The sequence below is a fragment of the Gopherus flavomarginatus genome, chromosome 9 (assembly GCF_025201925.1).
Source record: "Gopherus flavomarginatus isolate rGopFla2 chromosome 9, rGopFla2.mat.asm, whole genome shotgun sequence".
NCBI lineage: Eukaryota > Metazoa > Chordata > Testudines > Testudinidae > Gopherus > Gopherus flavomarginatus.
Genome location: NC_066625.1, coordinates 77,000,760 through 77,072,848, shown reverse-complemented (window position 1 = coordinate 77,072,848; position 72,089 = coordinate 77,000,760). Strand labels below are relative to the sequence as shown.

The 72,089-nt window shown below is 43.6% G+C and overlaps 1 protein-coding gene across 1 annotated transcript; it reads left to right on the top strand.

Annotated features, from left to right (window-relative positions):
- The first annotated feature begins 15,631 nt into the window (after positions 1 to 15,631).
- MINAR1 (membrane integral NOTCH2 associated receptor 1) lies at positions 15,632 to 36,039 on the top strand. The gene is made up of 4 exons (XM_050967803.1): positions 15,632 to 16,457; positions 23,745 to 26,093; positions 27,678 to 27,932; positions 33,259 to 36,039. The coding sequence occupies exons 2-4, from the start codon at positions 23,796 to 23,798 to the stop codon at positions 33,454 to 33,456; spliced, it is 2,751 nt and encodes a 916-aa protein (XP_050823760.1). The 5' UTR covers positions 15,632 to 16,457; positions 23,745 to 23,795; the 3' UTR covers positions 33,457 to 36,039.
- Positions 36,040 to 72,089: the final 36,050 nt, after the last annotated feature.

Here is a 72,089-nt window from a genome sequence, read left to right as displayed (position 1 = left end):
TAGGAACCGTCACCCTAGGGTGGGAAGCCCTACCCTTAGGAACCCTAATGCTAGCTCCAAGTGCCCTACCCAAAAGAACCCTAAACCTAGGGTGAGAAGTACTACCAATAGGATCCCTAACCCCAGCTCCAAGTGACCTCCCCATAGAAACCCTAACCCTAGCTCCACGGGCCCTACCCTTAGAAACTCTAACCCTATGGTGGGAAACCCTACTCATAGGAACCCTAACCCTAGCTCCCAGTGCCCTACCCATAGGAACCTTAACCTTAGCTCCATGTGCCCTACCCTTAGGAACTCTAACCCTATGGTGGGAAACCCTACTCATAGGAATCCTACACCTAACTCCAAGAGCCCTATCCTTAGCAACCCTAACCCTAGCTCCAAGTGCCCTACCCATAGGAAACCTAACCCTAGCTCTAAGTGCCCCACGCATCGGAACCCTAACCCTATCTCCAAGTGCCGTACCCATAGGAACTCTAACCCTAGGGCGGGGTGCCCTACCCATACGAACACTAACCCGAGTTCCATGTCACCTACCCACAGGAACCCTAACCCTGGGGGGGGGTGCATTACTCATAGGAAACCTAACCCTAGCTCCAAGTGCCCTACCCTTAGTCTCTCTGACTTCTTTCACAAGCTCTATGTTCAGTTAAAACATTAAAAACAATCTCTCTCTAATACACCACTGCAATTTTAGGGGCAGACTGTGTCTGGCCCTTATTATGTGAGGGCAAGTAGGGAGCATTCCTCTCTAGTGCAGCTTGTACTGAGGTTAGGCAGAGTAGCAGCCCTTGTGCTCAAGGCAGCACAAGAAATGTTCTCTTCCTGCTCAGGCAGGCCCAAAAGGAAGGAAGGAGGTGGGACTGTAGTGCTGACTCTCCTAGCCAGCACCAGTGGAAGAGGGTGGGGCTATGGCTCTTTCCTACACAGCCAGCCCCAGTGGAACAATAGCAATTTGAAGTGGTGACCATGGAGTATCACCTGTCAGGAGCAATAGTTTGTTCCATGTAGCTAATATAGCCATGATCCTGCAATCAGCTACATGCAAGTAGCCCCGTGCATATGCCCATATGGAAATCATTGCCTATATGGAGATCATTGCAGGATGGGGTGTAAATTTAGTCATACACAGGTGCATCTGATCCAACAGAAAGCAGTGAGATTTTGTCCTTATTTGTACAGAACTTGATGACAGTGAGCTCATTAAGTATCATTTCTTTCCAGCCAAATGTGCCAGAACATTTTGTGTCAAAGCTGTCATCCAAAAGATGGTTCTACAAGGTCCCTATTGATAAAGCAATTATGGAAGAGCTATACACTTCAATGTGTTTTATCTTCAAAGGGCATATAAGTCTCCAGATATTAAAGGAAGAGTTGTAAGAACTTGAAATAACTCACCTGGGGAGCAAACCTCGCCAGTATAATTAAATTCAGCAGATGGAAGAAAGATCCTTTGATAACAGGGGTAGGTGGTGGAGGAAAGGGAAAGGAAAGCTTAGAGCCTTTCCAACAGTTAGTCTACTTATTATATGACATATTGTACAATAATCTGTTTCTTACATACTACCCTGGTGATCTATATTTAGTAAACAAAACTTTATGATATAAAGCATATGGTTTCAGAACACTTATTATATTGTTTAATGCATCAGGCAGCAACTAGGTCAGGAGTATAACAGCAGAAAAGAACATTAGAGAGAAAATTTAGGATGAAATTCTATAGCCTGTGTTATGCAGGAGGAAGTCAGACTAGATGATCATGATGATTGTCCCTTCTGGCCTTAAAGTCTTTGAGCGAAATCCTGACCCTAGTGAAGTCAGTGGGAGTTATGCCATCGACTTCAATGGAGCCAAGATCTCACTCTATGAATCTATGAAAATCCTTTTAAAATTGCTAACTCCTTCCAAACTCTGTGACATGGGATTTAGGATTTCCCATCCTGCATCAGATTTTTGGACAATCTGGTCTAGCATCCAATGGCCAGCACCAGATGCTCTGGTGTAAGCAGTTATGCAATAACTTGCCCAGTGGGTAGGTTCTTCCTAATTTCAATTATTTAGATATTGTCTTATGTCCTGAAGCATGAAGGTACATATCCTTTCAAAAAACCTTATTTGAAGTCAATGGAACTATGCCAACTACGTAAGCTGAGGATCTAGTCCTTGCCTTCCTCTCCCCACTTTACTTTTGCAATGCAAGGGCAATCTACAAGGAGGAGGAGGAAAATTGGCCACAGGCAGATCCAGAGGTCACTATTAAAGCACATTATTTGCATAGTGATAGTGCCTAGGAACCCCAGCCATGAACCATGACCCCATTGTGCTAGGTGCTGTACAAACAGAACAAAAAGATAGTCCATGCCCCAAAGAGTCTACAGCATATGGGTCATGCCCCCAAGTCCTTTACACTACCCTAAATCACCTCTCAGTGGCTCACTATGCAGAAGGTTCTGCAGATGCAACATTCTGCTGAAGACCTGGATCAGGGCTTGGCATAACAGCCATGTGCCATATTTCATTTGATTCTCTTTTTTTCCTTGAAAGATATATGATGGAGCCATCTGGAATGTGGTTTTTAATCAGGGAAAGCCTGATATCTATTCTAGGGCATCTGGGTGATGATACATGAAGCTGATTCCCCCAGGGTTAGATGCAGGAAAGGATATAAAAATAAAATTGAGGAAGAAAAGAGACTTAAATGATGAAGATTGCGAACAGGGATGCTCCTGACAATCATTTATGAGAAGCCCAATTATATAGAGATGGGGGCAGGCTTTCTCCTGCAGCACTCTGCAAGTGAATGGTAGGGAGGGTGTCAGGAAACTGGTTATGGCTTCCCGATTCTGAGGGCCAGTTTGCATTGGTCCTAGTCTGACATAGAGCAGTCAAGGGGCTGCTCTGACTGATGACAACAACACATGGTCCCATGCCAGCTGAACAGCAGTGTGGTAAAGCAGATGTCTACCCTGTCTCTTCCTTCCCCCTATGCTGGGGGAGGGTAATTAGCACAGGCAGACACTACTTTGCAGGTTTTACAGCAGCTAAGTCACCCCATCCCCCAACTAGGGGAATGATCAACTAGACAGTTATGGCCAGAACTGGACTCCTGTGCACTACCCGAGTAAGGGGGCAGACCCTAACTGAAAGTCTGGCCCAATACCTCTAGAAACAGTGTAACCTCCAAAGCATATCGCTGAAGGTATCTGGAGGGATGTGAACCAGTTTATATTTAAACAGGTTTTAAAGATAGTTCGGGGTGGAGGGGAAAGGATCTGTTTCAAGGCAGAGTATCATTGTCCAGCCTGGGGTGTCAGTGGTGATCTTGTCCAGCCTGCAATATACAGAAAGATGATCAATAAGTGATACTGACACTTGTCCCTTCTATCATGCCTTTAAGCTGCAGATCTCAGGGGATATGACCAATTAGTTTTATTCACAAACACTGTCAATGAATTGAAGTGAGACTGAACGCTATTATATTGGAAGTATCATTGTTCACATCTTTAGCAATGGGGGAAACTGAGGCACAGAGGCCTGTGTCTGAGCGCTCATATAAGAGGCTTTTGACCAAGGTGGGACTAGAATCCAGCTCTCCTAACTCCTTGTGCTTTAGCAACAAGATGAGCCTTCCCGCCAATGACAGAGAGGGGAGGGGAGCCCACAGAGTCCAAAACAAGCAAGAAAGCAACCCTTGGAAAAAATCAAGTAAAGCTACAGGCAAATTTCAGTCATCTGCAAAATTCTTGCAGTGGTTGGAATTCATCCTCTCAGTCAAAACTTCCTCCTCCAGGAAAGTATTTGCTTTTTCTGGGGCCTGGGAAATAAATATCTGCCCCTATATACCGCTGCCCATTTTCTCACATGGGGACTATCATATTCATCTGCTCCCTGTTCATTTGCAAAGGCATTTCCTCATCTTCTTAAAGGCAGGACTGAAACCGTGTGGAAAGGAGGCTGGCCCTCACACCAGCAATTGCAGAATAGTCCCAAACTTTTCAATGCTGTCACGTGATGCTCTAATTTTGCAGACATAACTCTGAAAGAACACTGAGTAGTAGAGTCCGTTAGCTGTTGGAGCCTGACACAGGGTTCACTCACCAGTGGCACCTCTTGCTGGCTGTCATGGGGATTAGCTTGCTCAGCCAGCATGCCCCCTCCTGGTGGTGCCTCACTCATCCTTGTCACCGTCTGCAGACCCACCTCAGGACACGTACTGCAGCATCTTCTTCATGACACAGCCCTCTGACCATGTTACTGTCCATGTTTTTCCCCCTTCTGGGGTCCATGGGGGGAAAGTATCTTCCAGTCCATCCATTTTCACAGTGGCAAGTGGGGCAGACCCAGGCGTACACACTACTCTGGGTCCCAGTCCAGGGACCCTATAGCTAGCACCTCCTGCTGCCTCTCCTTAACTTCTCCACTAGCGCTGCTAAAAGTTCCCTGGGCCACTTCCCAACAGCCCCAGCACATTCTTCACCCTTTTCTGAGGTCCCTGAGCCTGCAAGTCCCAGCAGCCAGCCTCATGCTTTCTCTAGCTCCCCTGGTCCCTGTTAGCAACTGCCCTGTCCAAGGTGCAACCTTCCTGCAGCCCACTAGGGACCCAGTCCTCTCCCTTAGGCTCCTTGCTGTAACTGACTATATCTGGCCCTGCAGCTCCCTTTTATATGAGCCCACTGGGCCCTGACTGGCTGCTCCATGCATCCTCCCTACAATTGGCTGTCCCCGAGCAGCCTCCCTAGGCTGCTTTTAAACCCTTCCTTGCTGGTATGGGGTAAACATCCTATCACAGGGCCCATCAATGAAGTGGATATAGCAACTTGAATATTTGGGGCATTCTGTCGTAAATATATTTCATTTTTAACCATGAGGTTGCTTAACCAGTAGAACAAACTACCAAGGAACATTGTGGATCCACCAAGTCTTGATGTCTTCAAATCAAACCTGGATGCCTTTCTGGAATACATGCTTTAGTCACACACATATTATTGGTCTCAGCAGTGGGGTAACTGGATGAAATTCTATGGCCTGAGTTATACATGGGATCAGATAGATTATCTAAAGGTCCCTTCTGGCCTTAAAATCTATGAATATTGATGAACATCTTAAGATAATTCTATAAAAAGTTCCCAATACATACTTAAAACAGAGCAGGAAAAGATCAAGACGTTTGTAAGGTTCTAGGAGACCACAGGGCCTTTTAAAACTATTTAGCTCCCTTACATGGTTGTAATGCAGTAACATGGGTTTGGGGGCATCAAGTGGCTCTCCCCCACTCTGCTGTAGCTCACAGAATGAGCCTCAGATTCCTTAGGGGTTAACAGGCTCTGAAGGGGCTGTAATCCAGTCCTCCTTAAATGGTTGATGACCATAAGGCCTGATCTTAGGTCCACTGACGTTAATGGAAAGACTTCTATAGATTTCAACAGACATTGGATCATACCCATAGGGCAGACAATTATGGGAGGGATGAAGGTGGTGGGGATGACGAACATTTTATCTGTGGCATGGAGGACTTTCCTGGAAGTAGTTGCTTCCTTCATATTTTGACTTTCAGTGGAGGGTTATTTTTATTTCTTTTAGAAGATCTTGATGTGTAGGATTTGGTGATGAGTCAGGAAGCCACTCGGAGACAGATTGAAACAAAAATTCACCTGAAATCAACTTCCACTTTACACAACTTAGAAATATTTTCTCTCTCCAGTCCCCAGTATGGAAGTAATACCCTCCAAGGAGCTAACAAGAAACAAATATGTCTGTGGCACTGACTCTCAAGATTTTATACAGCTTGTTGTTTAGCTGTGGTCAAATAAATCTTGCAAGTGGTTACCTGTCATTCTAGCCACTGATTTCACGCATCTATCTAAGAGGAACCAATGTTTAAACACATAAAGCAATGTCTAAACAGATAAATGCTCTGTCTGGGCAGCTTTTTAGGATTCAGCTAGACTCTCATTCCCTCACAAGGGCTGAGTTGGAAAGACAGCCCCTAATTTGGTAGGTTCAATTTTTCACCTGTAATTAACTGCACCAGTATTTGTGTGCCCACCTGTTAACTGTGATGTGATGCTGCTGTAACCTGATTGCACCTGGCAATGAGGTGACTAAATCCAATCCTTCGTACTCACAGTTATCTGTGGGTGCAAAAATTATGCCCAGCGTGGGGCTCATTTATAAATGGACTGATCACCAATATTCAGAATTTGAGCTGTGATGTCAGACAGGTCATATTATAATGATTCTCTGCCCTGATTGGATCAGCGTGCAACCACTTTTGGTTCAAATCCTTGCATGTGTGAATTTTAATTTCTATTCCTACAAACACGCGCTCCAGCAGCATTGTGGTTTGTTTTGTGCAGACATTTGTGCCAATCAGCTGTCTGTGGGAAGTAAATACAAAGGAGAGTCAACATGGCAGAAAGAAACTCATTCAATTTACACTGATGTTCTCAAAAATGTTTTTTGTTATTCACCTCATTCTAGAGTTATATCCTGCTTTGTTTAGAAATATATTGGAAAAAAATTTACTCCTGCCTAGAACTGGCACGAAGTATTGTACTTTCAAGAATTTGGCATATTCTTCAATCAGCACATCTGGCGGGGCGGATATCATTCAATATATTGATTTCTCAAGCAATGCTATGCCAATAAGCCTTTAGCTGAACAAGAACTTGTGCCCATTATCACTCACTCACTGATTGCTATTGCCAACTCTATTCTAAGATGCATCTTTCCAGGGGATGGTCTTATGCACGCTGGTCACAAAAGCCTAGTTAACAATATTGATACCCTACAGAGATTTCAGAGGAAGTGCAAATATGAAGTGCCTGATAAAAATAGCAAGCTGCAGGTGACATATTGCTAAGAGCTGCTTAACCATATAATCCTTGCAGCAAGTCTGAGTACTCGCCTTCAGAGATAGGCAAGGCTCCTGCCCTAACTAGGAAATGGAGGAATAGCAAAGAAAACCAGGGGAGCTGCCCAAGTATTGATGCTGAAGTGAAGCATTGTTTGGGGAGTGAAGGACCTCTGGTATAGTCAGACAATCCCTTTCTCTTGTTCAATAAAGTGTTAACTCACTGGACTTCTAGCACAGAGCCATGGTTTAGTTCCCAGCTTCCTGAATGTCCTACGAGTGTGCACAGAGACATTCTGAGGAGCCATTACGGCAAGCTGGCAAATGTCAAAACATCTTTTTACTTAGATTGTGATCTCTTTAGGGCAGGGATTGTCTCTTTGTTCTGCATCTGTACTGCGCCTAGCACAATGGGGTCCTGGCCCAGGCCTGGGGCACCTAAGTGCTACCACAACACAGACAATGAGCTGTGACACTCTGAGTAAGTTTCCCAGTCCTGAAGAAGAGCTCAGTGTAGCTCAAAAGCTTGTATCTCTCTCACCAATGGAAGTTGCTCCAATAAAATATGTTACCTCACGCACCTTGTCTCTCTAATATCCTGGCACTGACACGGCTACAACAACACTGTTTTAAGAACGATAGCATTTGAGACTCTTTCCTGGATGGTTCCTAGTTAGGATGATGTTTATGCAGATACAGTAGCTGAGTACAGTAATGCAAAACCTGTTCTCTTGTACAACATAGTAAAAGAGAATTCTCAAGAGGTGGCACAAGGTTTTACTGCTAATTTCATCAGGTCCTTGGGGGGCTCCTGGGACAGCTCTGCAATTGGTTGGTTGGTCTTTTTAACTTGTGTAAATGTGCCTAGAGATTGCAAGAAATTGAAATAAATAAATAAAGGCTCTGCAAAGGCTTACACAAGGTCTTATCTGTGACTCACCTCTTTGGAGTCAGTGGGACTACTAGGCACTTCTGTAAGTCTTTGCAAGATTGGGGCCTAACTTAATGTGTGGTACCTGTGACACAGGGGTCCAGTGGTGGTTCACTGCTCTGTGTCAGCAACTCTTGTCAGGCCTGACAGAATCACTACACCTAACACACTGTTGTCACAATATATACTCAGAAGGTGGCATGTGATATATCACTGGAAAACTAGTAACACCTTGATCATTAATATTGCTGTGGGATGTATGTATGGGGTGTGGACAAAGAGTTATGGATGTGTGCTAGAATTACATTCTTAAAATGTGTTCAGCAAAGGATGCATAAGACGTCTGCCCTAGACAAAGGAACCTGAATTTGCTTGGTCTGACCTGCAGATGAAGACACATTTACATGCAAGGTAAACAAAGCCATCCGCAGAGCAAATGGAGAAAGATGGCCACTTAACAAATCTCGACAGGGGATGGAGACTGCACCTCCAGGAAGCCTTCTTGCCTCTTGAAGCAGGGTCAATGAACTCTGGGAAGATATAAGCAGAGGGAAAAAGCCATTTTGACAACCATTATTTGAGGGACTGAAGGGGTCAGAGCTCTGGAAATCACATAGCACTGGCTCCTTCGGCCAAGGGGCTGAAGTCTCTGGGAACTGAGGATAAGTGAGAGGCCTGTTTACGCAAAGATTGTAACTTGTTGAAATTAAGTTTGGGTCATAGAAGTGTATTTTTACTTTTGTTTCTTTATAACCCTTTCTATCTTTATTCCTTATACTTGGCCCCCCTTAGACCTCTAACCTTTTGTTTAATAAAGTTTTTACTTTTACTATAAACCAATCCAGTGCTTTGACTGAAATGAGTGTTTGTCAAATGCCAGTTAAACTAATGAGCTGCTGTTTACTATCTCTTCAAAGGAGCAGCGAACTTAGTAATTTCTGTGTGTCTCAAGAGAAGGCTGGGCAGTAAAGGACAGCCAATTTGGGGGAAGTTCGGGACTAGGGGATTGGTAGGTTCACCTTGCAAGGTGTAACCAAGGTGGGGCTATTGAGCTATGAGCATGCTGCTGGTGTCAGGGCTCTGAACTCAGGCTGCAAAGCACAAAGACGCCCAGGGTTCCAGGGGAGGTGGTGATGCAACCCCTTACTGGTCTGGGTTGAACCCCCAAAGTGTCAGAGTACCACAGATTCATAAAGAGAGTATCTGACAATAGAACTGAAGCTGGCAGTATTAAGCCTTAGCTAACTGATGGTGTTAGAAACAGTGGGAAAGTTTTGCAAAATTGTATAGACAAGACTTCAGTGAAAAAACAAGATTCCATAGTCTGAAAAAAGTGATCAGCAATGAGATGGAACCAGACCACGTAATGCAAAAAGCTAGAGAGGGGTTTTGTGGGGGGCTGCAAAGATGCTGAATAAGGCAGATTCTCGCTGGAATAGCCCATCCTCAACTGTCTTCACTGTGGGCCCATTATGGCTCTCACTGAAGTTAATGGTCCTCATTTTTCCTGCTTGGTGGGAGTCACTTTCACCTGTGCCAAGTATGGGCACTACGATTGCAAAATGCCACCACTGAGGTGAGTGGGGGAAGCTCTGATCTATTCATGTTTTACCCACACTTTGCATATGCAGAAACAACTACACATGCTACAACGCCGGGGAAAACCAGGCCTCATATGAGCAGGATCAGGTCCTTAATGTCTTTCCCATGAAAACCTTTGCACTTTCCTCTCCTGACCACGCCTGTCTGCGCATCAACTACAGCCCAGAATCGGGCCAAAATCTGGTAGAGATTTTTGTCCCGTGAAAAGCAGCATGTACAAATTGAAAGGATATTTATGAAAAAATATAACTATTAATATTAATTAATATTAACATAATGGCTGTTACTCTTGAATAAGAAGTAACATTTAATTATATCAATGCCTTTATTACACTATCAGAATGTTCAAAGAAAATACAATTACCCCTTGGAAGTCTGCGTCTGTTTGTCTGTTAAGAATGGGAATCAGCTGTAAAGCAACATGCTGTCATTTAAAACTCATGAAATAAAGGAGTATGGATCCCAACCTCAAGGTGGACATCTCATCCATCAAGTGTGTGTTCTAGTTCAGTTGTTGCAAGCCGTTAAAGGAGAATAGCTATAAAAGAGGTGTCAGTAGCTGCTTATCTGAGCCTAGGGAGATGCTGAGGAAGATCGGAGAAAGGAGGGATTCCAGAAATGAGAGAGAGAAAAAAGAAAGTGTACAAAGTGATTGCAGGAAAGAGGCAAAGGGAAACTAGACCAAGGCAGAGATACAAAACGAAGTGGAGAAAGGAAAGAGAAGATGATGAAAACAGAATGAGCTTTAAAACGCAAAACTCCCGTTGAACCCATCATTGGATATGTGTCTAGGGAAAGCACAGAAGCGGGAAGCAGGAGTTAAAGAGTTAAGGGAGGAAAGTAAGACTGATTATGAACCTTCAGACACACAAAAAGTTATTGAAAGTGGTGTTTAGGGATGACATGTTAAATGCTATAGAACTTGGAATTGCAGCTGTGTCCCTCCCACCTTTCCCACTAACTCCTCCTCCTCCAGGTCTCCGACACAGCAACAACAGTGCACTGTTTATTCCTGCCCTCTCTTGAACTTCCCTTTCCCCGTGTATCTGGGAGGACCATGCTGGCCTTGAGAACGTTACTCCTCCTCCCCGCCCCTCCGGCAGGAACTTTCATAATGATCATATTGCACTTATAAGTGCAAACCATTTTTAAAGCATTTAAAACCAATTTTTGCAGGAGCTGAGCCCTATGTACTTCTTGAAGGCCAGGATTAAGTGTGCCTTTTTAAGTACTACAGGCTAGAGACAAAGGGAAGGTGTTCAGAGTTTCCTCAAGCGTTAGCCTGTATTCAGAGTACAACCTCTGTCTCAGTTTCATTCTCTCTGGGGAGAGCAAACTGACAGATGCTGGAGTGGTTGAGAGAAAAATATTGTCAGTTGCAAAGCATGTAATTTGGAAGGAAAAAGAACCATGTCAAAAAGCTGCAGCTCAGGGAACCTGCCAGGTGACATCCTAGGGCCAGAACTTCAGTTTCAGATAGTGATGATACAAAATACCACTTGACAAATTTAGAATTGCCTGCGTCTGCGACCACCATACACAACTGGATGCAAGATTACTGGATACAAGACATAACCTGAAACATCTCCCTCTACCCTATCCTGGGAAAGATACTGCAGATAAGGTTCTTTATATCCTTCCCATTAAAGCCTTGCACTCTCTAAATCTCTGCAAATTCAGGCAAAGATTTTACTGTTGGCTGTTTGATAACACAGCTAAAATTCTCAACAGGAAAGTAATGCAGGGTACTGAACAATCTGTAACAAAAATAAACTCTTACAGGAGTCAAAGCAATGCTCTTTATGGGAACTGTAGGTCATGCTAAGATGCTGTGATTAATCTTACCAGTATGTTCTCAGTGTCTTGCAAAAAAAGTTACAATCTATGCAACATGATAAATTGACAAGAGTCCTGTTAGGCTAAGGCTGAGAGTAGAAGTGATTAAAGAGAGCACAAATTACAAACCAAAATGCATACTGCTGTATAACTGAAAGGCTTCTTTTGATTTGAGCCTTCTGCTGCCCCATGGACTAGCCCTGACATCTACCATTGTGATGTTGCCTCTGGTGCCATGTGGATCATGTACATGCTGCTGCATCTTGGCACTTTAGTCTAAAGGTGTTAAAACAATTTCAGACGCCACCTTTCCTCTTTTCAGAGATCTCATAGTTGGGTTTGTGAATTCTACAAGTGGTGGCCAAAAAAGCGAGATCATTTAAATATATAACTATTTACTAACTCCCTCTTCCCCCACACACATTTATAAACATCTTCAGATGGATGAACTCTCGTTTTTCTAACTTGTTAAACAATTGTTTCAATACGTGAAATGTTTGCAAAAGACACCAGTTCTTCAACGTTCACCCCCTTCTATTTCCCGCAGCATGGAAATACATAGCATTTGGTTCTACTGAGGTTCATTCAGTTCTCAGGCTTTCCCCATGAGCCAAAGGGATTGGCTTGGCTACATCCTTTATTAATCTCTTCCTTGATAATTTTCTACTGACAGGACGCCTGTCCCAAATATTGCAATGGGTGAAGAGATTCTCATTCAAACTACCTCCGGTCTCCTTGCACAATCAAGTGTAGGGCCAATTCTTCCAGGCTGCATGGCCAAATGTGTGTTCAGTTTTGCTCATGCCTCACTTAGGTGTGCAACCCCTTTTCCTCCAATGCATGTTAGTCAGGGTAGTGCAAGCACATCGGGGTGGGGGTTGGGGTTTACACACCTACAGTAAATCTAGCCACGAACACTTAGACTTCTACTTTTCTGAAAACGTGGGCCTTAATTTCCAGCACATGCCAACTTTGGGTAGAGAGGTGAAAGCTTGAACACTAGGTATGTTTTACTGCATTCATTGATATTGCTGCGGAATGGGGGATCTTCCAACCATTAGAGCAGTGTTTCCTAAACTTGGGACGCTGCTTGTGTAGGGAAAGCCCCTGGCGGGCCGGGCCGGTTTGTTTACCTGCCGTGTCCTTAGGTCCAGCCGATCGTGGCTGCCACTGGCTGCGGTTCACTGCTCCAGGCCAATGGGAGTTGCGGGAAGCAGCACAGGCTGAGGGACGTACTGGCTGCCGCTTCCAGCAGCTCCCATTGGCCTGGAGCAGCGAACCGTGGCCAGTGGGAGCTGCGATTAGCCGGACCTGCAGACGTGGCAGGTAAACTGGACCGGTCCATCAGGGGCTTTCCCTACACAAGCGGCGTCCCAAGTTTGGGAAACACTGCATTAGAGTTTTTCTGTGCACATTGCTCCTGGGCTAGGACAAATCTGACCATCTAGGCCTTGAACTGGGAATAAAGGCATATTTTTTAGTCTCTCTCTCAGTGCTTCCAAACAGTTTCCTGTGTGAATGCAGTAATTGAGAGACCCTTAAAACCAGTGAATTGTTCACATTCTAATTACCTGGAGGCATGTCCCGTAGGAAGTGTAATAGGGCTAAAGTCACCTGACTGCAATTTACAAGCAAATGGTTGTTTATACACATAAAAGATGGCTTCATAAAATGGTGCCAAGGATGCAGAAATTCCCTTTACAATGATTTTAATGGATGGTGATAACTAATATCTAATTAATACCCTTTTCTCTGACTGTGAAGACTTATTCTAGCTTTTATTTTCCCCTAACACTGTTTGTTTCATTGTGCATAATCATCTTTGTAGATATTATATGTCCTATGTGCCTGATTCAAAGGCCGGAGGCAATGGAAAATACCCCATGGACTTCAGTGGGCTTCGGATCAGAGCCCATAGCTTTCTTAGTATTTGGAAAGCAGAAAGATGAAAAAGATTAAATCGGAATATACTAAATTAGTAATTTTACACCAGATTGTCCAAAAACATCTGTAGAATCTCTCTCTCTCTCTCTCTCTCTGGACATCCCTTTTAATATACTGTGTGTGCGTGTGTTGGAAGAGAGGAAGCTCAGTACTCAAGTTTCAAACTAAAAGGCAGTAAGGATGGAACACGTTTTAAAACATTGCCATAAAAAAAGGCTCATCCTTTAAATACTAGAATTTTACTCAACTCACATCCCTTACAATAAAAACAGATGTGACTGTCTGGGTCCCATGACAAAGACGTAATTCTTTTCACTTCTGTACAAAGTGTTTCATCCAAGGGTCTCATCAGTGCATTATGAACGTGTGTAAGTATTGCCGTAGCTGTGACATCCATGAGCTCTTTGGGACAGGAGCAGTCCTTTTGTTCCGTGTTTGCACAGCATCTAGCACAATGGAGTCCTGGTTCATGACTGGGGCTCCTAAATGCTACTACAGTGCAAATAAATAATAATTGTGATGGGATCCTCCTGGGGTCAGCCTGGGATCATGGGACCACTATGCCCCCTGAACTCTCTCCAGCCTGGGTTTTCTCTCACAATGCCTTGCTAGTGACCAGCCGCATCCCATTCAGATGCTGTTATCAGTCAGCACAACCACATGTGGAGACCCCACACCCAGCTAGATTGCAAGAGTGCTCTCAGAGCCACTCATCAATCACACAGAGGAAGGCACCAAGCCAAATCCCCCCAGTTCCCAGCACTGTATCCCAGGAATATATCATCTTGCATTGATCAAGACGAGCAGTGCAAATTTATTAATTGATTCACCACTTCATCAATGGGAAGTGGAGCTACACCAGACTTTGTACCCTGAGCAGATTTGCCCCACAATTCATACAAACTCACTGGTAAAGATAAACAGTTAAACAAGTGTATTTACTAAAAAGATGGATTTTAAGTGATATTAAGTGATAGGCAAAAAGTCAGAATTAGTTACCAAAAGAAATAAAACATAACCATGTGGTCTAAACTCTCAACCCTATTAGACTGGGCAACAACTAGATTAAGCAGTTTCTCACCCTCCTGGAGATTGCAGTCCTTAAGGCCAATCTCCTCTGTTGGAGTCTTGTCAGCTTCTTAGTGTCTTAGCTGCTTGCAGGGTAGATGGGGGATGAAGATGGGCCAAACCTGGGCCCCCCTGTGTTCAGTTTTATACCATCAATCCACTCCATGTGCTTGTAGAACACAAGTCCAGGCATGTCTGGGGGGCATTGCTGAGTTTCCAGGCAAAGTTGAGCAATCCCCCTAGTGTGGCCTCATTGAATTGTAGCTGCCTTGCTGGACAATGGTTGTTGATGGGTTGTTTCACACCCCACCCGGCTGTTGGCTACTTTCCTTTGGGGAGCTAATATCTGGCTGATTCCCCAAATTTACAGCATGTTTTGGAGACAACCATACAACACAATTCTCATAACTTCATATACATTAATGATATATATTTTTGGATAGAGAAATGATGTTCAGCAGATCATAACCTTTCCCCGATACCTTACAAGGCATGCTTCAAAGGTAATATCACAATTATATATAGATGAGGAATGTGGGGAGTTACAGAGTGCTCCCTCAAGATACAGAACGTCACAATAATTATTCTCATTTTACAGATAAGGATACTGTTTACAGAGGCTAAGTGATTTCTCCCAGATCACACAGTGGTGTCACTGTTGGCTGTAGAACCCAAAGCTGCTGATTCCCAGAGCCATGCTCTAAGCACAATGTCTTTTGCACCATTATCATCACGGTTCTCTAGAGCAGAGTTTCCCAAATGGTGGGTCCCAAATCACTAGTGGGTCACAGGAAGGCTCTAGATGTGTCACCACATCCAGGGCCAGATTAACCCATAAATAGGCCCTGGCTAAGGTAAATGTACACTTCTCCTGGCCCAGTGCAGAGGGGAGGCCCCACATGGGGAAATTGGAGAGTGAGCTTGCCTTACACTCACCCCACAGGGGCAGTGCTAGGGTGCAGGGTGGGTCACAAAAAAGAAAAAAAAAGACAAAATGCAGCTGCAAACCAATTTGTGCAAAGTGGGAAAGACTGGGAAGGAATATGAAAACGGGTGGGCAAGAGGACGCAGTTCTGTAGCATGTCACTGTTCTTTGGACAGCTAGGGGTTTTGTTCGTTTGCACAGCTAAATGGAGTGCTGCTGGTCTCTGAGATTAAAATTAAACTCGGTTCTGGTGGTCAGTGGATTAAGAGACTCGTTATTACATGGTCCGTGACACTTCTTCAAAGGTCTTTGGAAGCCAGCTGCAGAGATAGATCGGTCTGGGTGGTGCTGCACAGAGCAGCGTGATTTACAGGGAGCTTCACTGGCCTAACATACTGGATCTTCCTTGGAAATCAGTTCAGCCTGCCCTGCACATTGGTGGTGGAATCTTGTGGTCACGTGACAGACTCTCCATGAAACCCGGGTACCAATGAAGACTCTAGGGGCTGCCAGGAGGATTCACAGACAGTTTGCCTGGGGGATTCCAGGAAGGATGGGGGGGCTCTGGACGAGCTGACGATACACTCTGACATCCCTGCTGGCTGCAGATCCCTACGGGCTGCAAAGGGAGTTGGGTCTAGACAGACAAACAGGGATTTTTCCCCTCCCCCCCCTTGCACCTTACACACACGATGTAAGTGACCAGGATCGTTCTGTGCGTGCGAGCCCGCGCTGCCCGCGGCCAAGCCCCCAAGGCAGGGGCTCATTCGGCGCTTTGGGGGCAGCAGCCTGGATGCTGCATCCCCTGTAGCTGCCCCTCCGCTTGGGCTTTGTTCCAACTCAGCCCGGCGCTTCCTTTGCAGCGAATTTCTGCCCCAGGCCAGCCCCGCTTGCCCGGCTGAGCTCTGGGAGCTGGAGGAGGGAGCGGGCTGCGTCCTCCCTCCTTGCTCTGCCTGCGATGCTTCGGCTCCCGGGCCCTCCAAGCTGAGGAAGGTCCTGAGCCGCTGACGTCTTCCACACAAAGGCAGCGGCAGGAGCAGCAGCAGCGTCCGGAGCTGCCTGCAGTGGAGCGTTGTGCTGGGGGCGGGGGGGTGGTGCTTGGCCAGTGCAGCCGCCCCCCAGTGCCAACCTGCTGCCCCCTTTGCAATCTCAGCCTGGCACCATGGGACCCTGCGGTGGCTTCCAGCTAAAGCTGTTCCTCCTCCTCCCTGCTGGAAAGTCTCTGCTGCAGCAGACAAGCCTGACATGAAGCGGAAAACACACATACACACAAACAAAAGACAGGTGGCAACTTCAAGGTAAGCGATGCGCCGGCCGGCCGGGGCTGTTGCTTGGCAGAGCAGGTACGAGTCTGGAGTCCTGGGCGCTGTGGGACGTGCTGCCAGGCGAGGGAAGAAGGTTTATTTGCAGGGGATTGAAGGGAGAGGGACTTAGCAGTAAAAAAAAAAAAGGGGGTCCAAGGGCTGAGCTTTCCCCCCCCCATGGCACCCCATTGCACAGCCAGGCTGATCCCTGCTATTTCCAGCTCATAGGAACGTAGCCAGCTCTCATTTCGTGGGGGCAGGGCCAGGGGAGATGTTTTCAAGTGAGGGTGAGGGTTTCAGGGGGGGTAGTCCCCAGGATCTACTTTGACCCCCTCCCCCTTCTGTTCCCCTGCTTGGGATCAATAGCACACGAAGCCCAAAGGCTAAGTAACAAGCCCTGCAGTCTCCCTGGAGCATTTCAGGCATCATTTCCCTTTGCAGCCTTGTAGGGGAAAGGGAGAGTCGGAATGTTGAAACTCAGCCCGTGACTTTGGGGACAGCGCCACTTCGACTCCCGCACAAATCAGTCTATTGAGAAATGGAGGGAATAACGTTCCAACCACTTTGCCTTTTCCCAGGTGCCAGTGTACCTAGCCCCAGGGAGCTCAGCAGGATTGGAAATAATCAGGGCTTGGGGTGGGGAGAAGTGGAGGGGGGACAACAACTAGTCCCCTGGCTAGAGAAGCAGACATCACTGGATCTGCAAACCAATTTGTGCAAAGTCGGCTCTGTTAGCTCTGTGCCTTGCAAAATGGAAAAGCAAAACCCAGGCTGGCCAGAGACAGGGTGAAATATTTTGGGGCTCATTTTTAACTCGATTCGCTATTTCGGTGTCTGTCACAGTTTGCAAGGATGCCTTGTTATGTGCAAATCACCAGGGGAAAAAAAATTAACTTGGAGAAGTTCTAATATGTTATTGACAGGACAGAAATTCCATGTGTGTATGCTGCCAATGATTGCTGAATAATAACCACCAGAAGTGATGCAGTAATAAATCAAGTAATTCATTCCAGTTTTAGAATGATAACTTTTACTTTTCCATGTCACACTGAGGATCTGAATACAGGGTTTCAGTTACATAACTCAATCATGAAAGTGTGAATCTGAGCATTATTGTGTAAGGAAAATCCTGTATCAAATGGCAAACATTGTTCAACTTGAGCTGTGACACAGCCATGAGAAAATGCTGGCTTTATTTGGAAGTTCAAACTTAATTTATGCACTGGTGGATTTCAGTAGGTGCTGAATTTTGTGGGAGTTGTTGACTCAGTGCCAAGCGTACAACATCCATAAAACAGCACATCCTGCTTTCTTTCAGCAGCCAGGTTTGTAAATGGAGTAGTTTATAAGGCTTGTTTCATATACAAGAGCCAAGAAACGGCAACTTGTTTCCAAGCCCATCTAAAAAACCAAAACAATACCAACCCCAGCTTAGATTCGTAGAGAGGATGCTCTGTGTATCACAGAGCACAAAGCATGCTTTATTTTATACAGAATATGCAGAATTACAGAAAGTCCTTGGCGAGAGCTAGTGAAAAATCCTCAGGCTCTATGGCCTTCACACTTAGATTCTTGAGGAGTGAATAAAAATCCGCTCTGCTGAGGCACGCTGCCAGCATAGAATTTCATACTTGCCCCGGAGGGTGGGAGTCACCACAGCCGCTGAAATCACAAGGTGACAGTCTAAAGAGACCAATGTGTCAGAGGCTGGTTGTGAGCAGGACTTGGGCTTGTGAGGGGATGGAAAAAAGGAGCAACTACGAATAGCATGGACTGGGCTACAAAAGAGCCGAAGAGTGAGGCAATAAGGCATTGTTTCCAGAGTACCAGATCCTGAGAGCGGGTGGGGTAGGAGCCAAAAAAAGCAGCTTGAGATGCTTTGTGTGTGAGGTTTCTGAATGCTGTGACATGAAGATGGGTTTGTGAGCACAAGAGAAAAAAAAACTACAGTCCATTTCAACATTCTGTGTGAGGGGGATGTCAGTGTGGGTTATATCTGGCACCAGTCGGACAAACTGAAGATTTATGAGTTCAGATTAATAGTGAAACAGCATAGTGGGAGGGAGGTGGAGGGGCTGAATTAATGTTCTTCAGCACTGAAGTAACTAGCTCAATGTGTATGAATTTATGTGAATATAGCTCTGTCTTTCTCTCTTTCGATCTATCACCTCTGCAGTAGTATTATAGGGTGGCCCATTAGTCACTATAAAAAAGCAGAGAGGGCTGTTTTTCTATCAGCAAATCAAAGGCAGAGGGAAATGATGACTGTAGCAACTGAATCTGTATATTAGCTGCACCTGCTGTGGATAGTGGGAAAGGGGCAGAGTGAATGTCAGAAACACAAATAAGAAGGAAGGAAAGAGCTGAAGAAGAATATGTGGATTGTCAGTCAGTGACCATAATTCAGGCTCAGCTAAGGATCCCTCCTATCCGATCATTATTCATGAAAGTACAGTGGTGGGACTCTGTGTCAAGTCACATGTGAGATTCATCTGCCACAGCAAAGCTCTCACACAATGAACATGGGCTTTTATAGGCATAACAGAGGGCAGATTTGTTTACACATGTGGGTGCTGCTGAATGTAGTGGCAGAAGCAGCAGCGGTTCTGGTAAAACAATCTATTGGAGATTTTGAATTCCTAGTGTAGATAAGTCAGCAAAATCTGAGTCTGAGTACTTATTTGGGAGATGAGGAAGAAGAGAAATATATTCTGGTTCCTCCAAGGGGAAAGACAAAGAGCAATGTACACAGATTTCCCACAAGGGAGGAAGTCAGAGGAGAGATATCACGTGGAGGAGTTAAGTCCTACCACAACTAGAAAATAGGCAGAACATGCCCATTGCAGAACAGAAAGTAGTCTTGGGAATGAAAGATGGAAAGTTAATACTCCAGGACTGCTTCTTCAACAATGGGTTAATTTTTTCTCACATTAACATGGGAGAAATGTTCAGTGTTACTCCATGTAGGGTAAGAAAGGATTGATCTGTGGTAAGCTTGTAGCTCATTTGAACACATTGAGACTCAGCCCCCATCAACCAGTGGTGCCATATGATACTGTATGTATCTATGCGATGGTATAGTTGTGCTATTAGAGTTGAGAAAACCAACTCTTAGGAGAGAAAGCTCTCTAGGTCAAAGTGACCCTCCCGGTGGTAATATAATCAAGTCATAAAAGATTAAATGTTAAGTAGCTCATTTCGTCAGAGGCCATATGGCAAAAAACAAGCTACAAAAACCAGCTAACTCTCTGATCCACCATACACATAGATTCACCGGAGAGGCTTCAACTGATCTATAACCCTTGTGCACCAGTCTAAGATATCTTCTTATCCATATTTTGGATCCTTTACATTGCTGCATGTAAATGTACCTTATACAGTTATAGTATACACACACACACACACACATTATACAATTGTTTTCTGCATCCTGGCTTGAGACAGAATGAATGAACGAACAACCAAGACAATATGTGGACAAATGCTTGGTTACTTGGATTTGACAGCTTACTGGGTGTCATTCCAGAAAGCATCTGTCTCGGGGGCTATGGGCAGTTACTGGTGGGTTTTACTTTGACAGAGACCACACATTAGCTAACATGCTGTTAAAACGTGTGAACACCAAATAAAGATGTGGTTTATGCCCAGATTCTTTTGCCTGGTTTTATCTCAGACAATGTGAAAAATGGGCACAGAATATGCTATTTTACACAGGACTTGAAACATTATTTTCATTGTCAGAGTCTGCCAGCGCATGGTCTTTCTAGCGAGGATGACTATACTGATAACATTCTTCTGGCACAAGCTCACAGGTTCTGTACTCATTTTAATACCTCCGATGAAGTCTGTATATTATGAGGATCACTACACAAGATAAACAGTTTACCCAAATTAACACCAGATGAGCCATCGCAATGCAGCTCTGTTACACACACCAGAAGGCTATTCATATGACTGCATGGAGAACAGGCAAAGGAGAACGTATTCTAGCTCCTAGACAGTGCACATTTATGGAAAGCCTCAGTCAGATTTTGCAGCCTGTCTTTTACACCAGAATGTTATTACCTGAATGTCGAAAGCTAAGCTCCTTAATCTGTACCAACCCCTTAAAAAAACAGTATTCTGATTATCAGAGGTGTTGAACAGAGAGCTCCCAGTGAACTCAGTGGAAGTATGAAAATCAGGCCAAACTTTGATTTTATTAATAATATAATACTTATAGCAGTTTTTGTCAGTAGATCCCAAAGCATTTTACAGATGAGGCCACCATCATTACTTCAGTTTTACAGATGTGGAAACTGAACCACAGAGGGGTAAAGTGACTTGCCCAACATCACCCAGCAGCACAGCTGGAAATAGAACAGGTGTGTCCTGGGTCCCAGTCAGATGTTCTATCCACTAGGACACACTGCCTCCGCTTATATGCAGAAGGATGGTTTGGGAGCCAAATTTTGGCTTTGGTCATCTGGACAGAGGAAACCAATACTTTGGTTCTATTCTAATAATAGTTAAGTGCCACTTTTGTGCAGTGTAGCCCACAACACAAAATATAGCCAATCGCTACACTGAATACCTTATTCCTCAAGACAGAGTACACAGAATGTGTTCAAAACTAAAGGAGTGAATGGAATGAGACTGTCAAGCAACTTGCCATTGGTGACTCACTGTTTGCACGCATTGGGAAGCAAATGAGCCTGTAGCAGGGGCCTGTATGGAAAGAAGGCAGTGGCATAACAGGGGGGTATTCTGTGTATTTAAATGTGAAAATGTATTTCCACATGAGGGCTTGAGAGAAGCTGTGAAGACTTATTGAAGGCAAGTTTTTGCCTTTTCTGGCCTTTTGTATGTTGGTGGTGAAAATAGCACATTTCAAGTCTCTTGGCAGGACTGGCAAAGCAGTGTGGCCATATTTGACTATCCCCATGGCCTCTTAAAGAGGCAGCTTTCCACTAGGGATTACATTCCCCTCTCCTCCCCAACTCCCCCCGAACTGTTACATGTGAAGTAAACACTCCAAGTATGTTGTATTTTTGCTGGCAGTTAGAATTATTTGGGCCCAGCACTTCATGGAAATCTCATTTTCAAATGGTGACCCATCAGAGGACTACAAAGAAGTGTTGATGAAGAGGTTGTGCCATGGAGCACACACTAATGAAGAGAAAAGGGACGTACCCATTCTCCTGTAGCCCAAAGGGTATGTCTACATCCCAAATGAATGTGTCATTGTAGCTTTAATCTAGCTAGCATGGTAACAAAGTGCCAGTAGGGACCCGAGCATGGGCCAGCAACCCAAGTACATAGCTAGTGTCCCTGGCAGGCTTGTGGGATAGATAGCTAGGCCATGGTGAAGCCCATACTGCCACTTCCTCACTACCATTGTTACCCACATCTGCTAAATGAAAGCTAGTACAGGTATGCCTACACACACTTCATTTGTGGCGCAGAGCCGAAGTGTTACTTTCAGCGCTGCTCTCTCGCCACCTAGCTCTTAAAAACAAAACATACAAACACTAGGAGCCCGGGAGAATCCCCAGGTCTATTGGTCTCTGAAAGTAGGGTTTGTGTTTGGTAGGACTGCCAGCATACACTGCAGCTGCCCAATTTCTAGCATATGGGGCCAGCTGGAAGGTGCATCTTAAATCAACAAGCAAGTCTGAATGTAGACTCGATTCATAAAGGCAGCCTACATTCTTCCTTTGGAAGATGCTGCTGTGGCATTTGCTACCAGTGCTGACATATGCTGGCTTCTGACGCTGACAGTGGATCACTCGTGAGTAATATCAGTTCGAGATGAAAGGCTGCAACGCACTCAAAAGGAATCCCATGTTCTAGAGCAGCACTCAAAAGTCAAGACATTTCTGACTGGGAAATGACTTTCTTATAGATGATTTAAAAGAAAAATACCACAAACCTGACTTCATAGCTTTACCATTTGGGTAGATACACAGCAGTTTATATGGCGGGGAGAATGGTTTTAAGGGCTGGTCTAGAGAGGAGCGAGAATGGGGAGATACTATAGCACTTTGGGGAAGGATTTTTGCCATTCCTGTAAAGAAGAAGAATACAAAGATTGTGACCAAACACAGAAATTGCCAGAGTGGATCAGACCCATCCATGGTCCACTAGTCCAGTATATCAGCACAAAATATTCAGATGAAGGTGAAAGAAATCAAAGAGTAGGCAGATGTGTAATAATCTGCCCCCCATGAAGATCTCCTCCTAATCCCTAATAGTTAGAAATTGGCTTAAGACCTGAAAGCACAAGGCTTTATATCCCTTCCAGCATGCTTGTTAGTTTTATGTACTACAAGTCTGGTTATCCATATAAGTGTCCATTTCCACCATTCTCCTGCCATTTATGGATGGCAAATGGGGCTCCATTCCCCATGTTTCTCTGGTAGTATGTCATAGTAGAGGACATTCTCTGCCCTTGAAATAGCCCATTCTTCAAATCTAAGCTGATTGGCAGTCAGCCATCTCTCATTTCCTGGATGGGTTTCAAGATCTAGTGGGAATATATTTTTAAACTATTTCACATTTTATTCCTGAAGCGAGCTTCTCCTAGGCTTACAAGTTATCTTAAGCTCATAGTCCTTGAGTCTCAAAGTTAGGAAAACCCATTTCTGCAAAGCACCAAAAGAGCTGATAAAAAAATACACAATTCAATGACAGGAATTATTTGCTCAAGTAAACTACTCAGCTAACTCCTCCCAACATAGCTTGTTTATCTGAGTCTTCCTGAGTGTCGCTGGCAATCAGATGTGGAAGTATCAGTGCTTCACGTAATGTGAAGCTGCTTTTTGGTTTAAGAGTGAAGTACTGGAATTGTAGCCACATCTGGACCTTTCAACATCTTCTTACAGATTCATAAGCCATTTTGAGAAAGTCCATTTGCAAGTATGTTAGGATTTTATGTCAGCAGTTCTTTCATCTCTGTATAGCTTGTGTTGATATTTTAGGGATAGATTGTGCAACCCTTACTCATGCTGGTGACTGCTCACACATGAGCACACCCATTGATGTAAATGAGAGTCTTAGGGTGAAATCCTGGTCCCACTGACTTCAATGGCAAACCTCCCATTTACTTCTATGGGGCCAGGATTTCACCCTTTGTGTGTGCGTGTGTGTGTAAGTGCTCACCAACATGAGGACAGGTTGCACAACCTAGCCCTAAATGTGTATGGCTGGTTATTCAAATTCTATGTGGGGTTGAAAGAATGTCCTGGATTCAATCTAAAGGTGATTTAAAATCTTTTTTGTTTGCTGTTGTGTGAACTGCAGAACTGGAGTACCATTTTCAGGCTAAACAGGAAAACTTAGCACGCATCAAGCATGGAGACCAGCCAGGAATCCTCGCTCTTCCTGGTGAAGATTCTGGAAGAGTTGGATACCAAACAAAACACAGTTTCTTATCAGGATCTCTGCAAGTCACTGTGCGCAAGGTTTGATTTGTCCCAGCTGGCCAAGCTCAGAAGTGTGCTCTTTTACACGGCTTGCCTGGATCCTAATTTCCCAGCAACTTTGTTCAAAGACAAAATGAGATGCACTGTAAACAATCAGCAATCAAAGAAAATCATGGTTGCAGCAGATATAGTAACGATATTCAATCTCATACAAATGAACGGGGGAGTGGCCAAGGAAAAACTCCCTGTTGCACGACAAAAAATGAGGAAGAAAGAATCAGTTGAGTCCTGCAGATCTGACACAGAAATTTGCAACGTGGTGGACTGTGTGACTAATTGCGAGCTGAGAGACAGAGAGTTTAACAGGGGCTACTCAGTTCGAAGGTCTTCCAAATGCAGGAAGGTGGATTGTAAAGATTGTCAACAATTTGTACCTACTTCAGAACCTAACTTTTTGCTTGGCGTTAATAAGGAAATGAAAGGCCGAGCTGCCTCGCTTGATAGGCTGCAGGCACTAGCATCCTATTCCATTGTTAACTCTCCTCCCTGCGAAATGCAGAGCACATATTTCCCAATGAACATTGAGAACGAATCAATCTCTGACCAGGACTCATTGCCTATCAATGCAACTATAAAAGAGACGTTTATTTCGAATGATGAGCCGTTTGTGTTGCAGTCATGTGTACAGAAAAGGAACATATTCAAGGAAGATTTTCATAATCTTATCACAATATCTCCCAATTTAATGCCACCCAATAAAAAGCCAGAAGATGGACATAGAGAGCCTCAGAACAGGAAAGAAACCTCCAAACAGGGTTTCTTCAACCACAGTTTTGAAATGCCATACAGCAGCCAGTACTTGAACTCAGTTTATTCTCCTATACCAGACAAAAGACGAGTAAAACACGAAAGCTTAGATGATCTCCAAGCTTCTACGTACTTTGGCCCAACCACTGTACTTGGGTCCCAAGATACAAAAAGATGGGCAGGAAAACCGAGTAAACAAATTGCATGGCCAGCAAAAAGCTGGAGCCTAAACACAGAGGAGGTACCTGATTTTGAAAGATCCTTTTTCAGTAGGAAGCAAGCTGAAGAGAATCAGCGATATCAGAGTCCAAACAGCCAGTCACCAAGTTTTCCTGCAGCAGACAGGCACCAAACCTATCTCAATCCCAAGGATCAAACACCGATTATGCAGGCTAACTATGCCATGAAACAAAATGGACACAAACCCAAGGAAATTCCCTCCATCATAGACATGGAGAAACACGACCCAATCAAAAAGTTTAGGGATAAAAGCATTAACTGCACTTCTGTTCAGCTGCTAAGCATTGACAAAACCACCAGCGTTGGGACACAAACAGAGCAGCAAGGGTTGGAACACAAAAAATGCAAGGAGTTGTGCGCTCCAAGTCAAACTAAGTATGGAGAGAGGCATTCTCTAAAGCAATCAGATGATGACTCTGAAATTGTGAGTGATGATATCAGTGACATTTTTCGGTTTCTGGATGATATGAGCATCTGTGGATCTACAGGAATTATGCAATCCTCCTGTTACAACAGCACTGGGTCACTGTCTCAGGTACGTAAATCTGACTATGAAAGCTCTCCTGAACACAATTTAACTAAAATAACCAATGGGAATTCTAGTAACAAGCTAGATAAAGTGGTCCAGTCAGATATCAACCATACAGATGATGAGCTAAAAACTAGTGTCTGCAAGTTAGTTCTCAGGATTGGTGAAATAGAAAAGAAACTAGAATCTCTGTCAGGTGTCAGAGAAGAAATCTCCCAAGTCCTGGGAAAACTAAATAAGTTGGATGAAAAAATTCAGCAGCCTGAGAAGGTCAATGTACAAATAGATCTTAATTCCCTGACGAGTGAGGTTCAGTCAGATGAGAGCACCTCTCCCCGGGTATTTCAGTGTCATAATGCTTCTCATGGAGGCAAGTTGGAGAATAACCCGGACTGGTGCTGTTCTGATGCCAGCGGAAGTAACAGCGAAAGTCTTCGGGTAAAAGCCTTAAAAAAAAGTTTATTTACCAGGAGGTCTTCACGGTCACTGACTGAGGAAAACAGCGCCACTGAATCCAAAATAGCAAGTATTTCCAACTCTCCTCGAGACTGGAGAGCTATCACATATACCAACCAGGTTGGCATGACAGAAGAGGAGAAGAAAGACAGAAGTGGAGTTGAAAATAAGGACTGGCACAGGAAATCCAAAGAGGTAACTTCTATTTAAACTTATATAATAAGCTTTGAAAAAAACACTCTAGCTATGACTGTCTTTGGTGCTATATGAAGCTTCAGGGCTTGGTAATATTCTGGCTGCTGTATTATGCTAGTCTTCATAGTTATCATAACTGAATTATTTCTTGCCTATACTTTCCAGGCAATAGCACAGCATGAAATGGTCAAGCTGTTCCTGAAAGCAACCCGCTCTTTAGAAAGGGACAGATTTGAACGACAGTTTCAGGAGAGAATGTCTTTCATATCATGATCACTGGCGGTATACGGACACGGAATAATTAAATAAGTGAAAAGAGCATAAGGAAAATTGTGACTGTCTGAAATACTCAATTTTTTTAAAGGGATATAGTAAAAAGTCCATTTTGGTATCTTCTATCAAAAATTATATAGTTAAAAGAACCAGAAAAAGATACAACTTGCTCTGACTCTCCTAAGAAAAAATCCTAGTTTGTGTACATTAAAATACAAACTGTTATTACGCTTCCTTTTTCTTCTGACTTTCACAGTCATTTACCTCTCTCATAACATGTATGTTAAATCTCCATTGTCTAGACTGCAACATTGCTGCGGTTCTCTTTCAATTACCCAGGAGGACTTGGTTCCTCCCTCCCTACAACTAACCACTCCCACCTTTGGAAAGTCTGTCACTGCTGCAGCAGCCCCTCTGATTGCTGCTCAGTTTAAATATTGGCTCCTATACTGAGCAATTTGTATTTCACTGAGATTAGGGCCCAATAGACAGGGCTGCTAGGTATTGCAACATTTCTTCAGAAGTCGGGAACATATTGCAGGGTGTGCTGTGGCCTGTGAAGGAGGAGTTCTTGGAGAGAATGCGGGGTCAGAGACTTCCTGGAGAGAAGGGAGAACCAGGGGTTTAGTGGATGTGTGTGAAATGAGAGAGAAGAAGCCAAAGATTTATTGGAAGGTTATAGAAACACGGTGGGGAGGAACTCTCAGTAATTTGAAGCATCCAAACTTTCATAGGTTTATCAGAGCCAGTGTGACCCTCTGGACCTTTAGAAATTCCCTGATCACTAATTAGAATGTGATCAAATGAACATCTCTAACACTGGAGCAGCATTGTGGAAAGTCTGGTATAAAGGTAACTGTTTGTGTATAGAAAGTATGGTCCCCCTTCCATTCAGTGTCAGTGCAGGGAGCAGAGTTCCCTCGGTAAATGTGTGACTTCAAAACAGCCTTTAGTCCAAAGGCTTTCCAAACCAGCTTGTTTTCTCTATAGCAAAAGCATCCCAGAGAGATTTAGCTAACCTGTAACAGTACTAGGACCAAATTTTCAGTGGCTACCTCTAACTTTGTGTCCACAATAGTGCAAATGCAGGTTTGTGCTTGTAAAACTCACAGTCTATTGGTGAGAGCAAGGATGTAGATTGGATTAAGGCCAGCTGAAAGCTTGGCTCTGGTTTGTGAGTTTATAATCATGGCTTAGGCAGTCTCAAACTGTAGATGTGAAAAGAATCTTTCCCCCCTCTCATATTTAAACTCCACCCCCACTCCCACAAGTCCTCTTTCTTCTCTGAAACTCTTTTGAACCTCGTTGCAGGGAGACAGGCAGTATGAAATCCCACAGCCACATAGACTCTCTAAACAGCCAAAAGATGCTTTCTTGATTGAACAAGTCTTTAGTCCTCATCCCTACCCTGCATCACTCAAGTCACATATGAAAAGCAACCCGCTCTACACAGACATGAGGTTGACAGAACTGGCTGAAGTTAAGCGTGCCCAGCCATCATGGACCATAGAAGAATATACCAGGAACTCAGGAGATAAAGGCAAGCTTGCAGCTTTGGATCTACAAGTGAGTCCCATTTGTTTCATTTTAGTGACATGATTGTGAAGGATGTTTACCAGAATGTTTATTTAATGGGGGATTTGGACAGCTCAGGAAGTTGAGCTTTCAACTTTTAGATTGCTGGCTCTAGATCCATCCCAGACCAGTGGTGAAGAACAGCTGTTAATGTTCTATCACTGTTCTATGACCTTTGAAATAGTTGGTGGTCTCAGTCCATTTCCTAGCGGACAGTGGTCTATAAAACCACCACCACCACTGTTGGAACTTCGTTAGACATCTCACAAGAGGGGTTAAGGAATGAATGGACATAGGGAATGAACTGAGCATTTATCCCCCAAATGGTGGTTATTCTAGTTCAGTTTTGATGTGCGTTAGTAAGGTTGGGTGAGGCAGAGAAGCTGGTGCTGCTGCTGCTTCTACTGTACGTGTTCAGTGCATATTACTCATTCTCTGTGTACATGTAGGGCTGTCAGCCTTGCCCTCTTCACAAGCATGAAAATCACTAAAAATAATTACAGAACACATTTTTTAAACTCTTTTTAAATTGAACACTGTTGTTATGGCTTCTGGAGTGAATACGAAAACAATAGTCTCATGAAGAACTGCTTCCTAGCTCTTGCTAGAGAACTACCAGCATGAACTCTGGATGTGTGTACATGCAACAAACAGAGCAAGGTGAATTATTGAAGGCTATGGGTCCAAAACCCAAACATGGATCCAAACATTCTCAGACTCTGGGGTGTTTGAAATCCGAACCTGCATGGCACATGGTCCCTACCTTCATAGCAGACTGACTATAGAACTGAGTATTCCCAAACTTTGGGATAGTCTAAACCTGGATCCAAATTTTGATCCCACCTCCAGTGAAAAAGGACTGGCATGTAGTTAGCAAAAAAATGTTTGACCATTAATTTCACAGAGAAATGTATAAAATGCCGTTCAAACCATGCTAAGGCAGTCACACAGAGACTAACATTCAGGGCCGGCGCTTCCATTTAGGCGGCCTAGGCAATCACCTAGGGCGTCAGGATTATTGGTGCGCGGCATTTTGCCGGAGGGGCAGCAGACAGCATGGTGGAGCTGCTGCAGTCGTGCCTGCGGACGATCGGCTGCTCCCATGGCTCCGGTGGACTTCCCGCAGGCACCACTGTGGCAGTTCCACCGGAGCCGCAAACCAGTGGACCCTCCACAGGCACGACTGCGGCAGCTCCACCGGAGCTGCGGGACCAGGGCGCGGGGTGGCAAAATTGCCGTACGCCTAGGGCGCTAAAACCCCTAGTGCCAGTCCTGCTAACATTTGGTGACAAAACACAAGACAGACTGTTACATGAGAAATCAACTTGGATTTCATGAGTGTAGAATGTGGGATAAGCATGTTTTAGACCAAAATGTGGATTTTTTCCCCATATGAAGCACTGCAGGGCTAAGAGGACCATCAGCGTCACTTCATGTACCTTACACAATCTGATATCAAGAGTTAGACAGCTCCAATTCTCCGCTGTGTCTGAGTTGTGCTGTAGTGGAGAATGATGGCTATGGAGAGCTGGGTGTGTTTTCCTGATCCTTGGCTGCTTGGCCCTTGTGGAATTTAAAGCATCAGGGGGCCACTGAATTTCCACCACTGGCATAAAGGTGGCATACAGACTTTACCCTAGTAGAGGATCAGGCAGCACACTCCCACTCCAGAATATCACTGACATGAACCCTCCTCCCACCGTTCTGGGGGAGGAAAGGACAGTGTCAGCTGCCACAGGACCTGACTCTGCCATCAGAGAGTTTCCCCTATGCAAAGAGGGTTCTCCATCAGCTGTCTCTGGCCATTTTAAGGCTACTTAAGTGATCTTAGCAGACCAGGGAAACCAGCCAGTATATTTTGACGGTCATGTGTACTTTGTATTTCCATGACGCAATAGCAACAACTTGCTCCTCCACCTCCAAAGAACTGTCAGATTACTACGTCTGCTCTGCAAAGCCCATGTCTAGACCCTATAATGAAGCTTACTGACAAACTTAACCTGGAAACAGACACACACTGATGTGTGTTTTCTTCCCAGCGACTGACTTTATTAGAACTGAATGTAAATACATTATACTTTAATGAACATTCTTATGGCTAGCAATGAAATGGGAAAAGAGCTGATTAACAGTAATGGGCTTTTTTTTTTTTTTTTTTAACTAATGCTTCTTCCTCCTGAGGTCAGTACCAGGTCAATATCAAGGTTGGTAGGTCGAAAACTAGTTGCCTTGAAAGTACAGCTCAGTTTTGTTTTAATTTTACATGCCTTTCAGAGCTTTATAAACCCGTCAGTCCTCTTCCCTCTATAAAATGAAGGCTTCAGCATTCTCTAGGTGAATATTCTCAGCTAGGTGACCCACTCACAAGACTGTTTTCAAACTACAATGGGGAACATATGTACATCTCATATGACATATATGTTAGGTGTCCATGAGATCCCACTGCTCTGCAAGTCTTATGAGGAACCAGGTTACAAGAATCCTACTTTCTGAAGCTTTCAAAGAACAAGTCACATTTATTTTTCAATATCCTCTATGTTCAGAAGAATGGAATAGGCAAAGCAGAGAAACAGTACGTATGTGCAAACTCAATCTACGCCAATAGTCTGATTTTTGGCTGAGTGGCATTGGGAGATAGATCTCCATTAAACAATGTTAACTGTTACTTGATTCTAATTGTCTAAGTGTTGCTATAATAGCTGTAAAATCACTTTTTCCACAGACCAAATAACTCAGTGCATAAAGTAAATGGGAGGAGCAAGTTTCCAGACAGTAGCTGCAATACCTGAATTAGCCAGTGAAGGGCTTGATCCAAAGTCCATTGAAGACCATAGGAGTCTTTCAGTTAAGTTCAATGAGCTTTGGAGCAGAGCTATAATGGAGTACAAAACCTGATACAGCTATAACACGACGATCTCACTAGAAATTTGTAAAGCATTATTTATTTGTTTATCAATCAAGAAAAGAAGCCTTTTTCAAAACTTAAAACTTCTGCAAAAATCTTTCATTTTTTAAAAAATGTTCAATTTTTCAGCAAAATAGTTTTTAATTTCAAATATTGAAATTTGTTTTGTTTTCTATTTCCAGCCCTTTTTTCCTTTATTCCTTTTTGTGGTCGAGTGTTGTAGAAGGAATGATGTCTAGGGCTTTGTCCACTTTTTCCTTTTGCCGCTTTGTAACTTTTCAAAACTTCCTCAACTTTGGAAAGAGTTACAGTGTGGCAAAAAGAAAAGTGACAAAGTAGGTGCCCCCCACACACACCACCAAGAAACCTGGACATGACGCATTTTATTGCACTCATTAGCAAAAAGGAGAGGAAGGGGAAAAAAGAAAATTCAGATTTGTTCATATACATATATATGAAAAAATTATATATCTTAATAAACACCAAACATTGTTCCATGTTGAACCTTGCAAAATGGAAACCCCTCTGGAATTTTGCAATTTTTCATAAAATTGTTTTCTGTTTTTCAGCCAACTCTAGCTCACATCTTTTCATTTAATCATATTGCATTTAGAAGAAACTGTGAGTATGTTTACACTGTAATTGAAAACCTGCAGCCCAAGCTTGGAAGTCTCCATTGCAACAAAACAGCCCTGAAGCCCAAGCCCCCCGAGCCCAAATCTGCTGGCATGGGCTCGCTACGGTTGTCTAACTGCAGTGTAGACGTACCCTGAAAGGTTCAATGGCAAAGTCTATTAGTTTTTAAATGTACTATTAGAATAGTGTGAAGCATAATGGAAATCAAACCATTAAAACATGAGCAATCAACACTGTATATTACTGCCAGTGAAATATTCAGATTGTGCCCTAAGGATCAAATACTGGGGCACAAAAAGGCATCCATGCATGTTGATGGTGAAATTCTGACTATGAGGGTATGATACATGGAAGTAGAATGTATGCTTCATGGCCACTTTCCTCCCCTCACCACCAAGCATGTGGAAACTCATAGTGAGCACCAGTATAGTTGTGTGTTTACATAATTTTGGAGGATGTAGCTGGGCCGAAAAGGTAGAAGCTGGGAAGTAGCCACTTTGCCCTGCATGATCACATGAAAAACCCATGGTACTTGTTTCAAATTTCTCCTGATAGTTGCAGTGTTATATATTCAGATCTTGCAAGGGGGAAGCAGTCTGCATCTGTGAACTAGAGGGCTAATGGCAGCATGGCCCCTAAGCCAAATGTACAGTCATGGTTGGGGGATGCCTGAAAAATCGCATGAAAGAGGCTCACCTTTTGTGGAGATGCTCTGAGTTCTCCAAATGCAGGGTTTCTCAAACGGGTCGCCGCTTCTGTAGAGAAAGCCCCTGGCGGGCTGGGCTGGTGTGTTGACCTGCCCCGTCCACAGGTCTGTCTGATTGCTGCTCCCATTGGCGGAGCTCCAAGTCAATGGGGGCTGCTGGAAGCAGCAGCCAGTACATCTCTTGGCCCGCGCCGCTTCCAGGAGCTCCCATTGGCCTGGAGCAGCGATCCGCAGCCAGTGGGAGCCGTGATCGGCCGGACCTGTGGACAGGGCAGGTAAACACACCGGCCTGGCCCACCAGGGGCTTTCCCTACAGAAACGGAGACCCCGGTTTGAGAAACCCTATCCTAGTGGTCTGACCGGGCTTGGCCATGGTTCCAAAGGTTCACGTGATTGGTAGCCCAACACAAGACATTACTGTAAGCTGGGGTTTCTGTGGTAATTTTTGCTTTGTTTGGTACATCCTGTGGGTTTCTACCTGTAAATTGGATCATTGGGTTTTAAAGATGAAGAGAAAAAAGTGAGATCTTAACATAAATACGCACAAAAACTCCTACCTTACTTGCACCATTATGTACGATGCACTATTCATCGCTAGAGAATAGCCATGCAAGAAATTGTATGAGAAAGATGAGGAGACCTCTCTTGTCATGCAGGTCCTAGCAATGAGGTTATGGTTATCTTTGTAAAACTGACTTTATAAGCCTGTTAAGAAAAGATTTCCCATCAAATGGGTTTTAATAATCTCACAAATGATAATGGACTAACAAGCACCTCCCTTATTCAATGGATTGAAGAGATTTTACTTACACCCAACAAAGTTTCCAGGAACCCCGTAATACACAAGAGACTTTGGAGCCATGGGGTGTTGTTCTGACTTGGCAATATGTTGTCATCTGTTTCAGTGAGTTCATGAAGTTGGCAGAAGGAAAGTTTGTGACATTGAGACAGCAGCATTAACCTGACTTTATCTCTACAGTAGACACATAACCAACTTTGGAAAGCTTCAGTCCTGCCTGAATTATTTTGACTGAGCCAGAGAATTAATTTTTTTTCCTTTTGACTTTTAGACTCAAGAATCTTTAAATCCAAACAACTTAGAATACTGGATGGAAGACATTTATACTCCAGGCTATGATTCCTTATTAAAACGCAAAGAAGCTGAGTTCAGAAGAGCAAAAGTCTGCAAGATAGCTGCTCTGATTGCGGCTGCAGCTTGTACAGTTATCCTAGTCATTGTAGTTCCCATTTGTACTATGAAATCATGAATCTGTGGACAGCTCCTTGAATTCCAACTGTGTATGTACATTCCAGATATCTCATTCTGTATTTTAAACACCTTGTGGCAAAATTGTAACAATTTGCTGGGGAAGAATGTGCTGAGATATCTGGTGAATAGTGTAAAAGACAAATATACGTTTTTGAAGAGTATTCTTTTAAATAACAAAACACCTGGTAGAGTTATAGTAACTCATTTCAAATTTTAATAGTGAGGTTTCCCCCCCCCCAAAGAATCAATATACTATTTTACAAGATTGGAAACTGATGAGGATCCAGGCAAAAGAGGAAAGTTGTCTCAGCCATGTGGCATTTAATGAAGATATGGATATTTGGCAGTTGCACTGTATAGAGGGGAATGTTCTATATGCATTTCATTAGGGAGCCAAGGGCAATATTAAAGCTCTCTACAATGTGAAAAACTATGAATGTATTTTATTTGTTTTGTAGTATTCATGTATTCCTTGATCATTTGATTGAAAACAGATTGTGTGATCATGAAAGCAGCTCATTCCTTTGTTCAGATTCAACGAGGGCTTTTTATTACCTGATCTTGCCCTGAGACCCGTTTTATTATCACTGAGTACTTAGGTGAAGTGCCATGTGCTGCAGACCAAAAAGATTATGTTTTAAAGCAATCAACAGGGGTTTCAGTGGCTTACATTGAAATAACATTTGTGAAGAGTTGGCAAATGCTCCCTGGCGAAAGGGTAGTCTTTACCTCCACAGACAATGCAAATATCTTGATTTCACTTCTTCCAGCCAACTGAACTGGCAAATCCAAGTGACACCTATTGCTCTGTTGCGGTTCTTGTGAATGTAATCTGAACAGTTCTAATTTTGTCACAAGTCTTTGTGCCTTTTAGAATGTAGATTAATAGAATTGTTTAATTTTGATATTTTTAATCCATAACATAAATCACAGCATAGTAGGTAACCAATGTGGATTATTTTCAACACGCCTTCTTTACAGTTTTGAGTGCTTACCAAACAGCAGACGACTGAGCACTTATATTAAGGGCACAGTTTTTCAGCACTAGTGGAAACTTGCTATTAATGCAATACATTCTACATAGGGGTTACTTAGCTTCAGTATTGATAATGAACTTAAAGAATAACATTGTGACTCTATTGTACAGCAAGCGGTCTACTCGGTCAGCATGTCCTGCCAGAAATATTGATTTAATATTTTAGCCTGAATCTGGGCTACAGGTAAAGGGAAGACTCAAATTGTGATCTAAGTAGCCTATTTAACCCATGCCTAAAGAAAACAAATAGCTGTACAATATTTCTCTTGAGTCAGATAGGAATAAATAAGAAATTTTAAAAGCTCTTTTCAGGAAATAACATGATCTTGCCCTTCCTATTTTTAAAAAAGGAAACTTTTCTTAATGAACACGCATAAATAGGTTACTTCGATTTATTTAGAAGCAGTTCCCAACCTGGTTATGCAGATGTTGGAAACTCACGTTGCTCATGGCCAGTGGGTATTTCAGGTGTGCCACTCCCTCACTTTTCACCTTTGGTGGTTGAAAAGAAGTGAATGAAAAGGTGAGTGTCAAGGGAAGATACATAACCATTTTAAATTTGCATCAGTTCCTCCCCCTCATTGGAGAACTATTCATGCACTATGCTTTATTTATGGATAATAGACATCAGTCACCATAGATCTTTCAGCAAAAAAACCCAACTAACTTCTTAATATGATTGGATGTCACATCCATGTATATCTTATAAAGATCAGCCCCTAATCTTAATCTTGGATCTGCACAACCCTGAATTTTGCAGGAGTGCAGATCATGATCCAAATTTTCTGGTTTGGGCTCTTTTCCAATATCAAGCTTTCTCCTTGGACTAAGATGTTGCAGGGATGGAGACAGTGTGGTAACAGAGGGCTGCATTTTTCATTGGGTGGTATCTAAACTTTAGAGATTCACATTATAAAAAGTGATAATTTAGAAACCACAGCATTTGTAACAGTATTACCAGCACTGTTACAAATCTGGCTAAGAGCTATTGTCTTAAAATAGTTAACATAATGCTGTGAGCCCTGACATGTTTTACCCAGCATCCGAGTCTGTAAGTACAGCAATTCATGGCAGCTGGATCCATACAGTCCTACACAGAGACTATACATTGGGTGAAACTTTGACCATACTGACCTGCAAGAATATTGTGGTCAATCTTGTGAACCAGTTACCACACTAGTATATACTGTATACTATATGATAGACTTTTGTATTAAAAATAATTAAAGATATAGGTACATTGTAATCCTTGGTGTAACTGAATAAAGTGTACTAGACAGTGTTACTCAATTAAAAGAACAATGAACATATTGAGCTGTTTTTCGTATTTATGCCTTATAAATAGAATTGTTATATACATTATGAAATGAAGCTGCAAATAATATAAAAAATTACATTCTGGGGGATAATCCTGCTCCTCTTACTCAGGCAAAAGAGTCCCATTGAAGTCAGCTGGATTACTTATGTGAGTAAGGAGAGCGAGCAGGATCTGTCCACAATAAAGTTTATAGGGTTTTCTTTTTCAAAAATGGGGCATTTGCTTAATGTAACATGTAACAAATGATTTTCTTTTATAAAATTATTGTACAACGTTGCCTTTTGGTTCATTTAAATATAACACAAAATAAATGTGAACATTACAAGTGTCCTTCTAAGTCTTAATGAAATATAGAAATATTTGAGCATAATGTCTCTGGGGAAAAAAGGAAAAGTGACATCAAGATGCTCCCATGGTGTGAAAGTCTCAGCTCTGGATAACTAAACATTCCATGTAATTTTTGGCAGGCTTTTTAATGGATTTCTCGCTTATGAAATAAGAAGATGGCAAAAGATGATGAAAAATTAATTTAAAATAATAGCTCCTTTGCATAGAATTCCCAGGGTTTATGGGAGATTATTAGCTCTCTGACTCTAATAATATTTCATTTGATAGGTTATTTCATGACTGAGTTATGTCATATCATCAATTATTTTAACAGGGTCATAATTAATATTTTGGTATCTACTCCCCAGGTACATTTTTGCAGATACTGCCTGTCGTAAGTATTAATGCATACCTGTAGCATATAAATACTCACATATCAGTAACTGAAGAAGAATTCTGTGTAAGCTAAAAAGCTTATTGCTCTCACCAACAGAAGTTGTTCCAATGAAAGATTTTACCTCACCCACATTGTCCCGCTAATGTCCTGGGACCAACACAGCTAGGACGACACTGCATACACATATCAGCAGGCAGTTTGTTTAGGATCTCTATAGAGTTTTAAATGCTGTGGGACTTTTTAATTAAACCTGGATGTTTAAGATTACCTGGTTTTAAAGAGATAAAAGACAGTGCTGCACCACATTGATCATTTTCTAGCATCGGAGACTGTTGAGCAGAACGTCAAAAGATACCTGACAAAGTTGAAATTAAAACATACCATAAGATCTTGGCCACCTCCTCTTTAAGGAAATACCTCCTTTGAAGGCTTATTTCCAAATTAGCTTAGCCTGGTAGCAGCAGAGTCTTCAGAAAAAACTCCTGAGAGATCCATTAAAAAACATAGTCTTACGAATCTGGTGCAGGATGGAGGTTACTGGTGTGGTGGAATGTATTCAGTTTCTTTCCCATCTTTGCATCTCATTCAGGGCCTAATCCTGCAGATGCTGAGGACCCTCAACTCCCAGGAAAGTCACAGTGTGGAGAGTGTACGTTACAGTGAAGGTGGTGCTTAGCATCCTGGAGAATCAGGCCTGAAATTCATCACTTCAACACTAGAAGAAATAAATTTTATCATTTCACCTATTGTAATGGGGCAAATACTGCTTCTTCCTTCCCATGATTACACGCAGCCTGAAGGGCAGCAGAACTGGCATGGGGGGAGAGAATGGGAAAGCAGGATGTGGCAAGTTCCATTGTGTCTCTGTGCAACCCCTGTAGGCCATGGAGCTGTACAGCACAGGGCTGCATTCACTATTTCTAAAAAATGAGATTGATTTGAAAAATCATCATACTTTTATAAAATAACTTCAGAGTCATTTTATTCGTGTTTTTTTAGCCATTAAGGTGAACCCAGATTATGTTTTCAGGTTTTTCTCTGTAACCACAATGGCTAAAAACTTACTTTTAAAAAAAAAAATTAAGGTTGAGCTTCTTATACAATCACATGAATCCAGGGACTGGAGCTTTAAGAAAACCTCAAATATCACAAGCCTCATGATAAAACAATCACAAAAGTTGGCCACACTGCACATTTGTACACAGTGGAAGGATGTTTGAGGGGAGCTACCCTGATTTAAATCCCCATTCAAAGGACGTTATGCTATGGAGCCTACTGCAGCTATCAGATTTTAGTAGTGCCACTGATTCTCACGTAGTGTGGGAGAAGATGTCACCTGCAATAGCGCATCTGTGCCAAAGACACAATCCTATGGATTTTGCACTTCTTTGAATGTATTGTTCATAGAAATCAATTGTTCTGCATGAACACACACTTTATTTCAGATATAAAGGGATATTCAGAAAAAGTATAACTCATAAAAGAGTCACAAGCAAAGTACTGGATCATAGGCCAGATCCTGCCCTTTCATGTGCTCCTGTGACTGCTTCCCATTGAATTCACACATCTGAGGACAAAATTTAGCCCCCAGCCTGCTGAATTGTCTACCACATGTTCCTGTACAAAGTAAAGGTCAGTTTCATCAAAGTACACTTTAAAGAAAGACAAGCATCTCTGGGAGTTTTTCTGAAGGGGCACTTGCTTTCAGCTAATTTTCTCTTTGTTGTCTTTGCAGGATTGAATGTTAAATCTTACAGTATTGCTGGAGTGTTAACTGTAAAACCAGCATGATTGCTTTGATTCATTATCGGAAATATGGACTCCTAGCTCACGGTAGGCTGTCATGTAAATATTCCATAGCCACACCTTTACTCTGCCTAGTACCTGGAGCCAAACACTCGAGAGAGAGAAGCGAACGGTCTCCATGCAAGTCTCAGTCTTCGAACAGGTAAGTCCCCCGTTTAAAATCCCCCTCCCCAGAATCAGAGATCGCCATTTTTCAGCATAAGCCATGACTGTGAGAGCCAGAGGCATGGGCCAAATGATCCCAAAGCAATCCTGGCTTATGCTTTTTTACAGGTAGAGGTGGAATGTGGTCTAGTGGCTAGTGCGCTGCATGGTGACTCTGGAGATCTAGGTTCTATTCCCACCTCTACCTTCAGGCTGCTGAGTGACCTTGGGCAAATCACTTAAAATCTTTCTGTGCCTCATATTGATATTTCTAAAGCACTTTGAGATCTACTGATGAAAAGCTCTGTATAAGCAGGGGCGGCAGCTTATATGGGCTCGAGGTACTCAAGCACCAGGAATATTCAAGGCTGGGGGCTGTGCTCCACCAATAGTTGGAGCTGGGTTTCTCCCTTGCCCCCGCCTCGAAGCTTTCCTGCCTGAAAGAAAACAGCCAGTGACTCTCTCCCTTGTTTGTGCTGCTTCTGCCTAAAGCTATCGAGATCAGCGGCAGGCAGCCTCTTGGAGCATCGGGGGAGGGGAAGAGGGAGAGAGGAAGGGGAAGGAGGCACACACGTGCTTGGGAGCTCTCTCCCACGCCCCCCACTCCGGCACCCAGGGACAGCAGCAGGGGTGGGGAGGCCACACATGATGGCAACCTCCCGCCCCGGTACCCACTACAGGGGAGGTGAGTGGGCTTTCTGGACCTGAGAGAGTCCCTAGGAGCATGTGCAGTGACTGTGGTAGAGAGTGAGTGTGCTGGGGGGGAGGGAAGGAGAGGAGGGGTCCCTCCCCTGGAGCTTGCTGCTGCCAGTAAGGAGCAGGGAGAGACCTCTCTGGCCCTAGCCCTGGGGCAGCCTGTCTGCATCCCAAGTTCCTTATCCCCAGCCCTGCCCCACCCCAGAGCCTGCACCCCCAGCACCTCAACCCTGAGCACCCTGCTGTGCTGTGAACCCCTCATCCCCAGCCCCATCCCAGAGCCCTCACTTGAGGGGAAAAACGTGCAACTTAAATTTGGTGGTCAGTTTGGAGTATCGTGTTTAGCACAATTCTTGATTATTTTACACCCTTTAAGTTATACAGGTGTTACAAAGTGGGAATGTTCTTAATGTTTCCTCTGAATACTGTGTGGGTGCCTCAGTCTCCCCTATGCATTTCTCAAGGATCTAGATGGTGGGATAAGGGTGTGTGATTGTTGTAGAATCCTAGAGTGCCAGTGTGATGCCGTCTGCACAGAGAATGGCCAAAACCCTGTCTCCGGGCAACTGATGGACTGGGTTGCTCTCCTGCAAGGTGCCAACTGAAGGTGTTGGAGAACAAAGAGATCAGGTGGCCTCTTAATGCCTGAAAAAGAGACAAAGGCCAGAGGACAGTGTGTCAGTGCCTGTGTGGACTTCCAGGAAGCGCATGGTGTGGAAGGGGATGCAGGGATGCTTTGGAACTACTCCATACAAAGCCAGTCAGGACTCTGGGGGAGCCTCCTCTCTCTGAGCATACTGTCTCCAGGGCAAGAAGCTTACACCTTCCTGGGTCTGACTCGGAGCATTCAGCATGCCCTTCCACACTGTGCGCGTTCCGCAGCGAGTCTGCCCAGGCAGGTCCTGGGGCAACCAGAGGTCTCTGCACCCCAACTCTGCAGTCAGACGTGGCTCTCAGCCAGCCGGTAAAACAGAAGGTTTATTAGACGACAGGATCACAGTCTAAAACAAAGCTTGTAGGTACAGAAAACAGGACCCCTCAGTCAAGTCCATCTTGGAGGGTGGGGAGCCTAGACCCAAGTTCTGGGTCAATCTCCATTTCCCCAGCCAGCTCCAAACTGACACTCTCTCCTCTAGTCTTTGTGTATCTTCTGGATCTCTTCTGATCTCTTTGTCCCCAGCACCTTCAGTTGGCACCTTGCAGGGAAAACTGAGGCACCCATACAGTATTCAGAGAAAACATTAAGAACATTCCCACTTTGTCACAACAGGTGCAACAAAATATAATACCGTATATTGAAGCAGGCAAGTGCTGCTTCTGACTTTCCACTTTTAATTGACCCTTGTAATCTTGTGGTGCTGATGCGTTGTAGCTTCATTTTATATCGGCTTACAGGGCGAGAGCCGGGGGGAGAGGGGAGGGCGAGCACCACCATTTTGAGCACCACCAAAAATTATACAAACCCGCCGCCTATGTGTATAAGAGCTAGGCATTATTTTTATGGACTCTGCTCAATTACTGGAACAGGTATCCAAATCCCTTAGCTTTGAAAATTTCACCCTGCATGCAGCTTTTTGTTAGACCTTGTGTGGCTTTACTGCAGCTTCTATTAAATCGGCCCAGACCTGTTTGGAAAGTGAAAGTAGGTTGGTTCATTTGCCCCAGGCCTTCAGATTTTTGTAACAATCATGCCCCAAGATCCATGCACAAAGGGGACCCAGAGCTTCATAGATCTTCCCATGCTGTGGGTCAGGGAGCCTTCTCTGCAACAACGGATGTCCTTTCCACTCAGATCCACTGAAGGACTCTTTATGGGTCCAGGTATCCAAGTAGCAGAGGCACAAGATGGGGTTAAATGCACATGGTTCCCCAATGGGTTCATAGAGGTTGCCCTAGACACATGCGGCTGCATTTCATTTCCATTCTCTCACTTAACTGTGGGAAACCTCTTAAGTTAGAGGACAGAGGGCCGTGGGGACATCACCACTTCCTGGGAGTGGAGAGAGACAGCTGGGGAGAAGTATGGAGGCAAAGGACTTTGTGCAAAAGGGCCTGGCCTCCAGTTGTACACCACAGGAGATGCGGGTTTGTGGGCAGGCCCCAGAGCCTGTTCTGGAGGCGTTGCTCTGGTCTGTAGATATTTGGTCAAGGGTGAAATCCTGCCAGTCCTCAAAATGAATACAGTTTTCCCAGAGTGAAAATGTGTCGTATGGAAGGTGAGGGGAGAATTCTGTTTTGGGACAAGCTGTAAGGGTATGTCTACACAGCGAAGAAAAATCTGCATGGCACTGCCAGCTGATTCGGGCTTGTGGGGCTCAGGCTGCGTGGTTGTTTCATTGATGTGTAGACTTCTGGGCTGGAGCCCAGGCTCTAGGACCGTGCCACCCCACACGGTCCTAGAGCCTGGGCTCCAGCCCACGCCTGGCAGTCCACACAGCACTGAAAAAGTCTTGCAGCCCAAGCATGAGTCGGCTGGCGCAGGCCAACCACAGGCATCTAATTATTGTATGTAGATACATCCTAAATGTTCAGCCCTTGGCCATGGGTCAAAATTCTGCACAGGCACAAGGCCTATATGTCAGTCATGCAGTATCACCAACGCCAAGCATTCAAAAATCATGAGTCAGACCCCAGAAATCAAGAGACTGCCTGAGAAATCATGAGATTTATAAACAAATTGGGGGTTCTTTCTATTTGCTGTCTGGTGTTGGAGTATTTAGGGCTCACATTTTCAGGCTTTTCGCTACAACCAGGAGGGCTAGAAAGTTACCTATTTAAAAAATGAAAGTTGAGATTCTCAGGTAATGTTGTGATTCCAACAGCTGGGCCTTTAACAGCAAACAGCACTAGATGTGTGATAAAACAGTGAGAGTTGGTAACAGTTCTCAAGCCTCAGATTTTGAGCAGGTAAGTGGTGCATAGGGCCCTCTTATGCCTCTCTGGACAGGGCAGGATCTTCTCTCACTTTCATTATAAACAGCAGACATTAGCTTAGTCTTTTCCCTTTGTTTTACTGTGAGTGAAGAAATGGAAAATGTCCATCATGAGACAGGCAAACTCACAAATAGTACCCAAGAAATGCCAAGGAACCTGCATAGATCTGCAAAAAATGTCAGGGGAGAAGGGGTTGCCAGTCTTTGCGGACAAGGTTTGCTGCAAACTCTGCTTTAGTGGCAACTAAATCTCTGCTTATGTTGCAAATCTTTTGATCTGGCTTCCTACAGTGCCGACGCACTTGCTGCAATAAAACAAATCTTTGTTCTGGTGAGTGTTTTTTAACCTACGCGGAGAGGGAGGAAAAGAACCAAGCAAGTAATCTGAGTTATAGCTCTTCTTTCATTGACCTCATAATGAATTATTGCTGTTGAACTTTAATCAGCCTTTCCTATAACTTATTTTTTGAGATTGCTACCTTTTAAGAGGCTTGTAAAATTGCATCACTAAAAATTATTAGTACACTGAAAATGTGTCTGCATGCATTAATTCAGTTTGGGGCCACAGTCTTGCTATTGCAAAGTGAGGTTTATACTATGGCAAATGATTGTTCAGGAAAACAGAGCCTGGTGTTCTCACCCCCTTTCTGTACATTTAATTCCTTGAAATGGCAATTCATTAAAGAACATAATAGATGCCTATTAAAAAAGAACCTATACTATAGATATATATACATGGAGAGAAAGATAGCTATATCTCCTCTAAAATACTGATACTATGAGCTGGTTCATAGAGGGATTTCAGTTTCTTTGTACGTTATTTCACCTACAATTTCAAAGGCAGATGGTCCTTCTGTACGCAATAGGTTAAAACTGCAGTTCTTGAACTGTGGCCCATGGAGCAATTATTGGTGGACAATAGAGTGCTGGCATAGGCACAGATATTACCACGTGAATTACACAGGATGTGACATGAAGTTTTGAAGCTGCTGAATATGAAGAATTTTATCAGTGCTCAAATGAGTTGAAATTACCTGCAGTTAGCTCTATAGTTTAGTTTGTGCTCAGCAAAAAAATTAAGCTAGCTCATTTTATAGGTTTAATTAATGTTTGTAATCATTTTTAGAAATCAGAAAGGCCCACAGATTTGGCATTTCAAGGTCTAGGGTTGGAAACTCATAATACGTTAAGCATGTTTGCTTTTCTGCAGTTTGAAGAGATCAGAAGCTTCTGGGGAATATTTTTCCAAGAGCAGAGATGGGAATTCTGGAGACATCTTGTGATGTTTTCCGTCTTCTGAAAGGCTTTGTTTGATAGCCAGAAGTAACTCAGTGGTCGCATATTCTTGTACAATATTCCAAGGGGTTTATAAGATATCTGATCACTTGAGACTCAAAGAAAGGGGATGAAGTGTCAAACAACTGAAAAGTATCTGCTGCCTGACAGGTGAGTGTGCACCTGTTAAACTATATTAGGCTACACACTAACTGTACAGTACAGTCAAATAGGCTCAACACCATAATCACCACCTTGCTCACTTGATACCACAACTCAACAACACAATAAGTCACGGCAGTCTCCATAGAAGCTCATACGTGGAAAAAGAGTAGTTTAAAGAGAAACCCCATACACTAAAACATCTACCTCATGTGTCTTCCCAGGAGCAGGAACCATGTCAGTGACAATGACATTTTTTTCTGCCTTCACTGGAAAGCACTAGTGGATAAAAATAAGTCACCCATAGATGGGAAAAGTAGAAGTGAAGGAGCGATAATATTGTGTTAAGGTACTAAAGGCTCTACCATAGACTAAGGGTTTGGACAAATCACAATCTCTATGGGCCTCAGTTCCCTGCCAGTTATTCCACCATTTGTCTGTTTAGACTATAAACTCTTTAGGGCAATGACTGTCTTGCCTTAAGTGTTTGTACAGGGCCTAACACACTAGAGCCCAGATCTCCACTGGGGCCTCTTGATACTACCATAATACAAACAATGATTAATTACAACAACAATGGGCCTAATTCATCTCTGGCATAACTCCATTGGTGCTGGTAATGTTACAGAGCCAAATTCATCCCAGGTGTATGTCAAAAGTGTTTCAATAGCACTAAGCATAATGAAGGGGACAGACAATATTTTAGCAGAGGATACAAGAAAAGAAAGCACTGCATTTCGTCCTCAGTATCTTAGCTGCTTAGATCCCAGGATGATGAATGTGGTATAAATACCAAGATAGACAATTAGTGAACATCTGCTATGGGCCACAGGATCAGAGAATAGCAGGAACAAGAAATTCTTGGATCAGTTGTCAGGGAATTGGAAAACCCAAGATACTGTACTCTTGGATTTGGGGGGGCGGGGGAGGTTTACTACCCAGACAGCTGTTGAGTAACAAATACCAGGGCCACCTTGTGGGGGTGGGGGAAGGCAAGTGGGGCAATTTGCAGGGGCCCCCACGAGAATATAGTATTCTATAATATTGCAACTTTTTTTTTATGGAAGGGCCCCCCAAAATTGCTTTGCCCCAGGCCCCCTGAATCTTCTGGGCAGCCCTGACAAATATGGCTAATCATGGCAATAATGTACAGTCCTAATTCATTACAAAGTCACTCCCATATGTTTAGACTTGTACTTACAGTAGGAAGTGAGAGTGATACATCCTTATGTGTGAAGCAATGGAATGGAGTACCTAGCTGCTCATCAACAAATAGCTGGCACAGGGTCAGCCATGTCTTGTGTAAAAAGATAATCTTTACTAGATTATAGATTTTACCTGAGTACTTCAGAATACATGGCAACTTTTCGGGTAACCTTAGTGAAAAATGTTTCAGCAATTGCCATGTTTAAAAAAAAAAACAGTCAAGAGATGCTGATTCAGACCATGATTTATGTCCATAACTTTTGCTGATCTCGAAAAAGAAATTTACAAATATAAACTCAATCTGTTGTACTGAATACACTTAATGTGGCTCACTCCTGCTGATCTAGAGGTGGAAAGAAGTTTTAAAAAAAACAGCAATAGTTGCTTAATGCAGTCTGGTAATGAAAGAAAGGGTGATGATGTTTTCATTGATATAGCTATATGGCATTTTCCTCAATCACAAGAAATAATTTTGTAATTGTTTTTAGAAATCAGAAAGGCCCACAGATCTGGCATTTCAAGTAATGAATGGGTCTAGGATTGGAAGCTCATAATAGCTCCAGAAAAGTACTGAGAGCTCAAAATGGAGCTAATGTTGTTCTGGAAAGGAATTGTCCCAGCTACTCACTGTTTAGGGATGCTGCATAGATAGCTACTGATAATTTCAATGTAGTTTTCTCCCATTTATGTGATTCTCTGCTCCCTGAGTATGGTTATGTGCACTGCCTAATCATTCTTTGGTCATTTGTCAGTAACTATGCCATATGCAGATTTCTGTCATATAAGGGTCACACAATCGTTCTTAACCAATCAGAGTGCAGAGATTTGCATAATTACAGTACTATTATTCCTCAATTACATTCCTCTGAATATGCAAATCTCTCCGCACTGGCTATTATAATCCCTCTGCTCTGATTTGCTCTCATGCGAAGAATTTTTCAAGCTATTTGCTAGCAACAGAGAGAGATTCTTGACACAGCATCTTATTCCCTGGTGTGGTAGCAGAACAACTTAAAAAGTTATGTGAGCTAGAAGAACAACAAAAAGCAAGGGGAAAAAGAGCCATGAAACTTATGAAAGGTAAAGTTTTGTTTAGACACAAATGCCTCTTGCCTCATAATTCCTCCTTTAGAAATAGGTTTGCTATCACTGAAGTCAATGAGAGCCGGACATCACTCAGAGCATCTCTTCTGCCCATCCTTCCCCCCTTGCAGAACAGTGGGATTTAGCTGTACAGTACAGATCATATTTCTGTCTCCGTTATTGTTTCCCCTGGGAAATCACAGCTTTGAAACATGATATAAACAAAAAATAGTAGGCCCGATCTTCAGTTGGCATAAACGGTAAAGTTTCATTGATTTCAGTGGAGCAGATTTAGATCTGGCCCCTTGTAGTTATCCAAGGGAGAAGCCTATATAGAGGAATAGAGACCATAACCATATGTGTAGTTAACACCACCTCAGCCCTCAGTCTCTGGGTTTATTCAACCCAGGCTACAGTTGCTACTTTGTGCATAAGAAGGATCAGTGAATGACTGTGACTTAAGTTGGTCTCTGTATTGTAGAACATGTGTTTGTGTGTATATCTCAGGCATGAGATGTTACCGTAACCCCAAAACCTATAATTAACCTTGTTTCATTTCAATTAGCAACGTTTTTCTACACTGAAAAATATCACTAAAATAGTAACATTAGAGCCTGTTTAACTTTCTCTGCCTAATTTGCAAAGCATAGGTAAAATTCTCGTCTGACTGAAGATAGTGGGAAAAACTTCCATTGACTGCAGTGCGGCCAGGATTTCTCCCAGCGTTTCCTGCTTGGCAGAGAAGAACAATGGTATGGAGGTATTATTAGCGATTATCTTTGAAAAGACATGGAAGATGGGAGAGATTCCAGAAGACTGGAAAAGGGCAAATATAGTGACCATCTATAAAAAGGGAAATAAGGACAATCCGGGGAATTACAGACCAATCAGCTTAAGTTCTGTACCCAGAAAGATAATGGAGAAAATAATTAAGCAATCAATTTGCAAACATCTAGAAGATAATAAGGTGATAAGTAACAATCAGCATGGATTTGTCAAGAACAAATTGTCAGACCAATCTGATAGCTTTCTTTGACAGGGTAACAAGCCTTGTGGATGTAGGGGGGGAAGTGGTAGATGTGGTATATCTTGACTTTAGTAAAGCTTTTGATATTGTCTCGCATGACCTTTTCATAAACAACCTAGAGAAATGCAACCTAGATGGAGCTACTATAAGGTGGGTGCAAAACTGGTTGGAAAACCATTCCCAGAAAGTAGTTATCAGTGGTTCACAGTGATGCTGGAAGGGCATAACAAGTGGCGTTCCACAGGGATCAGTTCTGGGTCTGGTTCTGTTAAATATCTTCATCAATTACTTAAATAATGGCATAGAGAGTACACTTATAAAGTCTGTGGACAATACCAAGATGGGAGGGATTGAAAGTGCCTTGGAGGATAGGATTATAATTCAAAATGATCTGAACAAACTGGAGAAATGGTTTGAAATTAAAGGAAGAAATTCAATAAGGACAAACGCAAAGTACTCCACTTAGGAAGGAACAATCAGTTGCACTCACATAAAATGGGAAATGACTGCCTAGGAAGGAGTACTGCAGAAAGGGATCTAGGGATTATAGTGGATCACAAGCTAAATATGAGTCAACAGTGTAACACTGTTGCAAAAAAATAAAAAAGTGAACATCATTTTGGGATGTTTTAGCAGGAGTGTTGTAAGCAAGACATGAGAAGTAATTATTCTGCTCTACTCCATGCTGATTAGGGCTCAGCTGGAGTATTGTGTCCAGTTCTGGGTGCCACATCTCAGGAAAGATGTGGACAAATTGGAGAAAGTGCAGAGAAGAGCAGCAAAAATAATTAACGGTCTAGAAAACATGACCTATGAGAGAAGATGAAAAATTTTGGGTTTAGTCTGGAAAAGAGAAGACTGAAAAGGACATGATAACAGTTTTCAAGCACATGAAAAAGTTGTTACAAGGAGGAGGGAGAAGAATTGTTCTTCTTAACCTTTGAGGATAGGACAAGGAGCAATGGGTGTAAATTGCAGCAAGGGAGGTTTAGATTGGACATTAGGAAAAACTTTGTAACTGTCAGGGTGGTTAAGCACTGGAATAAATTGCCTAGAGAGGTTGTGGAATCTCCATCATTGGAGATTTTGAAGAGCAGGTTAGATAAACACCTGTCAGGGATGGTCTAGATCAGTGTTTCCCAAACTTGGGACGCCGCTTGTGTAGGGAAAGTCCCTGGCAGATTTGGCTGATCGTGGCTCCCACTGGCTGTGGTTTGCAGCTCCAGGCCAATGGGGCTGCTGGAAGCGGCACAGGCCGAGAGATGTACTGGCCACCGCTTCCAGCAGCTCCCATTGGCCTGGAGCAGCGAACCGCAGCCAGTGGGAGCCACGATCAGCCGGACCTGCTGACCCGGCAGGTAAACAAACTGGCCCGGCCCACCAGAGGGTTTCCCTACCAGGGCCGATGCAACCATTCAGGCAAACTAGGTGGGCGCCTAAAAGTCCCCTCAAGCAAGGAGGTGGAGTGGAGGTGAGCTGGGTGGGGGGGCGTGCGGGGAGGGCTGCCTGCAGTAATGCGGGGGGGTGCACAGGGGAACAGCTCCCCGCCGCAGCTCACCTCCACTCTGCCTCCTCCGCTGAGCACACAGCCCCCGCTCTAAGTCTCCTCCAATCGGCACCGCATGCCCAGGCGGGGAGGAGAATAGAGCGGCACCGGCATGCTCAGTGCAGGAGGCAGAGCCGAGGTGAGATGGATAGGGGAAAAACCCAGGCAGGTTTAGCTTCCATGGGGGGAGTCTCCCCAGGCAGGGTTAGCTGCCGCGGCGGGGGCAGTCTTCCCAGGCCAGGTTAGCTGCCACGGGAGGATGAGGGAGAGTCTCCCGGGTGGAGTTAGCTGCTGTGGGGGGGGCACGGGGAGTCTCCCTGGGAGGGATTAGTTGCTGTGGGGGGATGGGGTGGAGAAGGGTTAGCTGTTGTGGTGGGGGGGTAGCTGCTGTGGGGGGGGGATCCCCGGGTGGGGGGCTGAGTTAGCTGCCTTGGGGGGGGTAGGGTTAGCTGGGTGGGGAGTGCAAGGTGGAAGTTTTGCCTAGGGCGCAAAACTTCCTTGCACCGGCTCTGTTCCCTACACAAGCAGCGTGCAAGGTTTGGGAAACATTGGTCTAGAGAATAGTCTGCCATGAGTGTAGGTGACTGGACTAGATGACCTCTGGAGGTCCCTTCCAGTCCTATGGTTCTTTACATGTGTGGCATAGAATCATAGAGACTGGCACCAGACCCACACTCTTAGAAGACTATGGAATGATTGCTGTTGACTTCAATGGCAGTTGGAGAAGACCCTCAGACAGTAGCTTTCTCTTAGTGATTTTTTTGGCCAAATTCTACCCACACTTAACTCTCAGTGTAAAAACAGTGCTGCTCAAAAGTGATATTACAAGCAGGTTTGGAGGCTTCCCTGTTCAACGGTGATATCACAAGCGTTTTCCCCAAAATTCTTAGTTTCATCAGTGAATTAATGTATCAATTGGATTTTTCACTAGTATAATTGAGAGCAGAAGTTGGCCCTGTACAGGTCTCGCTTTTATTATGTGAAATGTAGGGAACTTATTAATAACAATTAAGTTAAAATAGAGTGTGAACATATCAACTATGTCATTTGAAAACTGAGGAAGTTATCCTATTCTTGTTTCCTCGTAACAGCAATCATTTTCACTAAATACAAATTTTATTGCACTACACAATTGCTCTATCCTTGTTTCCTCACAGATTTACAAATATATGTCATCTCAGGAACTGATTGTTGATAGAGGAAAGCAGTTACTGTGAATTTGATTATGACACTGGAAAAAGGTCAATGCACTAAGTCAAAATGCCTATGGAGTAGGAAGTCTTGGGAGACCCTGAAAAGAATGATTATAGCTTCAGTTGGAAACGTGTTTTGACACTCTTTATGAGATGTTATGTATGCGATGGATAAATATCAGCCTGTGTATAAAGACTACAAGGAAAGGCAGATATACAGTAGCCATGATTTATAAGTAACATACAAGTACTTGAAATGTAAATATAGAATAAGGGTAAGATTGCTGCGGCTGATCCTAGGTTCCCCCAAATAATAAAGCAATTTTATTTGAGACCATCCATCTCTCTCTCTTGTTCAAACATCCATTGTCTATTTAAAGTTTTTCATTTGCCTGTAGGCCTTTCCTTTGAGTGATTTTCTTCGTTCAGCAAAATCACTTGACTGTCTTTTGAAAACAGACTTCATTTTGGTATGTTTTTGTATGTTCTGGTACAGCACCAGTTTCTCCAATTTTCTGTGTTAATAGAAAATGTCTCTCAAAGCTTCAGATCAGCTGTTTCCATTACTAGATAAACCTACTGGCCATTCAAGAGGGAAAAATACAAATAAAGATACATTTGTGTCAGGTCAGACTAAGGAAAACTTCCCTAGTGTGGGATATTTCTGAGATTTGTTTTTCTTTTTTAAAATGATTCCTGTCAGGCTCCTTTTCTAGAGGATAAATATGGACTGAATATGTAAAATCATTCACTGGGGTATCCTCCTCTGTCATAAACAGATTGTTAAGGGTTAATGTCTCATGTACCTGTAAAGGGTTACAAATAGGGAATTGGACACCTGACCAGAAGACCAATCAGAAGACAAGATACTTTTAAATTTGGGTGGAGGGAAGTTTTTGTGTGTGTTCTTTGTTGATTGTGTGTTCTTCTCTTGGAGGGTCTGAGAGAGACCAGACATTACTACAGGCTCTCTAAGTTTCTTTTCCAAATAGTAAGTAAAAACAGGCAGTTTAGGCTTTTTGATTGTTTTACTCTATTTGCAATTGTGGATCTGTCTGGTTAACTTTTATATGTGTAGTTGCTGGGAATATTTTGATTTGTATTGGTACTGGGGGGAAAGTCTTTTTCTGGTGTCTGTAAGCTATAGGACCCTGTAATATTTACATCTTGAAGTTACAGAGATAATTCTTTACTTTTTCCTTTCTTTTATTAAAAGATTTCTTTTTTTAGAGAATCTGATTGATTTTTTTTCCTTGTTTCCCTTGTGTTATTCCAGGGGATTGGGATAACTCACCAGGATGGGTGGTGGGGGGAGACGGGAGGGGGAGAGATAGAATCTCTCTTTGTTTTCCTTGAATCTGTTTGCCTCTTTGTGGAAGGGAAGGGAGATGCTTCTCTGTATGGTGATTTAAGAGGTTGGATCAGTATCTCTCAGGATAGCCCAGGGAGGGAAATTATGGGAGGGGGAAAGGTGGGGAATGGTTTATTTCTCCTTGTTTTAAGAACCCAAGGGATCTGGGTTCTTGGGGTCCCCAGGGAAGGCTGGTGAGGTCAGAGTGCCCCAAAACACTATATTTTTGGGTGGTGGCAGCGCTATCAGATCTAAGCTGGTAATTAAGCTTAGAGGATTCAGGTGCTAGTATCTCATTTTCTGAACTCTACGGTTCAGATCTGAGAAGGAATGCTATGACATCCTCCCATGTCTTTGACTCTCTGACATGACTAATACTCACTTTAATAGTCTATCATTAGCAATGCAGGTGTTCCTGCTGTAAAGCAAGAATAGTTTACGGACTATCAAATAACTAGAGAAAGCAAAGAAGCAAGTGGAGAAGAATCATTTTGCTTTATGCAAGCAGGATCCATGTTTGGCATTTTAGAACACGGAGTAAAAGGAGAGAAATGCAACACATAATTTTACCGTAAATATCGTCCTTTAGGAGAATCCTACTAAAGGAAGTGAAATTTGCTGCTCGAGAGGTGCCCAAGTGACCATACTGGAAACTGAAGTGCTATGTTTAGTCACAAACAGGTAAAGTCCAGACAGCAGCAATGCAAACTTCTTTATACTAACCTACCCCCCTAATACAGAAGAACTCACCAACAAGCTTTAGGGTTAAGAGGGTTAGTCCGGCCTTCCTCAGTACTTGACCTCCCTGAATGACCTATCACTCATTCTGGTTTACATTGTACAGAACTTCAAGCCATTGCACAAATAAAAATGAAAGAACAGCTGTAGGGACAAAACCTTTTTGAAAACCACGTAATGTACATATTCTGGTCAAAAAAAGGAAAATAGGCTAGTCAAGCAAACATGCCTTTTGCCTCTTTCCATGACTATTGCTCTTTCTCGTGGCCCAGGCCCTAACGGAGCAAAGCACTTAAACATGTGCTTACCTGTAAGCACAAGCAGTCCTGTTGATGTCAAAGAGATTGCTCCTATGCTTAAAGTTAAGTACGTGGTTATTCATTTTGCTGGACCGAGATCCACATGAACACAGCAACAAGAGTTAGCAGCACGTATGCAAGTAGACAGCAGAGCTGGAGTATCCCAACCGTGCATGATAGGACTTCGCTACCCTGAAAGAATGTGTAAAAGCAAATAAAAAGGCTGCATGATTGCCGTTTCCATTCTGTTAATTCAGCTGAACTCATGCTTCATTAATACTGCAATACGGATTTCATTTTAAACAAAACCCTACTGGGCATATGATGTCATTTTACTTGTAAAACGAATCCTTACCAAAAGCAATGCAATTCATTTCATGAGACATGCCACGAAATACATTGTGTTAACAGCATACCAAAAGAGGCAGATTTGCACTGCACTCACTCTTCTTAATGATCAGGAAAATGCATTTTAATAAACAGGTTCTTATATTGGGATCTCATGTTGACCTGATGCTTAGTTGCATTGTTTAATTATATAGCAAAATCCCAAGTACCCTCTTGAACACCACATATTAAACTGTGGTGCTTTCCTTCTTGCATCAATGACACTTTCAAAATACAGTTGAGCATTAAAGTCTTTGTTTCTTAATATCATGGGGAGGGAGCAGTGCAGGAGGAGTGGATTTTGCACATTAGCAATGCCATGTCCCTGCAGCAGGAATGCAGCAGAAGCAATAGCACAACCCACACTCCACAGTACCTGGCTGCAGCAATCATAAAGCAGTCACTGACTGAACAGCATAGGGAAAGCTTGGCAAAGGAGAAGGGAACAAGCAGCATTGCTTACGACCCGTGAGGAAAGATTACATTCCCCTACTGTAACATGAACAGCGTATGTTACTTGTAGTAATATCACAGTAGATGCTGAATTGGCAGTAACTGCTGTTTTGCTAGAAGTACATTAGGATTTTAGACAGAAAAGGAGCTATCACAGTTCAGGGCAACTGCACGTGGATTGACCCTCAGTAGATCAGTAAGGGCTCCCACACTCTGGCTTCCAACTCTCGCCTTTCTTGGGTGGAGATGTAAGGCTCTCTCCCTTCTGACCGAGGCATTCCCAGGATGGACAGTTCCCTGCCTGTGCCGTCATTCCTTGCACAGACGGTTGTCCTAGGACAGTGGTTCTTAACCAGAGGTATGTGTACCCCTGGGGATACCAGAGATCTTCCAGGAAGTACATCAACTCATCTAAATATTTGCCTAGTTTTACAACAGGCTACATAGAAAGCATTAGGGAAGTCAGTACAAACTAAAATTTCATACGGACAGTGACTTTTTTATACTGCTCTATATACACTAAAGTGTTAGTACAATATTCATATTCCAATTGATTTATTTTATAATTATATGGTAAAATGAGGAAGTAAGCAATTTTTCAGCAGTAGTGTGTGGGGACACTTTTGTATTTTTCCGTCTGAATTTGTAAGCAAGTCGTTTTTAAGTGAAGTGAAACTTAGGGGTGCACAAGACAAATTCAGACTCCTGAAAGTCTGGAAAGGTTGAGAGCCACTGTTCAAGGACGCCTGCTTACTTTCCTTTTCAGAGACAGAACAGTAATTGCTACAGATAAAAGTTCCCACGTGGTTCTTTCTCAGCAAGCCTACTTTATTCTTACGGTACAAAGCATCACAGAGAAAACACATTAAAAACAATAAAACCTGCATGACTCTCATAAGCTTAACAGAGTTCATCCCAGCTCTCACATGGGCTCCGGCAAGTGCACTCTTTTAATACCGAACCCTATGGCTTCCTTGTGGGTACAAGTTCTTCAGAGCTTCAACCCAGAACATGTTCAGTTCCCTTTTTATACAGTTCAGGGGTCTTTGAACTGGAGTTTCCAGATGCAGGTAGTTAGTATACAAAGGGTCTCTCTCCTCAGGGCATATCTTCAAAGGGGAAGAATTTACATTCCCCTCACTTCAAAGTATTTCTGAAGGAAATCCACTTCACACGTATTCACACTGCCTCCTTGCTGTTGGATGCAGTATTGCAGTCTTTTTCCCCACTCCTGGCATACTCTACAAGCCATCTCCCTGTCTCTAACAGTCTTCTATATCTCGTCCCTCTGGTAAAGCTTAAGTTACTCTTGTCCCCTTCTTGGGGTTTATGCCACTTTGCTGATGACCGGAGGGGAAACCTAGGTCTGTCTACTACTCTGGGTTCCAACCAGGGACCCTATAAACAGCAACCACGTAATGCTCAATTCAATTAATTGCTGCTGCTTTCTTGGGCCTCCTTCAGCTTGCTCCTTTATCTTCACTCCTAGCTCAGGGCCAAAGTTCTCAGGTCCCTCTCTCCCTGCAAACCCAGCTATGCAAGTGTAGCCAACGAGAAGGCCTGGCTAATCCTCTGGCTCGTGTGGCCAGAGGGGAGCAGCCTTCCCTGCTCCTCTGGTCCCAGCCAGGGTCTGCCCTGCTACGGACTTGAAGCTCCTTTTATCAGAGCCTGCTGGGTTCTGACTGGCTGTTGTTAGCTCTTCAAGGGCCAGGTCTCCGTATTTTCCAAGATGGCTGCTCTGGACAGGCCTCTCTAGGCAGGTCTGAGGACCTAGCTTCAGGGTTCCATTCCTCCTGCATTGCTGGAGGGGCTTAGTAGAATCACGGGGCCTGCCATAAGGAGCTTCATAGGCCAGGTGCACCTTGTCAGAAGTACTTAGCACAGAAACTGTCTTATCTTGTTGCTTTGAAACTAAGGGTGTCATAAAAAGTACTTTTCTAAAGAAAAGCACTTACCAATGTACATATATCAGAAGTAGAGGTCCCAGAGGCTGGCTTGATTGCGCAGGAATGCACTGAAAGTTAAGTCAGCAGTCCAGAGTTTCATGAGGCAACTTCTTCAGGGAGCAAATTTTTCTGGCGTGACTCCTAATTTTTTGGAGTGATATCTCTAGTGTGTTCTTTGGAACAGCATTTGAAAGAGGCTTCTGAAATGAAGCCTACTGCCTATAACCACATTGCTGAACCTGTTAAGCATTGCATTCTGCACAAGCACCTACACACCGATTTTCATTATGGAGTCAAACACTTCTGAGCTACCCAGACCTACATATAAAAGATCTACAGAAAGATCCTAGAATGTACTTTTGAATGACTTAATCTAATAAATCCACCAAAAAAATCCCAAAGGTTGGGATGGAGCCACAATTCCACTTTTGGAAACCCTCTTCCAAACTTTTGATGGTACTCCATTTGGAGCCCCTGGATCCAACCCACCCTTGTTTTTTGTTTCTAGGGTCCTTATTTCCAGCTCCAGTTAGTGCATGAGCCAAAATCTCTTGAGATTAATTTCTCATGGTATTTAGATGACTAAGGTTGGACCTGATAAGCCTTCAAATATGTAAAGTGCTGTTTGGTTACTCCCCTGGACTCTGTAACTGTTCTCTATGTCCACTGAGAAGTAATCAGATTAATCTGCAGCAAGGGAGATTTCAGTTAGATATAGGAAACATTTTCTAACTTGGAGGATAGGTAAGTACCAGAATAGGCTTCCAAGGAAGGCTGTAGAATCCCCACCATTGAAGGGGTGAACACTTGTTAGGGATAGTCTAGGTCAGGGGTCGGCAACTTTTGGCACGTGGCTCGCCAGGGTAAGCACCTTGGCAGACTGGGCTGGTTTATTTACCTGCTGCCTCTGCAGGTTTGGCAAATCATGGCTCCCACTGGCTGCAGTTCGCTGCTCCAGGCCAATGGGGGCTGCAGGAAGCAGTGCAAGCCGAGGGATGTGCTGGCTGCTGCTTCCCACAGCCCCCATTGGCCTTGAGCGGCGAACCGCGGCCAGTGGGAGCCTTGATTGGCTGAATCTGCGGACACGGCAGGTAAACAAACCGGCCTGGCCCCCTAGGGTGCTTACCCTGGTGAGCTGTGTGCCAGAGGTTGGTGATCCCTGGTCTAGGTATATATAGTCCTGCATCAGTGTGTGTGTGCAGGGAATGGACTAGATGACCTCTTGAGGTCCCTTTCAGCCCTATCTTTCATGATATCAGCCCACAGATGGTAGAGATATTGAGACCCTAAACACACACACACACCCCCTATCAATACATTGTGGTGTTTAATAAGTTTTGGAGTTATTTTCCCCACCGAGATAGTTTTGGTAAGAGGTGGTCACAAATGAAAATCTAGATACACACTATTGCCCTTCCTCCCAAGCAGAAACAGAGCACATACTGAGGGTATAAGAGACAATGTTGTCCAAAATGTTCAGGAGAAAGGATTGTGACAGCAGCTGTAGAGAGCTGACACTAGCTAAGATAAGCTTCTGATGCTCCCTCCACTGACACCCAGACCTGACATGTCCCACCATGGCAAGAGCTATCCAATGCTCCCAAGAGAAGCCATTTATTGCTGAAATGCCTGGTTACAGGAGATGTTGCTAGGATTTTCTCTGCCCTCTCCCCTGGACTCTGTATCTGGGCTAGTATGAGTGTTTCAGAAAAGGCCCCAGAGCTTGCTAACACTCTCTTAGCCCACTTCTCTCTTGTAATGAGGAGAAGGTGTAGAACTTCTTCAGACCTATCTTCAAAAGCTACTACTGTAGCATCCCCCTAAAAGTATCCTCATAAAATCTGCGCCTTCATCCCAAACTTAAGCTGCTAGTGGTGGGATAAATCTCAAACTGACAGTAAAAAAAGAACATCCCATTTCTGGGTGCAATCACAGGTTTTAAAAAATAAATTGCCCTTGGGTACAAATAGTTAATTTGATTGTGAAATTTTGCTCAGAGCCAATCTGCTACAGTCTCAGGAAACACTTCCATCACCACCAGGCGATACTTAGCCACTATTGCCCTCAGAACCAGCCTTATTTTTATATTGCTCATAATTAGAGCTAAGTAATAAATAGCTTATTGGAAGCTATGCTCTTCCAGTGAACTTGCAAACCGTGTGAAAATGCAGAGGATGAGATCAGCCATGCACTTTGTAAGGCTTTAAGGGCCACCTACTCTTATTTTGAATAGCACTTTATTCAACAAATATTCACACTCAAGTCAATGGAACTACTTGTGGCATGAAGTGGTACATGAATCATATTAGAATATTAAAACTCAGCCCTCAATTTCTGTTATGTATATGCAGAACTGCAGCAATTAAAAATATTTCTCATGCCGATAGGGCTGGTTTGTACATTGCAACTTCATGTCAATTAGTGTCATTGCAACTTCATGTCAACTTCATGGAATTAGTAACACTGTGTTCCACTGCTTTCTCTGTAGTTCTTTGTTTGATCTGTTCATCATTCAAGTCCTCAAATGAAAATCAGCAGCATTCAACAAACTGGTCATTCTTAATGGTTTATCCTTAGTCATGTACTGGGTGGGGGCAGGAATTTTTTTGATAGCTCAATGGCCCTGGTTCATTGTTGCTTGGGGCAGACTGAGAGGAAGGAGCTGTATGGGCACATCTCTTACCATCCTCCAGCCTTCTCTTCAATATCCCCTTTTAAATTTTCTCTTCTAATAGTAGGACTAAAAACAGATTCTTTTTTATTTCCATAGCTATACTTAGCAGACCTGAAACACCACTGGAGTCCATATCAGCATGGCCCAATTAGAGAAGAAAATGACAATGAAGTAATGTAGTAAAATCAATTGCGTTAAAGAGATTCTGCACTGTTGACTGGTTCCATTTGCTTTTCTAATTCATGCCATTTGTATCATCAATCGATTCTGTGGGCCAAATGCATCCTCTAGTGTAACCCTATTAAAAATCAATAGAGTTACACAGGGGATTAATTGGGTCCAGCCGAGAGCTGGTGTAAGCAAGCCCAACTTCAGTAAATCAATACTAGTAATTTGAAGACAGTGGAGTCACACTTATTTGCACCGATCTTAGATTTGGCCCAATCACTCTAAAACTTATTACTGGATAGGCGTAGTCTCAGTAGTTAATAATAGCCATTAACAAAAGGCTGTTGCATAAGAAAAGTCATTTTCATCACCGAAGTGATAAGTGGAAAACTCCAGAGCCCTTTACTGTTTCAGGAACATAAAATGGTTGCACTACAAGACACTTGTTGGGATGGAAAAACAGATCTTTGGGGATCACGACTTAGGAAGAATTCATTGTTTCCCATCCTCAGAGGCTAAGACATCAGAATATTAATGTTCTCTATAGCTTATGAAATAGAGAAGAAACCTATAAATATTTGGCAGCTTGACTGACTGGCTTCCTAGAAATCTTTTCCTGTAGGTTACTGTTCCCAGTTCAACATCCCAGAGCATCCCTTCTTGGCTGGTTTCAACTGTGTCCTGCATCAGTTTCTCCTCTTACCACAGGTTTGTCCCATCTCCCCAAACCCAAGAGGGCAGACACCTAGCTTCAAGTCCAGTTTCATGCCTTTCACTCATGCCATCACTTTATTTTGTGAAAATAAAAAGTTGAAGCTCTGCTGCCTCATATAGACTTTTACATGGTCTTCACTTGAGAATCCCCCTTCACTCAGGGCTTACAGTTTAGTTCAGGGATTGTCAACATTTGGCATGCGGCCCGCCAGGGTAAGCCCCCTGGTGGGCCGGACCAGTTTGTTTAGATGCAAGACTATGGATCTGAAGCCTAAATTTCTTAGCTATTAAAACACTTGTTTTTTAGGATTACGTATAGGCCTATTATTGGTTACAAGAATTGATTTCAAGAAGCTATCAGAATGATTTACATATTTTTTCTGGTGAAAATTTTTACAAAAAGCTATTTTTTAGTTTTATTTATATTTAATAAAATATGAAGAATTGTTGATACCATAAAAATGTTTCTTTTTTCCCCATGAAAAATGTGCTAAAAACAAATCAATGTTTATCATAAACCATTGATATTTTTCATTCATCAAAATGGAGTTTTCAGTAAACAAAACATACTGATAGCATATTGGTGACTTTTATGATAGGTTAAAAATCATTTTTTAAAACTGTGAAAAAAATTGCAGAAAAATGAAAAACATTTCAAACATTTTGAAATGAAAGCTTCAAAAATGTTATTTTTTAAAAATGAAAATAGGTTTTCATTTTTCAGCCAGCTTGTCTATCTGCATCTGCTTGTTTGAGACCCATTTGTGCTAGGAGGGGGGCCCCTAACACCTTTCTATGAATTTCATAAATAAATCACTGAAGAAAACAGATCTGTGTTGCAAGGACACATCTTATGATAGAAATTGCTGACTACGCTTTTGTGTGCTGAGCAGGTAAAAGTGTCCCAGCACAAATAAGTGGGAACAAGAAGGTTGGTACTAATCTAACTATCCTTATTCTTAAATAAGGGGATTTGTGGAGCATGGTGGGAAGCCCTGAGATGTTGTTTCTCTTTGAGCTAACCCCACCTTTCTCATTCTCTAGCCATACAGCATGAACACATTAGGATGCCTTAGTCTGGCCGGGTTAGATCTATTCAATATGTATTACTGGAGTTATATTTCCAAATAAAATAAAATAAAAACCACCACAAAATGGGTGATTTAGCTTACTTTCTTAGATATTGTAGGAAAGATAACATTTCAAACTTGTCTTTATAATGCTGACTAATCACATACTTGAATTTTCTAGTTTGAGCCATTAATAAAAGCTTATGAACTTCTAACTCAGATGATTGCAATCACGAAATGTCTTTTTTAAAACACAAAAGTTGCTTGCTTTTGTAGTGCTAGAAGAGAAGACTTCCACTAATTCCCTCCACTGATAATTTTAATCTTTGCTTTGCTTGCGGCTTGGGGCTGGATTCAAAGGGATGCTTCATAGATATTTTCCGTTTGTAGAATTTTAATGAACAAATTGCATGTCTAGTTATTGTCTAGCTGAAGGAAGTCCTGGAAACTGAATTTAACAATGTAATCTCTGCCTCCATCCAGGTCCTCTGCTAAAGCCTAAGTGAAAGGCGACGGACCATTGCTAAGGGCAATGGAGCATTCTAATCAGGGAGTGAGTCACGGTGCATATGCAACACCTAACCATGGTCATTATTGCAGCATGTGGATCACTGCAACTGCTATGATTGGCCAAGATGCAATGGATCAGTGCAGTTCATAGACCAACACCCTTGCTTGCCCATGCACTCTTTCCCCCACCCCTCAAACTCCCCAGTCTTCTGGGGTCTGCCACTATAAAGCTTAGTTCCCTGAAGGTTCCCCCATCAAGTGGAAATAGGATATGTCTGCTGAATTTTGAACTGGAATTAGCCATAAAGTCCTGGATTCAAGCCATAAACACCTCCTGTGCTGTCGCGTATACCTGGTACATTATCACTAACATGCTAACATCCCCAATTAGATTGCAAGTGATTCAGTGAAGGAACTCTGACTTCTGTTATACTTTGTAAAGTTCCATGTACCACAGACACACAGGAATTAGAGAAGGAAAAGATCAAGGAAAAAATAATGTATAGGGTAAACAGCGCCGCTGCTGCTGCTGCAATCTAGCATGGCTCCATTCTCTGACTGCAACTCTGTATGATAGTCTGAGACATCAACATTATGAAGGCACATATGAAATGTCATGGCTTTCATACAGTGTATAAAATTAACTGGTTTGTAATTTTAAAGTACCATAGATTGGAACATACTGACACACTGTGCTGTGTCCTGTCGGATGTCTGACAACTTTAACCTTCCTGATGGGAACTTTAACCCTTTATGGTGAAGTGCCTAGCACACCCTTGAGTGTTGTAAAATTAAAGACAGAAGATGACTTTTCAGGAATATTTTCCTCATATTCAGCCTCAATTTTCCATTTTTCTTATTTATATCCCCTTACTCCTTGCTGTACACCTTGCTCTAAATAGTCAATGCGAGTGTTGTCAATCACTTTAATGAGGCCAGGACTGCACCCCAAGTGTCTCAAATGGTGCAGGACGGGACATTTATCAGGGCTGAGAGTTAAAATTGAAAAACAACTTTTTGGGTTTGGACACATTTTTAGTCTCTAGGGAATATTTGTCTGCAAATCCCAAACTAGCAAATACATCTCTACTCCGATATAACACTGTCCTTGGGAGCCAAAAAAAATCTTACCGCGTTATAGGTGAAACCGCGTTATATCGAACTTGCTTTGATCCTCAGGAGTGCACAGCCCTGCCCCACCCTGGAGCACCGCTTTACCGTGTTATATCCGAATTCATGTTATATTGGGTTGCATTATATTGGGGTAGAGGTGTAGTGTCTAAATAATCTGTAGCTTTAGCTCAAGAGGCAGTAAGAGTGGAATAGGTGAGTTATTTCAAGGCAGGATTAAGGTGCATTGTTACAGTTGCATGGAGTTTATGTTTCTTCACCTCTTCCCTGTAAAGCGAGCAGTGGGTGGGGTGGGGAGAGGCTTTTTGGGAGTAACATTCAGACTCCAGTTATGAATATAATTTCAATCTGATGAACAGGCCCTTGCTTAGTGTGCCTAGCCCTTTTCAGTTTGGAAAGCTTTTCAAGTGCAGAGATTATGCTCTGCAGGAAACTTCCAGTGCAGAGCCGGCATTTTATTATTTTGTTACTTCACATTGTCATGGTGTATTACAACTGGACTCCAGATGTACCATACTATAAGGCAGTGCTTAAAAAATCCCTGGGGAAATGCACAGCTTCCCCAAGCTTTTAAAATCTAATAAGAAGGATTAGGATCATGATGTATTAATTTTATAATTTTGTCACTGATACATACACAGACAGGTTAGGCTTTTTGAATGTGATGATACTTGATATTAAACCAGTATAAACAACTCATCACCCCCTCTCCACCAAGCAATTTAAATAAGAAATGAATCATTCGCAAAAGCATGTGCAGTATTACTTTAATAAATGAAACCCATAATCATCCTCTATTTCCCTTAATGTGATCAACTGCCAGTGGTCTGTTTGCAGAATGGGGTGGGATTAAGGATGCTGATGGAATTGAATGTTAATAGTGAAGAACTGAACGTGCTGGAAGATTTTAGACAGAATACCCAGAAGGAAAAAGACATATGAGAAGAGGAAGAAAACATGTCTGTCTATCTAAGGCAGTGATACTCAGTCCTCAGTGGTTCAGGAGCCAAATTAGCCATCAGCATTACCCAAAAGAGCCACAGTAGCATGAATTTATTGTTTCATTTAATATATATTTCTCATAGCAAAATGACTGACCCAGTATTGTACACTTGGTTAATAATGTAGTAAAAGCATTCTGATTGGTTAATAATTAAATCACAGTGTTTTAATATCATGTGCTGCAAAGAGCCACAGGAGACCCATTAAAGAGCCACGTGCAGCTCCCGAGCCTCAGTCTGAGTATCACTGGGCTAAGGCAAGGAAACATGTCCCTCTTTATACATGTATATCTCATGCATCAGAACCCATATTTAATGAGCACAAAACAGCAGATGAACACATTCTCTGTTAAGGAGCTCCATATGGGCTTAGACCTTTTAGCCAAGGAAGGATTTGAATTCCCATTTTACTTCTATGAAACTTTCCATGAAAAAGTCTATTGAGTTTTGCAGAAGTAGACAAAAATGAAATGGGACCGATACTCACCAAAGCTAGACCTTTGTAGGGCATGCTATTCTCCCTATGAGGGCTCGGTCTCCTAGACTGACACCTTAACCTCTCTCCTTTCTTGACTCTTTCTCCCGGACCCTCTTCCACAGACGTCTTCTCTCCTCTCTCATTTAATAGAATTGCTCTCCTCCTGCCCCCTTCTCCCGCATAATCTCTGGAGCCAGATCCTCAGCTGGTGTAAATCAGCATAGATTCAGTGATGCCAATGGAGCAACGACAATTCATACCAGTGAGGACTGGGTCCTTGGTTTCTCAATAACACTGCTCTTTGGGGCCAATTCAGAACACTCACCACAGAGCCTAAAGATTTTTGCCTTATTTGGTCCTTAGAGCTATGAGAGTTATTCTGGTAAAATGGTTTAAGAGAACAGTATGACTGTTCTACATTTGTTATAATTTCATTGTTCTTAATTCTGACTGTTCACATGAATAGCGAGTTATAAAAAGAAAGAACATGTGGATTTCTGAACTATGAAAATGCTTAAATGCTGTCTCTGGGAAGTGCACCTGCATGATTACATTACAAGGCTGGGAAACTATTTGAGAAACTCGAGAAATTTGAAGGAAAGCAGGAAGGAATTAGGATTTTTTTTTAAAAAAGAAACAGTTATTAGCATAAAATGAAAGCAATGTTGTAGTCACAACAAGTAACATTTTCAGAAGCGCCTGAGTTTCATCTTCCAAAGAGATTCGGGATAAACTTGCTTGAAAATCAGTGGGATTTAGGCACTTTTGAAATTTTTTAATCTAATATGTAAATAATGGATCTGTTTGGGGGGAAGGTTTGGGAAGGACAGGTTAGCTCCAAAGAGTGTCTACAGCACATAAAAAGCTTTGAGAGTACTGAATGGTTTTCATACTTGTGCATGCAGCATCCAGGACGTGGCTCAAAAATACCCACACTTATCACACAGGAGCAGAGGTGGAAATAAGCCGGTACAGTCCGGTATGCCGTGCTGGACTGGACCAACTTCCCCAGACCAGCAATTTAAAGGGCTTGCAGCTCCTGGCAGCGGCTGGAAATCCAGGCCCTTTACATTGCCACCAGAGCCCCTGGGTGGCTGAGGCGGCTCAGGCAGTGATTTAAAAGGGCCTGGGGGCTCTGGCAGTGGGGGTCAGGTGGTAATTTAAAGGGCCTGGGGCTCTGGCTGCTGTGGGGAGCCCCAGGCCCTTTAAATTGCTACTGTAGCCCCGTTGCCAGAACCCCAGGGTAGCAGCGGTGGCAGCCCAGGGCTCCGGCAGTGATTTAAAGGTCCAGGGGCTCTGACCCCCACTACCGCAGCAGAGCCCTGGGCCCTTTAAATCACCATCGGAACCTCGGGTGCTCCCAGCTGTCACCTCTATCCCGGGGCTCAGGGCTGTGGCGGAGATTTAAAGGCCCAGGGCTTTGCTGCAGTAGTGGGGGCTGGAACCCCAGGTCCTTTAAATCACTGCCAGAGCCCCGTCATCTCTACTCCAGGGCTCCGGCAGTGGGACTCAGGTGGCAATTTAAAGGGCCAGAGCAGTAGTGGTGGTCAGTGCCGCAGGTCCTTTAAATCACTCATTTACATCCTGCATGTTCTCAGTCAAGAAGATAAATATGGTCTATGAGTCCAAGTTCCTCGTGGCTCCGGGCGCCTATTTAACGAAGGACTTGCACTAATTCTAATCTAAGCCCTTTATGACAAGCTTCAGATGATCACCACCAGCCAGGTTAGTCCACCAAAAGAGATGGCAGAAACAGTTTGGGTTACTCCCACCAAGACACACACTCAAATGGTTGCTATGTTTCCCATAGGACTTCAATGACTTGGTAATCTCTGCTATATCACAGCAGAACCAGTTGATCCCCAATGACTGTATTTCATTTACCACTACAGGTGAGATTTCTATACTGTAAATTTCACTGAATGTCTGACCATTGTCTACAGCCAAGCAACTCAAACTAACAAACAAAAACAACCTATCAGGCACATATGGAGAGTAGCAAAATAAATACCTGAAATATTAAGGATTTCCTCTCTTCCCTGCTCCCCACTTGTTCCTTTGAATATATCAAGGCAACTTATTACAATAAAAAAAGTTACTGCTCTTCTGATGAATACTGGTGATACATCCTAGAAACGTGGCTAAATGTGAGGAAGTGCTACTAAAATGATCCAAACCTGCTATTTCCCAAAGTCAACCACACCATCAGGATGGCTACAGGCTTCCTAAATAATACAAAAACTTGGAAACAGCTCAGCCTGTACCACGAGATTACTATTGATGTCAGTTTTGACAAAGATGACAGCTCAACCACCTTAGAAGATCTGTTATGAGGGATTCAAATAGATTTGGATTCCCTTGTGTGGTTTAGAAGCAAGAGTAGAGAAAGCTACATCGGAGAACACAGAACAGATTTATTTAAACTCTGTTCTGGTCCCACTGAAGTGAGAGGCAAAACTCGCAGTGACTTCACTTGGAGAAGATGGGGCTTAGAACCAGCATGATTCATTCTGAGCAATATTGACTTTTCCTATGCATATATTGATAGTGAGGACTGTAAGGAGAGGAAAGAAAAGTATGTGGTACAATCTAAGCCGGGGCATAGGCGCCGACTCCATGGGTGCTCTGGGGCTGGCAGCTGTCCACACCATCCCCTGCCTCAACTCACCTCTGCCTCTGCTCCACCTCCTCCTTGAGTGCTCTGCCGAGTCCTGTTTCTCCACCCTCCCACCCAGTGCTTGCGCCGTGAAACAGCTGTTTCATGCAGCAAGCGGTGGGAGGGAGGGGGAGGAGGAGGAGGAGAAATGCAGAGCACTCAGGGAAGAGGTGGGGCCAGGGTGAGGATTTGGGGAAGGGTCCAATAGGGCAGGGAGGGGGCAGAGTCGGGGCAGGGCCAAGCACCCACAAGCACCAAGGAAAGTTGGTGCCTATGGCCAGGGGTTCTCAAATTTCATTGCACCGCGACCCCTTTGTGACAACAAAAATTACTACATGACCTCAGGAGTGGGGACCGAAGCCTCAACCCGCCTGAGTCCCACTGCCTGGGCCGGTGGGGAGGGGGAAAATCCAAAGCCCGAGCCCCTCTGTTCAAAGTCGGGGGGGGGGTCCAAAGCCGAAGCCCAAGGGCTTCAGCCCTAGGTGTAGGGACCTGTAACCTGAGCCCCGCCACGCAGGCTTCAGTCCTTGAGCTTCAGCCGCTGGCAGTGGGGCTTGTGCTTTGGCTTCAGCCCTGCAAAACTAATGCTAGCCCTGGTGACTCCATTAAAATGGGGTTGTGACCCTCTTTGGGGTCCTGACTCACAATTTGAGAACCACTGATCTAAGTGCTTCAGGACATTAACCCAGTGAGCCAGCTCATCTCCAGAAAGCAGGTCTCACATGCCTGGGTTTGGAGTTCATTATAAATGTAGGCCTGGGATTCTTCCACTGACTTCATTAGACTTTGGTTCATGCCCTTAGTTGTTGTTTTGAGTGAACTTGAGATGCTTTTGCATGACTGACTCATGAGCTCAGCAATTTCAATCGAGTTACTTTGTGTTTCTGGGTTTGAGCAAATCATCATTCAAATGAATTCAAACTCCGCACAGAACACGTCCTGGGAACGCTGGTTGTGGATCAAAACCAAGGGAAAGGTTTTCATGAGCACTGAAGAACTGAAATCCTTTAGGATTGCACAGAGCAGCACTTTTCAGGAGAGATGGGGGATTAGCCCCAGAGTCCTGACCAGATTTCAATTTGCATAAGTACATTTTTCTACCTAACATTTTTCTGCAGTTCAATGGATATAATATTCACTTCCTGCCTTGATGTATTGTACGAAGTTGATAAGAGCTATGGAAACAGTTGCTGTATTGGGGGAATCATTTCAGTGGGAGCGGAAGTGAATTCTAATTTATGATATGCAGGTCTTGAGCCTATGGTCCTTATGTACACCAATGAACACTTGCAGGCTTAAACCAAGAGTTTTTGCAGCATCCCGAGATCCTTCAGGGTAACATTTTATTGAAGTCTTCAAACAGTTTACACTTACAGGGACTGATTCTGCAGCCTTTATTCAGGCCAGCAGTGCCATTGACATAAGATGAGCTCATGCATGTGAATAAGAGCGGGGGGGGGGTGGGGTGGGGGAGGGGGAATCAGGCCCCATGGACAGTATCCTTCCATCTGAAGGTTGCAAGCTAGTAAAATTTAAATATCACTAACACAACATTTAAATATTCTGATGAAAGCATCTGTGTATCAAATATTTATATATTTTGACTCCATTACTACAACAAAGCATTTCAAAATTTGCATTAGCAAAAGCTACTGAAGGTTGCTTAGCAGAAAGAGCATATTCCGTGCAACTGCAGCATGTGTAAAAAAAAGATAAGATTGGCTATTGTATGTTTAAAGAAATCCACAGGTCAAATATATACCTGGTCTAACTCAATTGATTTCAGTGGGTTTCACCAGGATGTGCTTGGCCCATTGTGTTTAAGGAAGACACTATACTAGTTGCTGAAATATTGAAAGATCTATAGGAAATAATCTGGAAGAGATTAAGATAGAGAATAAAAATGGTCTAATATAGTATTTCCCAAACTTGGGGTGCCGCTTGTGTAGGGAAAGCCCCTGGTGGGCTGGGCTGGTTTGTTTACCTGCCGCGTCTGCAGGTTCAGCTGATTGCAGCTCCCACTGGCCGCGGTTCGCTGCTCCAGGCCAGTGGAGGCTGCTGGAAGCGGCATGGGTTGAGGGACGTACTGGCCACCACTTCCAGCAGCTCCCATTGGTCTGGAGCAGTGAACTGCGGTCAGTGGGAGCCGCGATCAGCCGGACCTGCAGACGCAGCAGGTAAACAAACTGGCCCGGCCCACCAGGGGCTTTCCCTACACAAGCGGCGCCCTAAGTTTGGGAAACACTGGTTATTCAGCATAGTGGGATTTTTGGAGGTTAACCCTTCTATTTGGCTTCTATGCACAGAAGGAAAGGTTTGATTTTGCTGCTGCTGGGTTCATCTGAAAGTTTTAGTTGATGTAATAAAGTTGCCAAGGAAATAAAGCATATCATATTTTTACTGAGGAAAGGTGAACCAGAAAAATCAATGTTTTATTTTCATCTTTGTTTATCATGCCCTGTGCAGCAGAGTAGGGAACAAAGGATGGGTTCCCATGCACAAGGGAGCTACGCACCAACACAATTTGAAGGCTAAATTGAGTGACATCAGGATAAAGTTTTTAATGCCTTTGGACCTTACAGTGCCCTCCTATGACATTCTAAATTCCCCCACCAAAAACATCATTGATTTAGGATAAACGTTGCTCAAGTGTTTTTATTTCCTCAAACCAACTGATCATAAAGTAAGGAGGTCATAAGTTAAGACAGCATTCACAGCCAGCCAAAAGCACTAGCCCTCCGCCATCACAACACCCCCCCACACACACTTATATCCTATTCAACACATTCACTATCAGCGATCAGTTCTACAATACTATCACCTTCACACCGAAGAACTTGGGGGAGGGGCACGGACAAAGGGGGAAATATCAGAATGCACAACTGTCATAAACAGATAGCTAAGGGTTAATGTCTCTTTCACCTGAAGCACCTGACCAGAGGACCAATCAGGAAACCGGATTTTTTCAACTTTGGGTGGAGGGAATTTTGTGTCTGAGGTTTGTTTTCTGTCTGCCTGCTTTCTCTGAGCTTTGGAGAAGTAGTTTCTGTTTTCTAATCTTCTGTTTCTAAGTGTAAGGACAAAGAGATCAGATAGTAAGTTATATGGTTTCTTTTCTTTGGTATTTGCATGAATATAAGTGCTGGAGTGCTTTGATTTGTATTCTTTTTTAATAAGGCTGTTTATTCAATATTCTTTTAAGCAATTGACCCTGTATTTCGTCACTTTAATACAGAGAGACCATTTGTATGTATTTTTTTCTTTCTTTTTTATATAAAGCTTTCTTTTAAGACCTGTTGGAGTTTTTCTTTACTTCAGGGAAATTGAGTCTGTACTCACCAGGGAATTGGTGGGAGGAAGAAATCAGGGGGAGATCTGTGTGTGTTGAATTTGCTAGCCTGATTTTGCATTTCCTCTGGGTAAAGAGGAAAGTGTTTTTTGTTTCCAGGACTGGGAACGGAGAGGGGCAGTCACTCTGTTTGGATTCACAGAGCTTGTGTCTGTGTATCTCTCCAGGAGCACCTGGAGGGGGGAAGGGAAAAAGGATTATTTCCCTGTGTTGTGAGACTCAAGGGATTTGGGTCTTGGGGTCCCCAGGGAAGGTTTTTCAGGGGGACCAGAGTGCCCCAAAACACTCTAATTTTTTGGGTGGTGGCAGCAAGTACCAGGTCCAAGCGGGTAACTAAGCTTGGAGGTTTTCATGCTAACCCCCATATTTTGGACGCTAAGGTCCAAATCTGGGACTAAGGTTATGATATGAGTAGCAGCGGTTGGGATGATAGACAGAATCCAGAAGCCAGTAGGAATATTATATTTTTCTTTTCTCTGCTAAGGGCTTTTTAGCAGAGAGAAACAGTTGGTTTTAAAAGGGAACCAGAGAGAATTTTTTTTTCTGCTCTCTCTGGCAGTTTGTGGCTTGCATGTTAAGCAAGAAGCCATTAAGGAGCTGTTACAGGTCTCTTGTCATGCAATAGCACTCCCATTAGGAGTCATTACCAGCACTATATACATGCAAATAAAGTGGTTTTTCAGGTTTACTTAACATTGAAGATTAGCTAAAAGCATTGTTGCTAGGCAGACCCCAGGAGGCAACAGAGCCTGCAGTTCAGAAGAGAAACACCGGAGGGCACCCCAACACAAGAAAACAGGAACCATGACTTCTAAGGCAAAAATAGAGGCCGAAGAACAATTCAGAGAAGCTGAACACAGGCAACAACTGGAAATAAAACAAAAAGAGATGGAGATGAAAGAAAGAGAAGAACAGATCAGAGAGGCAGCCTACCAAAGAGAACAGGCAGCCTACCAAAGAGAACAGGCAGCACACAAAAGAAAACTAGAAGAAGAAGAGGTGGCCTACCGAAGGAAACAAGCAGAAGAAGAGTTGGCCCACAGAAGGAAGCAAGAAGAAGAAGAGGCGGCCCACCGCCGAGACATGGAAAAACACCAAAAAGAAATGGAAAAACAACAGAAAGAGAATGAAGAGAAGGAAAAACAGAGAAAACATGAACTGGAGTTGGCAAAAGCTGGGCTGCATGTGCCAGCCAACCCTAACAACCCGGCGCCAATTATTGCTCCACAGCACAGGAAATTTCCCACCTACAAGGCAGGTGATGACACCGAGGCCTTCTTGGAAAATTTTGAAAGAGCCTGTCTTGGGTACAGCATCCCCGAAGACCAGTACATGGTAGAATTAAGGTCACAGCTCAGTGGACCTTTAGCAGAGGTGGCAGCTGAAATGCCTAAGCAGCAAATGAATGACTATAAACTTTTTCAAACCAAGGCCAGATACAGAATGGGGATAACCCCAGATCATGCCCGTCGGTGCTTCAGAACCCAAAAGTGGAAACCAGAGGTGTCATTTCCCAAACACGCCTACTACGTTGCAAAAAACTATGAGGCCTGGATAACAGGAAACAACGTTCAAACCTTGGAAGAACTGCACCTCCTCATACAAATGGAGCAGTTCTTGGATGGTGTTCCTGAAGACATCACACGGTACATACAAGATGGAAAACCCAAAGATCTCGCTGAGGCGGGGGAGATTGGAGCCAAATGGATGGAACTGGCAGAAAGCAAGAAAGCTACTGTCAAGGGGAACGATTACCCCAGGGGGCACACAGACCATAAACCCTACAACCGAGGACAGCCAAAGACCCCACATACCACCCAAGTAAAGCCACAGACACCCTACTCTTCCACCTCACCAGTCTCCAGTAACTCACCTCGGCCCAGTGACCCATCAGATGGAAGATGCTTTAAGTGTAATGAACTGGGACATATCAAGGCCAACTGTCCAAAGAACACCATGCGAGTGCAATTCATTACACCACCATCACACCAAAGATCCCCAGGCCCGGATGCCTCTCAAATACCCTTGGAGCGAAGGGAAAATTTGAGAGTGGGCGGAAAGAAGGTTACTGCGTGGAGAGACACGGGGGCACAAGTGTCAGCTATCCACCAATCCTTCGTTGACCCCAAATTCATCAACCCAAAGGCCAAAGTTACAATTTACCCCTTCATGTCACAAGCTGTAGACTTGCCTACAGCTCAACTGCCTGTCCAGTACAAAGGCTGGTCAGGAATGTGGACTTTTGCAGTCTATGACAATTATCCTATCCCCATGCTACTGGGGGAAGACTTGGCCAACCAGGTGAGGCGGGCCAAGAGAGTGGGAATGGTTACACGTAGCCAAACCAGGCAAGCTTCCAGACCCATTCCTGTTCCTGAGCCGTCCACAGAGGCCCCGTCTGTGTTACCAGAGACCCAGACAGAGGTAGTGGATCCAGATTCCATGCCAACCACTGAAACAGCCACAGCACCTCCAGTCCCAGGCCCGGAACTGGAACAGCAACCAGCACCAGCACGTGCAACCACATCTTCAAACTCAACGCCAGAGGGCGCCAGCGAGCCAGAACTGGCAGAAGCAACAGACAGCCATACCCAAAAGGCTCAGCCAGAGCCTGAAATACCCTCAGGTGCACCAGCGGAGAGCGGTTCACCAGCAACGGAAACAACCCCATCACCTACATCGCTTCCAGAGGGACCAAGCCCAAGTCCACAGTCTGAGGAAGAACTGGTGACCCCAGCCTCAAGGGAACAGTTCCAGGCTGAGCAGGAAGCGGATGACAGCCTTCAGAAAGCTTGGGCGGCGGCACGGAGCACCCCACCGCCTCTCAGCTCTTCTAATCGATCCCGGTTTGTTATAGACCAAGGACTTTTATACAAGGAAATTCTTTCTGGTGGACACCGGGAAGAATGGCAGCCGCAAAAACAGTTGGTGGTTCCAACTAAGTACCGGGGGAAGCTCTTAAGCTTAGCCCATGATCATCCCAGTGGCCATGCTGGGGTGAACAGAACCAAAGACCGGTTGGGGAAGTCCTTCCACTGGGAGGGGATGGGCAAGGACGTTGCCAAGTATGTCCGGTCTTGTGAGGTATGCCAAAGAGTGGGAAAGCCTCAAGACCAGGTCAAGGCCCCTCTCCAGCCACTCCCCATAATTGAGGTCCCATTTCAGCGAGTAGCTGTGGATATTCTGGGCCCTTTCCCAAAAAAGACGCCCAGAGGAAAGCAGTACGTACTGACTTTAGTGGACTTTGCTACCCGATGGCCAGAAGCAGTAGCTCTAGGCAACACCAGGGCTAACACTGTGTGCCTGGCCCTAACAGACATCTTTGCCAGGGTAGGTTGGCCCTCTGACATCCTTACAGATTCAGGGTCTAATTTCCTGGCAGGGACCATGGAAAAACTGTGGGAAACTCATGGGGTGAATCACTTGGTTGCCACCCCGTACCACCATCAAACCAATGGCCTGGTGGAAAGGTTCAATGGAACTTTGGGGGCCATGATACGAAAATTCATCAACGAATTCTCCAATAATTGGGACCTAGTGTTGCAGCAGTTGCTGTT

Excerpts from the sequence above, each read along its gene's own strand:
- MINAR1 (XM_050967803.1), top strand. The coding sequence starts at position 23,796 with ATGGAGACCAGCCAGGAATCCTCGCTCTTCCTGGTGAAGATTCTGGAA. Across the intron at positions 26,094-27,677 it reads GGCACAGGAAATCCAAAGAG|GGAGACAGGCAGTATGAAAT; the intron begins GTAACTTCTATT and ends ACCTCGTTGCAG. Across the intron at positions 27,933-33,258 it reads TTGCAGCTTTGGATCTACAA|ACTCAAGAATCTTTAAATCC; the intron begins GTGAGTCCCATT and ends TTTGACTTTTAG.